Genomic DNA, 72089 nt, shown 5'->3' with positions numbered 1-72089 from the left:
CGGTGGGGTCCACAAAACTTGATGACGTCAATTGCACCAGCTATTTGCTCGTGTGAGGTACACCAGTCAATCTATTTCCAGATGGGTGGGTCCCACGTGGGGTCCACCTCCAATACATATTTTATATATATATATATATATATATATATATATATATATTTCATTTATTATATATATTTTTTGTAAAACTGTCCAGCGTCCAAGTGGGATTCCCACCATCCCAATATGGATGGTGTGGATCATCACATGCAGTACAGTGGGCCACACCGTCAGATGGACAGAGTAGATATAACACATATTGGTGGGGCCCACTCCATCATAAAGGAGAGAGAGAGGGAGGGAGAGAGAAAGAGTCACGTGTGATGGGACCCCGGCACTATGGGCCCTCCCTTCCATTCATTACAAGATACATCAAGTGGGTCCCATTACATGTGGGCCCACCAATCAAAATCAATGGTGGAGATCCTTTCTCCACCAAAATGCAAAGTCTAAATGACCCTTTACATACTAGGAAAAATAAACATCATGATGGGGTCCATGGAGAATGGCCCCATCATGGAATGAACATATGAGTCATGGTGGGCCATCGGCCACACCTAGGGTCCAAAGTGAGATCCATACCATCGATTGGTAGGCCCCACTTGGCCCATCATCAAAATACAAATCTAATCCTATAAACACCCACCGATTGCTAATCTTCTTAGTCCCTTGGCTTCCTTAGCTCCTTGGCTTCTTCTTTAATTGTGGAAGATGAGAATTGAAGGGTTGGATGGTGAGATGAGAGGGTAAGAAGATGGGTCCTCTCTTGGCTATTTTCTCTCCTTAGGATTTTTTTCTAATGGAAGCTTGGGATTTGGTAGAGAATGGGATGGGATGGAGTGATGTATGGGAGAGAGGGATGATGTTGTAAAAAAGAGATGGGTGTAGAGAGAGAGAGAGAGTTGACTTTGGGAATGGGAGAGAGAAGGGAGTCATGCCTTATTGGTAAGAGAGGGATGGGTTGTGTACTTGACTTGTGATTAATTAATTGATGTGATGGGTTGTAGAGATTCTCTCAAAATTCACAATGCACGACGTTTTCCTAGAAATAAATGCGGGCCCACAACTCCTGGCCAGGGTATCGCATCGGTGCGTGAGACGTGGCGTTAGAACCGCGGCAACGGCGTGGTCGCTAGGGTACAAGTTTCGAGTCGAGCCAACTCAAATCTTCAGGACGCTACTTAAGGTCACCCGCAAACGCCGATTATAGGTCGCGGGTTAGCGAAATTCGACCGCGGAAGCCTACGGAATGGTACGAACTATGATATGGGCCTTACAGATTGGCCAGTTGATTTGCAGCCATCACTTCAATTAACTCTGAGGATCTTGAGTGGTGTCTTATCCTGTGATGGATAGATAACCCCTCAACCAATCCTCCACTCAAAAGACGTCGAGTGTTGTCACGGACCCACTTGGGCATGAAACACTCTCAGCCCTCAATCTCAGATTCTAACCTAAACGTAAAAAGGAAGAGAGGAAATAGAAATTTAGAAATAGAAAGAAAGAGAGAGTTGGAGAGAAGTTACCAAATTAGACGTTCCTAATTAAAATCCTGCAAAACAAAACAAAATAAGTAAGTTTCTAAAATAGGAATTCTAAAATTAGAAAGTTTCTATAAAACAAAAAATAAACCCTAATCCTAAAAATAGAAAAAATAGAAAAAATAGAAAGAGATTACCAATTTAGAAAGTCCATATCAAAATCCTACAAAACAGGAAAGTTAGGTTAGTTTCTAAAAATCAAACAGAAAAACTTAAACCTAAAATTAGAAAACCCTAATCTTAACCTAATTCTAAAACTAGTTAATCTCAGAAAAATGCAACCATTAGTCCCTAGCAACGGCGCCAAAAACTTGTTCACAACCCAAAGTGTAGGGTCGCGATGTAGTAATAATCTAGGTAAGACCGAGGTCGAATCCACAAGGACTAAACCTTATACGTATTCTAAAAGGAACTAGAACTAGAACTAGAAGAAGATGAAATCTAAACCTGGAGAATGTAGGCGAATTATGTAACTAAAGCTTGTAAAATTCAAAGGTGGGAAACTAGGGTTTCCAAGGCTTCGCTTGTAAAGATCAAGGAGATTTATGCGTGATTCATAAACACAACTGAAATCAGAGTCCCATCTTCATCCAATTGGAAGATATATCATTAAAACTCAACTCTAAAATTCCTTTGATCTAGTTCTCAATGAATGAGAGGTATGAGAACTAGAATTGATTCCATCACAAAATCATGCACATGAGACAAAACAAACAACGAAATTTAACTAATCCACAACCAATTTAAGAGAATTATGAATGGTAAGAAGGATTCCATCATCCAACCATGTCCATGAGACAATGGTGAACAACAGGGTTCTTAATTTCACAATCAAAATAATGAAAAGAACATACCCAAAGCTATTGCAGATCTATTCTAATTTAAGTCACAACAAATCATTAAAAACTGAAAGTGTTTCTATAATCAAACAAGAATCAAAGAGAGTTCAATCAACATGAATAAAGCAATAGAAAACCACCCATCATGCTACAAGTTTCACCTCTTAGCCCTAGCTAAGAGATTTACCCTATCATAATCATGATGACCTAATATCTCTTAAAGGAAAACGTCAAAGGAAAAAAAAAAAGAAAGAAGGAGAAGAAAAACTCCTCTTGTTGTCGTCCACTCTCTCTCTCTCTCTCTCTCTCTCTCTCTCTCTCTCTCTCTCTCTCTCTCTCTCTCTCTCTCTCTCTCCTCCACATGTCCCTGGATGCCTCTCCACTCTCTCTCCCACTCCTTTTATAATAGCAAGGAGGTTGATCGAGTGAAGTGCGTAAAGCTTTCGCAGCAACAGTGAAGTCGGTCTGTTTTGCGTAGTGGAAAAGGAAACACCTTGCATTGAAACAAGTTTTGGGACAAGGAAGATCCTGTCACGAGATCTGTTCCATTCAGTCTTCTTGGAATTGGTCGAACACCTCTTGGGAGGAGTTTGGACGGCCGGATCACTCATCCGACCGAGATAGAGATCATACAATGGCCCACGTTGGCCGGCAGCATCTGGACGCACGTCCGTGTGTAACTCATGTGAATTCGGAGTCGGTGGCATCAATGGGGCCCCTGATCGACATAGCAGTGAATGGTTCTGGTCGGCCCCACCGTCTGGTTTGAATGGATGATTCGGATCACCCGTCTGATCAACGGTGGTGGGCCACAATGCTCCAGTGTCCATACATGCAGACGGTCTGGACTTTCTCTCTCCGTTTTCTAATATAGTCGAGTCAAACAGAGTTTGACCCGACCGTGCATCTGGTGCACTGTGAGTGGACCTGCCATGGTGCACGTGCATCACTTGTGTGGGCCCCACATTGATGTTTTCTAAAAATATGCACCATCCATCTACCTTCCCATCTAATTTAAGGAGTGGAGCCCAAATTTGAGGATATCCAGAGACAAGGTGGGCCCCAAATCAGTGATTTATGGCTGATCTTTCCATTAGACCACTTTCACAAAGATCCGAGGGCTGAAATTTTACGTGTACGGTTACTTTATGATTCTCAAGCCGAATATAAAGTTTCATGCCAAACGGATGGTGGGAACCCTGTGATCTTGCATTTAGGACGATTTTCAGGCCTCTATATCTTCAATCACTTGATTTTCTCAGATCTTTGGCGTGTGAATTCTTTGCTCTCGGTCTCCTAAGATCCATTCCTTACCTTGGTAATTTTTTAGCATCAAATCCCTACTTTTAGTACTCTTTTCAGTCCAAGCTCCTAAATTCACCTTGCAACACAAACATGATTAAAATAAAGCGTTAAGCATTATCATATTCATAAAATTAGGTAATAATTGGGGTCTGATATGTAATATTTGACCCTTAACAACAGGCCTTTCGAGAACTAAATGAAGAAATATGGCATCTCTCATAAAGTAAGCACTCCATACCACTCATAGATGAGTGGGCAAGCTGAGATCTCCAATAGAGAAATTAAACAAATTCTGAAAAAACGGTTAATACTGACTGTAAGGATTGGTCAATCCACTTGCCTAATGCTTTATGCGCTTATCGTACAGCTTATAAGACCCCCATTAGAATGTCTCCCCTTAGACTTGTTTATGGAAAAACTTACCACTTGCCTGCAGAGTTGGACCATCGAGCCTATCGGGTTATAAAAAAAATTTAAACTTTAACTTGGACAACGCCGTCTCGCTATGCAAGCTTCAATTGAATGAACTCGAGGAAATCTAGAACAATGCATACGAGAACTCAAGAATTTACAAAGACGGGATGAAGGTGTTTCATGATTGGAACATCCTTCGAAAATCATTCATAACCGCAAAAAGTCCTCTATACAATTCTCAGTTACATCTTTTTCCAGCTAAACTTAGGTCTCATTGGACTGGCCCTTTCATTGTTATGAACGTCTACCCTCATGGGGCCATCGAGATAAAGAATCTGACGAATGGCAATATCTTCAAAGTAAATGGACATAGTCTCAAGCCATTTGTTAAGAAGTTTGACTCAAAGGATATGTTCATACCTCTGATTGATCCTATATAACAAGATTAACCTCCTAATCTGATGAAAATATAGTTAGGTTTGTTGCTTTCACTGGATTTAGGATTAGGATAGTTTGATTTCAGTGTGTTTAGTCTTTGTTCTAACCCTTTTACATGTTGAGAACTTTGGAAAAGATTCAAATTTTATAATTATAGCTTGGATGCAGCGATCTTCTTATTGGGATGTAAATGAAGTTCTTGAATGAGTTCAACCCAAAAAGAAATAAAGGGATCTAATATATTTTCAATAAAATGAATGATACCCTAATACTGCAAATTTGATTCTTTATTTCTCAAGTAGAGTATTGATTACTCTATAAAAATAGTTTAAACTAACTTGAGAGAGACAATAGAATTAACTAAAACAAATATAAAAATTACAGCACGAATAGCTTAAGGAGGCTTGGACTTTCTCTCTTTACAACACAGTATAGATCTATAAATTTTCGTGGTTTTAAGAGTAAGAAAGAGCCTCTATTTATAGCTAAGGATTCTGGAAGTTCGGCTGGCCTGAGGATCAGTTCGGCTAGCCAAATTCCAAAGATTACGATCCCACGGAACTCGAATTTCATGGAATAAGATCTTTCAAAAATTTGGCTGGCCCAAACCCAAGTTCGACTAGCCAAACATCAAGTTCGGCTAGCCCAATTTATCCAAAATCCGAAAATGTGTCGTTGCTGGAAACTTAACCGAACCCACCTCGGGCTAGCCGAACCTCTGGTCGAGCTTACTAAACATGCCGTGAAAAATCTTTTTCAGATCTGTCTTTTCACCCGAATATTGTAGGGTTGGCGGAAGTCAGTTAGGCTGGCCAAACCAAATGTCGGGTTGGCCTAACTTAAGTGTATTTAAGATAAAATATGATTATTGCTATGCATGTATGAAATACACCTAACTTATGGTCAATTTAAGTTTATACCACCTGAAGGTTGACTCATACGAAGTGTTCTGAGCTCGAACCATGAATGATCTTGTCTCGAGATGTTGAGTCTTCTTTTCAAACGCTTGATCGAGTTGATAATTGTTCTTCAGTAGAGCTTGCGATCCTACCAGGACTACGAAATTTGACAAACTATAATGTGCTTGAATATAAGCACTTACACTTAAGTATTGAAACCTTAATTTCAAATAATTCGTAGGACAACCTTCACCTAAAATTTTTGGCATGACAACCTTATTTCACAAATGTCTTTAAAATCAAAACTTCAAACTAGCAAGAGTAAATTAAAGAATTACAACATTCACCACAATACTGAAATAAAATACATCTAACCACCAAAAATAATAATAAAGCATTCACCACATGGCACAAAGAGTTATAGTGGTTCGGTGCTTTAAAAACAGTCACACCTACTGTCACGCCCTAAACTCAGAAATCGGGCTCACAAAATTCTCGATCGTTGAATCCGGTGCCGACAGCCTCCGTAGTGCCCCATTCTCAGCTCCCGGCACCCATATGCCAGGTTCCAATCTTGGGACCCTACAAGGAGGATTTTCAGTACGTACATTTATCTCGTAAGAAGCATAACCACAAGTTTACCCAAATCACAAAGGCAACATCATCATCACATATCCACTAATATAAACATTTGAATATAGTGCTGAAAGGGAAATATATATATACATCAATAATCAAAGCTCCAGAAGACAGCTGCACGCTCCAAGCTCAACGCTGTTGCGACCTAACGCCACCTGTACGCATCTATCGTGCATAAGCTTATAAAAAGCTTACAGGGTGGTGCAAGTGTGTGCACAAGGTAAGCATACTTAGGATGTAATATCAGAGTAATGCGAAAACATGTTAGTAAGTCCATAAATACCATCAGCCTTATCTAGGTTATGCAATGTAAAAACATAATAAGCCAATATCATATACTGAGAAAGCAGTGTAGATCAGTTATACAATGTGGGGACATAGTAAGCCAAATATCACATACTGAAGAAGCAATGCAATATACAAATCCTGGTGAGTCTACGAATACCGTCAACCTCATCTAGGCTATACAATACAGAAGTATAGTAAACCAAATGCTATGCGCTGAGGATGCAATGCAATATGTGATATGAATGAAACGATCAAGCTGGAGTATGAGGTCGGGATGATGGTACGTGGTATCGCAGGCTATGAAGTCCATCACAAGAGACTTCTATCCAAACCAGTCCCATACCTAAATTTGGATAGTCAGACTCAATGTGGTAAACTCCTTATCTCAGGTTAGTTGCGCACCCCAACCGAAATCCTGGCCATTGCCAAAGTACACAACAATTAGTTATGCGCCACCAGCCCAAGTGGATAGTGAATGAATGAATGAATAAGAAAAATATTGAGTATGCAACTCCTTCTCAATAAGTCCACATATCAGTACTGTACATCTCTGGGATCATCACCGGGGTCTAGTAGACTCTACACGCGATCGCCGCCCACTGGACGCGCAACCATGCAAGTGGAAGAGACCTCACTATCCGCCTGGCCAGTAGTCAGCCAATATCTACCTGGCACATTAATAGCGGACCCATTTATGAGCTGGTCAAACTCAACCTAGCTATGCCTCCTACCCTCGGGCGAGTAAGACCACACCCCCTTTTAACCGACCACGACACAGTGGGAGACGCGGCCTACTGGTATTCGGCACTAGGCCGCTCATATATCCACTCGGTCTAAACGTTGGAGCGTCTCCTGGCCACGGAGGTTTAGGGACTTTCACCCAGAGACATCTATGGCACCCCATGTAGAAAAAGATTTTCAGTGTCCCATCTGACCATCCACGATATGCCTATGAAGGCTACAGTCCTGATATTGCTAGGGAGTACAGTAGTCATATCACAAAATGCAAGATGCATGAGTCACATAGACCAATCATGCGCATACCATGCGCTCATGTGGGACGACTCCGCCTATCAGGGAGTCTCATAATAATCCGCCCAATGGCATGTGCTATGATCAATCACTCCTCATATCAAGCATACGTATGATGCGCACGGGCATGGATAGTGAAACTATACTAAGCATGTTATATGATGATGATGTACTCTCCTCATATCAAGGATGGGCCTAGACGGCCTACTCATATCAAGAATGGGCCTAACAAGGCCTAAGGAAAGGTCACAATGTTGACATTTAACCATCATTGTCTATCAATGTGGACATTCAACCAACATTGCTCCCAAGGAGTGGCCCACATAGAGCCAACAATAGTGGGCCCATGGCCTCATACAAGGGCCTCATACACAATATAATGGGCCACATACAATCTCAATGGGCCTTATACAATCACAATGGGCCACATACAATCTCAATGGGCCTCATACAATCACAATGGGCCACGTACAATCTCAATGGACCTCATACAATCATAATGTGCCTTACACAAGGGTCTTATACATCACAATGGGCCACATACAATCTCAATGGGCCTCATACAATCACAAAGGGCCACATACAATCTTAATGGGCCTCGCATACATCACACTGGGCCTCATCATATGGGCTTCATATACAACACGTGGGCCACACCAATGGGCCTCATATACATCAAGTGGGCCACATCAACGGGACGTACCAATGGGCCTCATATACATCAAGTGGGCCGCATCAACAGGCCACACCAATGGACCTCATATACATCAAGTGGGCCGCATCAACGGGCCGCACTAATGGGCCTCATATACAATAAGTGGGCCGCATCAATGGGCCACACCAATGGGCCTCATATACAACACGTTGGGCCTCATCATATGGGCCAATATACATCGCACTGGGCCACAACCCATGGGCCTCAAATACATTACAATAGATCATAAATACTTCATGGCCTGGGTCCCACCGTCTAGCCATCTGGACGGCGTGGATAAGACCCATACATCACCGTGTAGCCCACGGTTCTGCTGCTGCACGTACAGCAGCTGAATAGCTGGTGTGAGGTGCACCATCCGATTCACTTCCCACCTTCCAAGGATTGGAAGGTGAGGATACAACACGCCCATCATGGTAGGCCCCACAGAACTTGGTGACGTTAATACAGCAGCTACCATGTAGCTGCTGTAAACGTACAGCACTATGCACGGTAGGTGGGTCCCACGTGGGGCCCACATATAATATTTCATTATATAATATATGAAATGGAGAGGGTACTCCAGCCAACCATAACAAGTGGGTCCCACGTGAGGCCCACCATATATATATATATATATCTAATATATATATATATATATATATATATATATATATATATATATATATATATATATATATATCTAATATACTATCTTATATATTATTTATTATTATTATTATATAAATACGTATAACAAACGTCCATTAATGGACGGTCTGGACACAACGTCCACTGATGGACGGCCAGGATAAAATATATAAATCATGGTGGTCCAGGGCTGGAAAAATGGACGGACGGCATAGTTCTACACATCATCAAGGTGGGTCCACATGTGTGGCCCACCAAAACTTTGGATCGAGCAGATATTTGTGTTTTCCATTTGTCCAGGCCTGCTGGAGGTTGGAAGGTGCCAGCTCCAGCAGCTAGGCCCAATCAAGTCAGGGTCCACGGATGGACGACTAGGTAAGATACATGCATCTAAGTGGAGTTCACGTCAGTGCGACCCACCAGCCTTGAAGCGGGTGGATATTTATGTTTTTCCTTCAATCAGGTCCGTCTAAATGGACCACTGGTGGGCCCACTCGGTGGACGGCATGAATAAAAAACATTCATCATCAGATGGGCCACACATCAAGAGAGAGAGAAAGATCAGTGTAGTGGAGGGACCCCGCCACTATGGGCCCTTCTTTGATCACAACACATACATCAAAGTGGGTCCCATCATAAGTGGGCCCTTAAATGGAAATCAACGGTGGATCACCCACCGATTCCACTTCTTATAGGCTCCATGGACTCCTTAGCTCCTAGGCTTCAACTTTAATGGAGGAAGATGGGGATTGAAGGGTGGAGATGGGATTTTAAGGGTAGGAAGTGGGCCACACACAAAGCTCTCCTTAGAGCTTAGACAGTCCTCTCTTGGGATTTGCTTGGAATGAAATAAGAAATGAGAGAAGGAGGAGTGATGATGGGATAAAAATGGATGGGTTCTCTTGACTTTGGTAAGAAAGGAATGGGCTAAGCATGGGTTGCTTTGACTTTGGATGAGAGAGGGATGGGTGTGTGATGGATGTGTACTTAACTAGTACATTGATTGATTAATGGGATTGATTTGACATTTAGTAGAGATTCTCTTGCATGGCATTTTCTTTGAAATAAACACGGGCCCACATCTCCTGTACAGGGTATTGCATCAGCGCACGAGACGCTGGGTTGGAACCGTGGTGATGGCGCGGTCGCTAGGGTACAAGTTGGGGTTGAGTCGACTCAGATATACGGGATGCGACTTAGGGTCGCGCACAAATACCGATTACAAGCCGCGGATCGTCAGAATTTGACCGGGAGGACCGTGGGAGTTTAAAGAACGATATGGTCTAGGATACGGGTCTTATACCTACTCCACTCCCAAAATTACTTCTCTCATAATTTTGGTTTTCACTATAAAAAGGTTTTCACTAGGTCACCTTAATAACCTCATACAGTCCCTTGTGATTTTCACAGGCTATCACAATAAAAACTCAAATTGAATTTTCACAAGCTATCTCAGAAAAAACCTCAACTGAGATTTTCACAGGAGATCTCAGAAAAACCTAAACAGAGTTTTAGAAGGTATACTTATCTTCAATTGTAAAAGACGTAGCAGAAGCTCATAGTAGAAGGTCCTCTTTCTTGAACGTAGATAGTGCAGTGTTCAGTCTGATAGAAAGAGTCGAGGGCTCTATAGATTTTAATTATGAAAAACCAAAATGCTACTTCATTCAATTCTCTTAGATCTCAAAGTGGAGTGTAGTTTACTCTCTTAAATTAAGTCTAAAAAGATCTGAGAATAAAGGAAATTGAATAAGCAATTAAAATAAATTACAAATACCAATAAATAACTTGCTTAGGACTTAAGCTTCTCTCTCTCTTACAGAAGAATTATGATAATAATTTTGTGTAATTCGGAATGAGAGAAAAACTCAATTTATAGGCAAATAAGTTAGAACTTCGAATAGCCTGAGATAGTCTTCGACTAAACTGAGTTCACCGGATTCTGTTCAACGGATTTCGGATTGCGCAGGATAAGAATTATCCAAAATTCTGCTGGCCCGAGGTCAAGCTCGACTGGCCGAATATCACAATTCAGCTAGCTGAATTTGCCCTTCGGCTAGCCGAATTCCTGCGAATTCCAAAAGTATTTTGCTGAAATTTCACCTGAACTTTCTCGGGCTGGCCGAATTTCAAGCTTGGGCTAGTCGAACCAAAACTTGGGTTAGCCGAATTTTCAACAAAAGTTGTTATTTGCTCGGGCTTGAAAGTTGGGCTGGTTGAGGAAGCTTAGGCTGGCCGAATTCTAGGCAAAAACAAATGTAAAAATCCATGATCAAACATTTTTGAAAGCACCTAGTCATAAGGTTTTTCTAAGGTTTACGCTACCTGAGATATATCAAATATCTGATTCACTTTGGCTTGAACTTTGTCTTGGACTTTATCTTGAATTTGGGCTTGATCTTTTCTTGAACATAAGCCGATCTTGAGCTTAATCTTCTCTTGAACATAAACCGATCTTGAGCTTGATCTTCTCTTGAACATAAATCAATCTTGAGCTTGATCTTCTCTTGAACATATACCGATCTTGAAGTTCTACCTTGAAGTGGTTTTCTCTCACGAAATTTGATAACCTATGTGTGCTCAACATCCTAGCATTTACACTATCCGAAAGGGGAGTTTAGCTTTTATAGGAGACTGGGACCCGATTATGCGTTGCGCGAACCTGGTCACACAACAGATGTTGCGCAGATGTATAAATAAATAAAGAGAAATTTTTGCGCAAACTAAAGATTGTTCCTCCATTTAATTTCTCTTGCGAATGAAAGAAGGATCAAGGGAGCATCCGTTGGAGCACAAAAATACTTCAATTTGCATAAAGTTGGCCTATGTGCGACCGCACAATAAAATGAAAAGAAGAGCGTAATGAACAAAGATGGACAAAAGGACTGATTTTTGTGTTGACTACCTAGGTCAAACAGAAGATGAGTTGCGCAATTGTGCAATATGAAGATGATGTGCGACCGCACAACAATGTTGAGTTGCACGGTCTCAGTTCTTCATATGTGTGAAGGCCTATAAATACCCCCTCCCCCTCTCATTTGATTCATTCACAAGTGGGGAGTTCCAAGGAGGTCAGAGAAAGTCCAGAGATTCTTCGAGAGCCCCTTCAAGTATCCCATGGTGCGATATGGGAGGAGCAAGGGAGAAGAAGGAGATGTAATAAGCAGGGAGGAGACCTGTTGCACGGCCGCGCAACAAGGACTGTTTGTGTGACCATGCAACAGACATGCTTGCATGTCGACTTCGAATGCTCAACACTATTTTACCATGAGATTAAGAATTTTTTGCGAGCTGGTCTTTTGCACTTATATTCTAAGCATATTAGTGCGAAAGAAGGGGTTCCGAACCTGCGCAACTCCTCTGTCATGCGACGGACGCTTCGCAAGCCAAAATGCTGCTAGAATCGCTATTGAACTATTTTCATGTCTTTTATTAAATTGACGAAATATATTTTGTTTTGGAATCAAGGGAAACAGGAGCGATGTAGTACGAATTCAGAATTAATAAATGACTGATGATGATTGTTCTTCTATTCTCCTTTGTGATTATTGAATGTAAATATTCCGATCTGCGATACTTTGTTTCTTGTCGAAACAATAATGGAAAAAACGGGAGTAGAAATGCAAGTAAAAAAGGGGAGTAGAAATGCAACCAAAAATCCCATTAACCCACTTTTCGAGGAAATTTAGAGCTTGAAGCACCTCAAAAAGGAAGTTCCAGTTTACAAAGTCAAAGGCCTTCCTAAAGTCAATTTTGAGGCATATTCTTGAGGGGGGTGGTTTCCAAGTCTAGATGAATCCCACGTAGAAGATCATGGCTGAGGAGGATATTGTTTGAAATATTTCTATCCGGGATAAAAAGAGATTAAGCGTGATTAATGATATGGGGCATCACAACTTTCTTCCGATTAACCATAATCTGGGAGATAATCTTATATATCTCATTTGTAAGCCAGATGAGTCTTAAATCATTAGGGGAAGAGACATTTTTAAGTTTTAAGTATTAAAGCAATAAAATTGGTATTTAATTGCTTTAATCATTTGAAGGTTTAGAAGAAGCTGAAGATTACTTCGCAAGCATCTTTCCTAATGATAGGCCAACATACTTTATAAAAATGAGCATTAAAGCCATTTAGGCCTGGATCTTTATTTGGACAGGCATTTCAAATTACATTTTCAATCTCAGCAACGGTGATAGGTGCATAGAGAGCTTCTCCCTATTCCTAGAAAAGCCTAAATTGATACTTGTCCATTACACTCAAATCAACTTGATAACCATGAAACTCAATGGAGATAAGAATATTCTTGAAATGGTCAAATAGGGAATCATTTAGTTCCATGCGATTAGTACTGGCTATGCCATTTCTATCCTTTAATTCCCAAATCTTCGAGGAGGCTTGCCTAGTCTTGAATAAGAAGTAAAAAAGTTTAGAATTGGCATCTCCAAGGTTAAGGCTAGCTAACTTGGCTTTTGTCTAAACATGGACATTTCCAGATTTGAAGGTGCTTGAGTTCAGCCTTTCCCTCTCTTTATTTTTGAAATATTGGCACTTGAATGGTAAATTGGATAATTGTTTAAATTTGATCCAATTTCACTTTGGCATCCTAAATTTTGGATGATAACTTCAGTTGTAACTTTGTCATTCTCCAAGTATAGATTAGACATTTTTAAAAAATAATAATAATAATTTGGTAACCACAAACATCGGATACCCAAACAAGGCTTTGCCCAAGCATTAGCAACAGTTTCAAAGAAGCCATCCAATTTGCTCCAATGATTAGAAAAGCAAAATGACAATTTAGAAGAAGAAAAGCCCATGCCAAGTTCAAGGAGAATAGGAGCATGATCTGATAGATCAGGCCGAAGAGAGACTGCTTTATAGTTATCAAAAGATGCAAGAAAAGCAAAATTAGTGAGGGGCCTATCTAACTAGCACTCAAGGGAAATGACAATTTAGAAGAAGAAAAGCCCGTGACAAGTTCAAGGAGAATAGGAGCATGATATGAGAGACCAGGCCGAAGATAGGCTGCTTTATAGTTATCAAAAGTTGCAAGAAAAGCATAATTAGTAAGGACCCTATCTAACTGGCACTCCATTCTTTTTTAGCAAAAGCTCGAATTAGCCTAAGTGTTACCTAAAGTAATGAGGTAAGCGAGACTAGCTATGGAGAGGCAATCTTTGAATTCTTCAATATGTTTGAGATTAAACCTGATATAGTTAAAGTCGCCTGCCAGGATCTAGGGATGAGATAATCCTAAGCTAGGCTTATTGATATCTTCCCAAGGGATCTTCTTAGGGTGGCATCGTTAGGTCCATAAACCCCAGTAAAAGAAAGAGGATGAGGAAACTTGGTAGATCTAATTAAGAAATGAATAAGCTAATTAGATTTGGTTAGAACAGAGAAAGAAGGGAAACAGTGCCAACCTAAAACAATCTTGCAATTAGAAACATGGAAAGCATCTGAAGTAAAGCTCAAAGAGGATGGTAAAAGACTATTGCAAGTTCAATATGAGTTTGATTTACTAATGTGGGTTTCTACAATATAAATAAAGGAAAGATCAAATTGAGGCATTGAATCTTTAATTTCCTTTTGCCTCTAACATTCCAGACAAGAACCTTCATTGGACATGAGTTGAATGGCTTTCCTTATTGGACTAATGAGCCCTAGAAGGCGATTTGAGAAAGCCTACGAGACAAGGAGGGAACTCCATGGAGGTTTTGACAACCATGTCTGTCAAGGCATTGATGACGAGTTCATCAATATCCATGTTACCATATAAATCAGATAAAACTCTTAAATTTGTTGGAACTAGCAATTAGATTAGTTGGCATTGAAGTGTTTTTTTATGGAGGCGAAGACATTACTCCTTTTTACCTTGGAATCGCTGTGGACCTGACCACTATTGTCAGTGTTCATCGGCACAGGGTTTCGTGAAGAAGTAGGTTCAACCGTATTTTGAAAAAAAAAAAAAAAAAATTAATCCAAACTTTTCTGGTTAGGCGTAGATGGAATATTGAATTCCATATTTATCACGGAGTTGAGATTGGCTTCCCATCCTATCGTGTGTGATTGTAGGACTTCCGCCCCTTGGTTAGGGGTTTGTGATTGAGAGTGGTACTTACTCGTCAGGGATTTAGGAACGGTCAAGGCCTCCACACGTATTCCACTTGGACGTGTGCTGGATCTGGGCTTAGGTTCAGAATTACAGGCCGGGCTTCGACAAAGATCGACCCAGACCTAAGATTTATAGCCCTTTGTGCAAGGTAGGTTTATCTAGCAAGAGAGTCAAGTTACTCCTTTTGAAGCAAGTGAGGACCAATGCCTAAAAACTAGGAGATGGACGGGACTTGCTGCTGGCTATCATTGAAATTATCAATATTTAAATTAAATAGGTAGAGAATGAAATTCAAGCACGTTTTTCATTGTCATAAAATATGATATCTTACCCATAAAATAGTCCATTAAAAAGTTATACCACTTTTGATTTTTTGGGAAGAAAAAGCCGTCAGGTCAGCACTTTGTGTCCCGATTAGTATTTAAGCCGCCATTGTCATAAAATACGCTTGAAAATTTTTATGACAATACTCGGCACTATTCCTGCGAACGTAACATTGTGCACAACCCTTCATTTTTCGATGTGGCCCACCATGATGTGCACGCGAGATCCACTCCGATAATTAGATGTGTAATATAATGCTAAGCATAGAACAAAATTAAAAATAAAAAAATAAAAAATCAAGCTGATCTATGATTCGATTGGGACATGTCTACCCTTCTGGATTACTGTGAATCCACATTCCAACCAGTAGATGCCACACCAAATGTTTATACCTAAGGTTCAAAAGGCTATATATATACATGATTCAAGTGGGCCATATAAAGGGAAACAATTTAGACAGTGAGCTTTCTATGTACACTTTCAATAGTTTGGTCCACCAGAACCAACCATGGATGGGACCTGAGTCCAACATGGGGTAACTCACCTTATGGTTATGGTCATCACACACTGCATTTAATGCAACAGTGCTGATGCAGGCAAGGCATATCCAAATCTCAGGTGGACCACACCACAGGAAAACAATGTTGATTAGTCCGCCATTTATTACTTCCCAGGGCCCACTGTAATGTTAGTTTTGCATCCAACCTGTTGATAAGGTTACACAGACACAGATATCGGTTTTCAACGTTAAGCATTCAATCCCCACTGTTTCTTGTGGTGTGATCCACCTGAGAATTGTATCTCCCTTGTTTTTGAGCTCATGCCTTAAAATGAGCTGGCAAAATTGATGGACAGCGTGGATAAAACACATAAATCATGGTGGGGCCCACAGTGCTTTGTTTGACACCAACGATCCAGCTGCCCTACTGGTATGTGAGTGTGAGCGTGGGAATGTTGAACATTCGTAAACAAATATTGATTAATCGATTGAATAGTATCAGTCGATTCAGTTAGAATTCAGAAAGGGCCAGCAGCCAGCAGATGCAGTAGCAAATTCATTACCAGTGATGAATGAATCGACCCACGGTTTAATCACCAATTGAAACACAGTGTGGCAGCGCCTATTTTTTATATATAACTTTTAGCTAATAGTAAAAAAGCGAAGACAAGTGTTGGCCGGGATGCTGTCTATATTGCCTACCTATGCATGCCCCTATTTGTTTATTGGAGTGGGAAGTGCTCCCGCTACACCTCTGTAAGGTAACCTGAGTTTACGCTAACGGTTTAGATTGTCCAACAAGACCCATGCCCCTCAAGTTGAGAGCATTGGGCCAGTCCACTGCATGCTTAGATCAAAGTCTCTTGACATGTACAGTTGAATATATAGCGCTACCTTCCTTTAGATAGATGGTTGCAACCCATTGGGGGTTTCATTTCAAATTAATGCCCCCACCAAACAAGATGCCCAGATATTGAAGGCTAAATTCTAAATTTGTTCTGCCTTGTCTAGATTTTTTTTTTAATCCTAGTCATGCTGCCCAGATAGAGATGTTTTATTCTAGGAAATGGTTCATCGGTTCGGTCTCTCACTAATTTTCCAAATCGCCAATTTGGATGCAACCCTTCTAATGAGAATGGAATACTAGGCGCTTACATATCTTGCAGCAGCTGGGTAGGTGGCCCTCTATGCAGAATCTTAAAAAAATGAGTGTCACCAATATAAAAGGACTGTTATCATCAAATCCCACTTCTTAGAAATGGCTACTCCCTACAGCACAAATTAGGGAATTGATACCACGTCCCTTGACAGCCATCACCACGTATCTGGCCTCCCAACTGATGAGTGGCTCCACCTCCCTTCCCTGACCAATAGATACATGGAAGCCACATCCCTCGAGACTACAACTAAGCCTTGAGAGTAAAAATGACAAGATGAGTCTAAACTTTTAATCACCAACACCGAATTGGGGATGATCTGGGTTAAGGACTGCAAGTGCAGATGGGCCGGATCATGGCCATAATCAGGTCACGGTGAAGATAATCCAGCATGCTCGTGCAACATTTCTGCACTTGTTTATACATACAAGCACAAACAAGTGTCGCAACATAAAGAAACCTTCACGGGTTTTTTTCTTCTTTTTTTCTCTTTTTTAGAACAAAAGATGCAGAATATGAAATAACCATGTCCAACAGCAGGGAAAGAGTTTCAAATGGGATCCTTCTCACATCTGGGAATGAGAATAATCTTTATCCAAAAAAGGTGTACATTAACATGTAACACAAGCCGATTACAGATTGCCACAAGGTACTGAGAAAGCAGAACAAATCACCTGATGTTTTCAGAGCTCTAAAATACTGTCAGTTGACTATACACCAAGGCCTGCTTCCTCAAAAGAGAGACTACACACGGATGGCTGGTGGTCATCTTTCCTATTATCTGATCACAAAATGGAACAGCTCTTCTGTGCCTTTCTCTTCTTCTTCTTTTGCTTTGGTGGCTGGAGCACCACCTTAATTGCCGCATCGAAAACTGCCTTGACATTCTATGTAAACAGGAAAGTTTAACAAAAGGGCCCCATCAATAACAAGGGGGTGCAATGAGTGATGAAATACACAATGTTTGGTCAAGCATTTGATTAGTGCCTAAGAAATTGCATGGTGGATGGGAGACATTTCAAAAATTCATACATCGGATGATACTAGTAAATGTGGACCATTGGTTGCAATTGGTACACTTGTTTGATTGAATATGATAATCCAATGCAGGAGATGTCACGCCCTGCCATCCCACAATGAGGACCACCAGATCAATGTATTAATTACCTAGTAGTTAGGCCCCACCATGTACCATTGATGGATTGAACAATCACATTCTTCAACAAGCATCATAAAATACCTTGTGAAGCAAGTAAGCAACAACACGAGGAGAGAGCATACCTGCTGTGTTTTTGAACTGCATTCGATGTAGGCAGGTGAACCAATCAGCTTCTTCAGCTCGTCTCCCTTGAACGTAAATAGAACCATGGCTAAAAGGTCATCCCATGTACTAGGAAATAAAACCAACCAAGAAGGTATTTTGATTGCAAGTGGAAGCTGATATTAATTGTAAAACAGCCTACCTGAGCTGTAGTGATGGGAACTGCACCAGGATGATCAACAAAGAACTGCTTATCATCCCGAAGATCTGCAAACAAAGAAAGTGAAACTACACGAGTCATAAAAATAAATGAAATGAAGGATAAAAATACGAGCTTCAATATAAAACTGATAATGAGATGATTATCTGTGCCAAAAAAGAAAAATTAAAAAAAAAAACCCTCCAAGGTTGCATATTAGAACATTTGATTCTTACCTCTTGTCATTCAAGGTCAGATCCATGCACTCAAAAGAATACATAGTGGCAGAAATCTTACATAACCAACCATAGAAACCAAAATCTGGAAACAGAAAGAGACACCTTATACTAATTGCCTTCGTGTCTTCACTTTACCTTTTCATGTGCAATTTTTCTCCTTTTCACACACACAAACATACACACCCACAAAGGCAAGTTCAAATTTTGGATTCTCCCTATCCAAATGTGTCCTTAAAGTTAAGTGAAGGGATAACTCAGAGGATCCCCATAAACCCAATGGTTGAAAATAGCAGAAAAGATAATTCTAATTGGCAACTTGCTGTCCATTGCCTTAATGGATAGTTCCTTTCCTTTTTCTTTTTCTTTTTTTTTCTTCCTTTTCTTCATTAAAAATTCCATCGAAAAAGAGAAAAAGATATGGTATTAATACAGGATGACAACATTTTTACAGAAAAGCAATATAAAGGGCCAAGGTGCAGCGCCTGGACACAGCTTTTCATCATCTTAGGCAAGGGCCCTTCTTGCAAAGAGACAAATATAACCCCTTTTTCTTTTTAAATCAAATAATCAGAATGCTGTTGTTCATGTAAATAGTTGAAACTGTTATCATAATGGAAAATATGACAGCTACAATTAAAGTTTCTCATAAGTTGGTTATGAATGGCTCTTGACCAACTCAACGAAACACACTGCCTAACATACACTCCCAGATGCATCTCAGGGACTTGGCAGTACATGGTTCTTCATAAATTCAATGCCACAAACTCAACTAGTAACAGATCTTTCCTAATAAATAGAGAGAGAGAGAGAGAGAGAGAGAGAGAGAGAGACCAAAAATAGTATCCCTAGCGTTTTTTTCTTGGTTATCTGTCAATTGTTTTGGCTTTTTGCCTTTGGTTGGTAATTATATCCTTGCTTACCTTCTGACGGAAAAAATAATATTAAAAAAAAAAAAAAAAAAAACCAGAGAGAGAACAAAAAGTAGCAAGAAGTAATCAATTCACATACTGCAATCTAACTCAATAAATGATTCAATTTGTTAGCCAAAACGGTCTAATGAGAGGATTAGAGAAATCTTATTGATGTGCTTTCTCAAAAATGAAAAAAATGAGCCACCTCAATATGCTGCACATATTACCCAGTCTAATCTGACTGTAAAGCAGCGCTTTAAATAGTGTATAGCGTGTACCATTGCGTTCGCCCTTGTGTAGTGTAAGCCACACACAAGTTGATTTTTAATTAAGGTTGCGCTTCATTGCACCAAATATCAATAAATTTCATGATATTTTGCACCAAATTAGACTGATTAATACTGAAATTTCATGAAATTTGGTGCAACCAAACATAGCCTTAAATAATATGAAAAAAGGGGAGAAGATTAAGATAAAGAAATAAAATTGGAACTTAATATATACTGTTACTTATATTATTTTACTAAAATCATTTAAAAGATTAACTAAAAATTTTAAATAAATATATATATATATATAACAAATCGTCGAAAATATTAATTGATTATATAATGTTTTAGTGAAAAATAACTTGTAATGTAAGTTATGCAGCGTATAGTGTAGGCTATGCAGTGTATAGTGTATGATAATTAGTGTAGCTTAGGCTACACATGACTTAAGCTAATTTTCATGAGCATGAAGGCTAAGCTACACTACGTAGCGTGAGCTATTTTTAAAAAATGCTGTAAAGCAAATCACTTCCCTTTAAGCTATTTTTCACGAGCATGAAGGTTAACCTACACTACATAGCGAAAGCTCCCCCTTCTCTGATGAATGACCAAGATTTAATTAAGGCTGTTTTTGGATGAAGGCATGAATTGAACTGCATACATTCAGCTTAATCAAGAGGAAGAGGGGGAGAAAAAGAAAAAGAAAAAAAAAAAAAAAAAGAACGATGATGCTTCCTATTGGTCATAATGGGGGAGAAGCACCAGTCAAAAAATAAAACAAAAATAATAATGGGGGAGAAGCCCTCAAATTGCAGTTGTGTTTCTCTCAAGTCCAACTTGAGAGTAATTGCAATTTGAATCCAGAGACGGTGTGAATACTAAAGAAAGAAATTACGATCTGGTTATTTACACTTCATTAGACTAACAATTGCAATTCAATACAATAATGCATGATGCTAAAAGAAAAGTACATTAAACCAAAAGACATCCAAATTTCAAATTTAACGATGAAGCGAGAGAGAGAGAGAGAGAGAGAGAGAGAGGGTGTATATTGGACATCATAACATGAATGCAACAATACAAGTGCCTAAACAAGAACTGAAATGATTATTACAAACCATAGGCTGTGTTAGCTCAAAAGAAACTGCTCGGTCCATTGAAAACATTAGTAGGCCCTTACTATTTTTCATATTTACTGAGACATGTCAAAAGAAGAACAAGCAGCAGTGAAAATACAAAAGAGACAAACTCCTCAAAAGGACAGATATGACCTCGAGAATGGTTTAAACAATTTGTGCAATTTATGGATGTCTAATCCCAATGCAGGCCCACAACCCACCGCAGGGTTCAACATGTGCTGATTTTGGACTATTTATTTATAGATTTGGGGCCTAAATATCAATATTTGCAACTTACTATTTTTTATTTAAAGATGTGATTGAAGATATGGGGGGTGGTGATTGGAGATGTAGAGGCTAATTTGAAGATGTGATTGAAGATTTGGAAGATTATTTCTTAGATTTGCTTTTACTATTATTAGGCTTTTACCATCTTAGGAAAATTATATTGATTTGAAATCGATTATATGATTGATTTGAAATCAATCTGATGAAGACACCAATGACTAAATCCTTCAATTACTAAAATGTAACAAAGAACCCGGAATTGAAGTTAAATTCCAAAATGATGGAGAAATTCCCAGAGTCACAAGGAAAAGTTGACATCTAAAGTGATCAATGCATTACTGTTGAACCTACACTTGAATTCAACGTGAAACCAATGTTTTAAATATTGACAATATCGATCGATATATCCCACGATATATCTTATATCCCACCTGTGCGATACGAAATGCACACAGGTAGTGCCGGTATATCCCACATGTTTGATCCGAGGAGCATTTTCAATTTCATGTCCCTTCTTTTGTTGAAATTATGTTAAATCAGTGTCAAATGATTACAAATCCATTTGTTATTCATGTTTTACATTTTTTATTTTTTTATTTTATAAAAAAAAAAAATTTAATAAAAAAAAAAAAACCCATAAAGTTGGAGCTTTGATTTCGATATCCATTGGTTCCTCGTGTTCTCCATTTTTTTTTTCGAAAATTTCCTTACCAACTGTCAATTAAGAGTAATTCAAAGTATTTAGAGTACTTAATGAAATGATTATCACATACACTCTAATTTTAAAATTTAAGTGTAGGTGCTCCAATTTGGGAAAATTTAGGAAAATTTTGAAATTTCTCAAATTGCTTGCAATGTTGCACTCCAAACATGAAATCAAACATGCATGAGGGTTGATCTACTGATTTATTAAGTCCTAGTCAATTTTCAAAAAATAAAAATCATTTTTAATTAAAAATTAATTATTATGTTTTTAAATTTCCCTTCATCCAATTGTCAATTGAGACTAGTTTCGAAGTATATAGGAGTGTTTGATGAAATGATCATCACATGCACTCTAAATGTTATGCATTCAATTTGAATATAGTTGCATTAGTTCAGTTAGACAACACATAGTTTAAGAACCTATACAAAGGAAACCTATCATGTGCACTTCTTTTTTGAGATGTTATGATTTAAAAGTGAGAAATTAAGGTACTTTTTAACAATTCCTAAAGTTTTATTGAAAAATTCAACCATTTTCCCAATATTTCCCCATGTTTCCCAAATGTGCGATAAATTACCCGATACAAATGATATATCCAGTGCGATAACCAATACGTACCTATATCCCAAGGGTGTGATGCATAACGTGATTCCGATATTTTGAACACTGTGGATCAATTGATAGATCCACTAATAGCGGCAGTCATATTGATAGACATGCAAATAGGTCTCAACACTCAAATTGAAGCACCTTTGCAACATGAAAAACAGAGCAAATGTTTTACGATCCGTGAAGAACTCTAAAGTTGTAACAAACATGTTGGCATCCATGAAAGCACAAGCAAAAGGAACATCATATACAGTGGACTCCAACAAAGGTTATGTCGAGTAGGCACTTAGGGTTGCACCACTAGTTTCTACTAAAAAACAAGAAGATTCGTCATGAGGTAATAAAGTCTAAAGGTTGAAATTGGTTACTAACTCGAGGACAAGTTTTTTCAAAGCCGAGGAGAATTGATGCAGGCCCACAGCCCACCTAGGCACATGACTCACCGTAGGGCCTACCATGTGCTAATTTTGGAATGTTTACTTCTAGATTTGGGGCCTAAATTGCAATGTCCCAGAATTTTGGTACACGTGCGTACACATACATGTATGTACAATTACCTTCATTGGAGTATACACACATAGACCCATGCATACATCCATGCACCCATGTACACATGCATCTATCGGCTCATGTAAATTGTGACCGTTGATGTGTGATCGTTTTGCTTAGTGTGAACTATTAATTAATGTCATTAATGATTACATGATTTTGGTAGAATATATAAAAGTTTATTTATAATGCACTCTCTCAACTCATATATTTAAGACCACGTGTTTAATTATTAGCTAATCCAAATCTAACCAACATCAACTATTGACTGTGCACTGAGATTCATCTGATCTTAACCACTAGATTGTTGTTAAAAAATAAAATAAAAATCGAGAACAACCCATTTTTTGTGGGAACCAACCCCACCGTCCGCTTGTGTGTGGCTCACCTGAGTTTCGGATTAGCCTCATTTTTTGCCTCGTATCTTCTCTTGGCCAGGCCGAGATGATGGACGGAGTAGATTTAAATTATTGTTAGTGGGACCCACCATATCTAAAAAAATAAAAATAAAATAAAAAAATAAAAGTTATACTTCCGCACAACTAATCCACTTTCTCAACTTTCCTTCCTTTTTGTACGGTAATGGCCGTCAAACCTCCCACTAAATGAAACCGTCCCATAATTTCCACTCCTCTATTCCATTACGCATTCATTTATAAAAAAAAAAAAAAAAAAGAATCGAAGGAATCAATCAAATTAAAAAAAAAATAAATTTGAGTGAAGGAGAGAAGGATCTCTGTAAATCAAGAGAGAAAGATTAAAGCGGGGCCGGATCATCAGACTTTAAGGTAGGTGATCTTAACATGAAATTTATCATTTTCAGTTATTATTATGTTTATTTAATCTAAATTTTCGTAGAAATATTATTGTCAGTTGAATTTTTTTTTTATGTAGGGAATCTACTTATTTAGGAATTTCTATTTTATTCTTTTTTAAATATTTAATACTGAAATAATTTATAGATAAATAAAATAAAATAAATTTACAGAATAAAATAAATAGTTTATTTAAGATTATTTTATTAATTCTTAAATGTTTTGTTAAGAGAAAAAAATTATTAAATTAAATTTCAAATAAATCATAATATCCTACAATAGTTTACAGTACAAACAGAATATATAATTAATTATTTAAAGTATTGATGATTCATTATACAGAATTGTGAATATAAGTGATAAGTATATATAAGCAAATATGATTACGAAAATAAAATAAAAATATATAATAATAATAACAAATTATAAATTATATAATTGTAATATGTAATCAGTATTAATATGATATATAATAAGATATATAATAAAATAAAATACAATAAAAAGGTTTAAAAGATCATTAAGGTATAGTAAAATATAAATATTATGTTTCATAATAATATAGTAGTAATACAATATAATTGTAGATTACAAAAAAAAAAAAAAAAAATGACAAAATATATAACATAATTAAAGTAAACATGTGTAAGATAACATTATATTACATAATTAATACATAAGTATTTAATATTATTTATATGATTATGTTATAAGTAACAAAATAGAAAAGTTTTATTTGATAATATATGAAAGTTGTAATAATATAATTTATTATTTTTTTAAAAAAAAAATTATGTAAATGATGATATTAACAATTTAACATAAAAGTAATATAATAATTATATTAAATGTATCAAACAAAAGTAAATTTATTAATTTAGATAGTCAATTATAAAACAAGGTTAATTATACTGAAATAATGTTGTAACAAATAATTTATATAATAATAATAGTATCCAAAGTCCAAATTAATATCTTCCTTAACCTTATTCAATTTAGATTTAAAAATAAATAATAATAAAATTTTGAATTTAGATTTAAATAGTTAGATAAAAAATAATAATAATAATAATAAATTTTAAATTATCAAATAATAATTTAATTACATTATTAATGTTATATTATATAAATCAGTGTGATAATTTTTGTTCTGTAAAGATTAAAATCCAAATTTTAATTCTAAAATTTGGAGAGTTAATTAAATTAAATTTAAATGAACTTAAGTTTAAGAAAATTTTCAAAATTTTGGAATTGAAACTAAATTGATTAGATTTCTATATTTTGGAATTCTAGTGATTAATGTATATTTAAAACTTTATTAAATTAAAATTTTAATAAAATATAATATTAGATTTTTAGCTTTTAAAAAAAAAAAAAAAAAAAAAAATCTTTTCCTTGTAGTTCAAAATTTTTGTTAAACCTAAATATACATTCTCAATGAATTATCAAAGAAAAATTAAAATTTGTTATAAAATAATCAAATTATTTCAATATGTGTGTGTGTGTGTATTTGTTAAGTTGATGTGATAAATAAAATAAAAATTTTACTTTGAGAATTTAGTAAATAAAAATAATAAATATTTTTATGCTAATATTTAACATTATTTAAGTGAAAAAAAATTAATTTAATTAAGGCTAGAATTTAAATAAAATTTCTTGTACATTATTTCATTGTAATTCTTAAATTAAATAATAGTAAAAATAATATTTTATTTAAGTATTTGAATTATTAAAGTTTTAACAAAATGATATGTAGAATTATTAATTAGAAATAAAAATTTATATTGTTGATATTTTCGATTGTAAAACAGTGATTCATCTTACATACCATATCAGCCCAACAACACGAACAGTAGAAAACCTTAATTGGAAACAGCCATGGTTAAATAGACTAACCTGAAATCCAAACCATTCATTAAATAGACCACTTAGGTGTTATTTTCTTTTGGTAGATGGTGTCCTGAAACTCAACTTCTCACGCATCCAGCGAGTGTAGACAGCAAGTTAATGATATGTGCTGTGTCAGTGGGAGAAACTCGTTGAGAGCGTAAGCGTGGGTCAGATCTAGCATGCGACGCTAAGTAGGTCGTGGGCGTATGGTTTAGTCCAGAAATCGACGGTCCAAATATCAGGTGGGTGATTCTCCTCCATTTCTGAACTTTCTGATTTTATATATTTTTAAAATTTTATTTTTTGACATAATGACTTTAAATTAATATTGTCAGATTCCTTTATACCTAATATATACTTTTCTAAATTTTAGCATTTACTGAATCTGATTAACTTGTAGAGTTAGATGTTAATCTAACTTTTATTTCTGAAATTTGGTGTTAAGACTTAAACCTTAAATCTGTGTTAAAGTAATTGATTTAAATTAATTGGTTTAAAATAATATTAATTAATTTGATTCTAAATTTTGGTTTCCTTTTTTTAAAAAAAAAAGGGGGGGGGCAAAGAAAATAGCTTGATGTTTCAGTAAATTTCAGGAATTGAATTTTTACGGCATCGAATTTCTGCACATTTGTATAGAACTTTAATTGTTGTATCGGGATTTAAATAATTAAATTATTTCGCTACTGATTTTGGAATAATTCATGACATGCATTCATCTCTACTGATTATGGAATTATGGAAAAGAAGGAAAAATGAGGAAATGATTGTGGTATTAGCAAGTAGGGCAATCGTGTCCCTTGGGTGAAAGACCCTAAAGCCAGCAAGTAGGGCAATCGTGTCCCTTGGGTGAGAGACCCTAAAGCTAGCAAGTAGGGCAATCGTGTCCCTTGGGTGAAAGACCCTAGAACCCGTTGGATCCTTCGGAATCTCCTTTGTGTAGACGTATGAGTACAATTGTGTGCGCGGACATACGTCAGAGGTACAACTGGAGCAGTAGTCTGACCAGCTAACGTATAAATGGGTTCCTCACCACGAGGTACCAGTGTGTGGGCGTTAATGCAACGTAACCATACACCTAAGTACGGTGTTGTAAGATGTGATGATTATTTAATTTTATTATTGAATTCATGATAGTGTAGCATTCAGTATGTCTTTATGATTCCAGCATCGCATTCATGTCATATTTAATATTCAATATTTTGATTCATGTTTTGAATTTTAAGAAAGTAATTTTATTATTTATTTAATATAAATATAGAAATTTCAGATTTGGTTGGATAAGATCCCACGAGCGGTTGTGCTCATACCCAAAATAACAGTGTTTCAGGGCATCAGAGTTTAGTCAAGGGCAAAGTGGAGTGAAGATCAAATCATCAATTTACTTATCTTTTATTTGTACCGATGAAAAAAAAAATGTATAATAAGAATTTAGAAGTGAGTTTAGGCTGTAATAGTTAAAGGTTATATTTGATGAACGTTGTTATTGTAATGAGATTGATTAAGTGTAGTTGTGAATGTTTAATATTGAATCATGTCCTGAGATTCGGAGTCGAGTCTGGCCAACTCGGGTACCGAATTTCGGGGCGTGACATAAATATCAATATTTACAATTTACTATTTGTGGGAAAAAAAAAAAATTTGGAGGCTGAATTATAGATGTGATTGAGGATATGGGGAGATGCAATTGAAGATGTAGGGGTTAATTTAATTTGAAGATGTGATTGAAGATGTAGGGGCTACTTCGAAGAAATGATTGAAGATTTGGAGGATAATTTCATAGATTTTCTTTTACTACTATTAGGCTTTTACCATCTTAGGTAAATTAGACTAATTTGAAATCAAAATCTTAGTTAGAAGGATCCTCATTAAAGATTCATTTAGGGTCTATAAAAAAGGTGGTGGTATAGGAGGTAAGTATTCGAATACTTTCCAAGTGTGAGTTTTTCTGAAGAATTGTAAGACAAGAAGTTTGATATCAATACAGTTCTCTCCCTCTCTACTCAAATATCCCATTGGGTGTACTCTTGTTCATTTCTTCCCGATCTGGGTATCAAGATCTTATTGACTCGATAACCTAGTTGAACCAAAAAAAAAAAAACCCTAGTTGAACCAAATCCACATATTACATCTTTCTTTTCAGTTTTCTTTTCTCCTAAAGGAGATCGTAACACCAAAGGTTGGAAGCTTAGTAAGTATGATGCTTAGATCAATATCTGATCAAAGAATAACTCAAAAACAAGCATACAATTACAGCTCAGAACCGTACACAAGTTTTTAGCTTGCATTGTTGTACAAGTATGCCAAAAGAAGAACAAGAACTGAAAATACATAAGAGGCATACTCCTGAATGGACAAATATGACGTCAAGACTCTGTTTTAAACAATTTCTGCAATTTATTGGATGTCTAATCCATGCATTACATCCTTCTTTTCTGTTATCTTTTTTCTCATAAGGAGATGGTAACACCAAAAGTTGGAAGCATCGTAAGTACGATGCGTAGATCAATATTTCATAAAAGAATAAACTCAAAAACAAGTGTATATTTGCAGCTCAGAATCGTACACAAGTTTTTAGATTGCAGTTTTGCATGCCCAAAGGAAAACATTACTAATGCATATTGCCAATACAAATGGTTCCAATCGAGTGAAGGCAGAATAAAGAGTACTATCATGCTAGCTCATGGCCCAGTTATCCAACATCCACAACCATTGTGACTGTTCTATATGAGGCTGTAGGGTTTAACTCGGAAACTGAGCAAGAATAAGCCTAATAACACACAGATAAGAAACACAGGGAAACAGTAGAATAAGGGGGCCATAGTGCTAATGATGGTTGCATTGTAAACCAATCGGATGAAAATAACAGGCTACCTTTCATACACACGCATGTTTTAAGGAAAAAGCAATCCAGACACTGATATCAACGATTGAGTAACAGTACAAGATTAAATATGTCACATTCAAAACCCAAACTGGGGAATTACCACCTGTAACTCTAAATGCTTAATCCACTCTGAGTCAGCCAAATCAGAGTTGAATGCTAATTGATCAAAAATTTATAGACAAGAGCAGTACTCCAACTAGAAAAGAGAAGTGGAAAGCTAATACATCAATTCTATCCAACCCAAGCAAGTAGTTGGTAAGTCACAAACATGTTGAATCAAGAACCGATTTGTCTTTAACTGAATTCCTTTTTTTCTTTTTTCTCTCTTCTTTTTTCTTCTTGAAAAATGATAACAGTGCGGAAGGTAAAAGAAGCACTGATGGCAAGAGAACTCTTGTCACCACCTGCTCTACAGTAAAAGCATTGCCAACCTAACTTGCCTCTCCTACAGTATGCTAGATAGATACATTTGTAAGAGAAAATACATGAATGTCCCCAACAAAGGAGATGCCATGATTCCCAATCTGATATGTAAGCCACTGAATGAGGTTTTGGGAATCACTTTCAAAGATCAATGGTCCTGAAAACAAGGAGCTAAAAAGCCAAATAACTTGTTGGAGAGCTCTAGCTTCAGTGTCATCAGTGTCAACAGTTCGCAAGGCACTGACTTGATCAACAGTTCGCAAGGCACTGACTTGACCTTACCATTATGATGGATGCCTCCCATTATAGCCAAAACCAGATTTCCAAGGAAGCTTCCACCAGAATTTTAATTCCCAATGGGCAGGAGGAACAACCCAAGAGACCTTTCGCTTTAGGCTTTCTAAATCTGGGTTTGATTGTTGCTGTCTCCAATCCCTTAGGACATAAGAAGCTTTGATCTCTGAAACTAGTCCTTTACTCCTTCACAAAGCCCGCCTCAACACAGAAATGGTGACTGTATCATGTCATCGCATCATAAAATAATTATTTTGCGCCATTCTTCCACATTAACCACATAATGGCAAAAGGTACTGATGAGGACATCGTGTACACGCACGCCCGCACACCACCACCCCTACGCACGTACATACGCAGAAGGAGGACCCCACCATCGATCTGGCTCGATGACGACGTCCAGGGAGGGCCTCCTAGCTAGAAGACAAGTTTTGGTTCAGAAAAGTGGCCCGATAGTCAAGAAAAGCCCACCATGAGATCTCATGATCGTGGCCCACTCGTCGGATTGGTTTTATATTTTAAGTTTTGCTTATTGTTATTATTTAGAACATCGTGAACGCTTTAGATTTTCTTGTTTGGTTTTTATTTTAGTTTACTTCATCGCCAAGTAATAGGTGTCGCACATGGTGCGAGTTCTTGGGTATAGGGTTCTCCCTATAAATAGGCACCCTTTGTAGTTCTTTTCATTCATTGAAGTTAATAAAAAAATTCCTGCTTTATTTTTCTGCTCTCTTCGAGAGTTGTGGAAGAATTCAAAAGTGGGTGTGAAGCCCTCCCTTTTCGAAGGGCTAACTACCGTGGTGCGAAGCCACATCGATCCCAATTCACCCCCATCTTCCATCATCTTTTTTTTCCATCTTCCCCCACCATCCATATGTCAAATTTGTCCTTTTGTTGCATCAGATTTCTTCATTGAAGCAGGTTTTCAGATTTCAGCCCGCAGGCGAGCTGAAACTTCGGCGGAGCACTACGCACAAACCGTACATCGGATCGAGCTGAAATTTGGAGGTTTTGGAGTCCATCCCTGGCCGACCAGGGCCAAGGTGGCCTTTTTCTGAATAGTGGGCCCCACACACGTGCGGCCGGGATCACACACACGTCCATCTGGACCATTGTTGCTGTCCACACGCGGGATCATCTTTTGGTTCAGGTTTTTATCTTCTTTTATCCTCTCATAGCCGTTTTTTTCATGAATCCTAACCCTATATTACATGATCCCTAATTGATTTGCCCCTTTTTATCACCTTAGGGTTCCTTGAATTGAAATTAGGGAATCCCTTGGATTAGGGACTGATTTTTATGCATGAGTAGTTGATTTTATTTCCCTTTGATATTGTTTGGTTTATAATTTTATTGGTCCAGTCCTAGCCTGTGTCGGTTTGGACCCGCATAGATTCCCCTTTAATTGAATGTTTGGATTTTCATGTGGGATGTGGAATTTGTGTGATTGTTTCTGAATTGGTGTGATCTAAGCCTGCAATCTTGCATATCATATTTAATTTTCCATGTCCTGCATCAAATTTGGTATCAAAGCCTAGGGTTCTTATAGGGGAATTCACCACATATTTAGGGTTTAGTTTGTTTGAGTTCTTCATGCATTCAGTCCATCATATATAGATGAATTTTAGTAACAGTGTGTAGTCTCCTTCATATAGAGTCTCGTAGGGTCATTTAGTTTTTAGACGCATATAGTTGTCATAGCAGGTCCTTAGGTTGAGCAAGTCAGTGTATGCCCACACGTACGGGTCGCGGCTTCGGTTTGCACCCCACACTAAACATGGAGCAACTACAAGAAACAGTGGCCAAGTTAGCCCAGCAAGTTGAGTCCTTGAATAAGCATTTGGAACAACACATAGATAAACGTCTCGAAGAAATAGAGGCCTCCTTCAGGGCAAACCCCACCACTGGGGAGGATGCCCAATCTCAGGCAATTGGTCGGGATGTTAGACCAAGGAATGGAGGCGGCCAAGGAGCTAGTCATGGGCGCGTACCTGTGCACCCACCCCGTGAGGGACATCATGATCAATATGACCCAGATGCACAACTCCTCAAGGGAGTTAGGGTAGATGCCCCTACTTTTGATGGCCACTTAGACCCTAAAGCTTTTTTAGATTGGTTGGCGGATATGGACCACTATTTTGAGTGGTATGATATGTCGGATGCTCGACGAGTCCGATTCGCCAAGATGAAGCTTGTGGGTCAAGCAAAGAGGTTTTGGGCGACGGTTGAGCGAAAAAAAGAAAGAGCGAGGGAACTTCCAATAGTCCATTGGGGAGAAATGAAAGAAACGTTGAAAGAGAAGTACCTCCCTTTCTCTTATCGCCTGCAGTTGATTGAGGAGTGGCAGTCTCTTTGACAGGTTTTCATGAGTATTGCTGACTATATTGAGAAATTCGAAGAGTACTTGACCCGTTGTGAGGTTGATGAGGACCTCGTACTCACCCTTGCTCGTTTTAAAATGGGCCTCCATCCTGACATTAGGAGAGAATTACTCGCCAAAGACATAGACACTATCGAACAGTTATACCAAGTAGTGTTAGATGTCGAGCAATACCTTAAAGCATCTGTGGGAAGGCGGTTTGACTTTCGCGAATCTGGTACTAAGGCCAACCCCTCTGGGGCTAGACCTAACACGGGATTCCAAAACAAACCTTCCCCTAATGTTCAGCCCAGACCTAAGGATGATAAGGGAAAAGAGATTGTCGGGTCTAGTTCACGTGGAAGTGGGGCCACTAGGTGTTTTAGGTGTCAGGGGTTTGGTCACTTTGCTCACCAGTGCGGCACGAGAGAGGGCACCAAAGTACTCCTTATTGATGGGCAAGTAGAAGTAGTGCCCCCAGAGAGTGATAGTGAGGAGGAGGAATATGAACCAGTCGGAACCCCTAGTGATGAGGAAGAGGGAGCACAAGAGTCTTTGACTCTCGCAATTGTGCGTTGCGCCCTAGCTCAAGCCAAGAACACTGATGACTGGCGCCGCAACACGATCTTCTACACTTATGCAAAATGTGGGGAAAAGAGCTGTAAGATGATCGTGGATAGTGGTAGTTGTGCCAACGTGGCATCCACTAGCACTGTGAGTCGTTTGGGCTTGAAGCTGGAAGCCCATCCTCAGCCCTATAGAGTCTCCTGGGTTGATGAAACATCCATTCCAGTCTCGCACCGCTGTCTTGTCCCTATTCAGTTCGGATCTTATAAAGACATAATTTGGTGTGATGTTGTGGGCCATGTCATTCTGGGTAGGCCGTGGCTCTATCACAGGGATGTTACCATATTTGGTCGTTCAAATGTGTGTACATTCTGGTTTGAGGGCAAGAAGGTCAAGCTAAATCCTCTACCACCCAAGAATACAACTGGAAAGGAGTTCACCACACAGAGTGGTGTGAGCGGCCCAAAAGAAGTGAAGGAGTCCAAGTCCAAGTCCAAACCACTCCATATTTTGAATGCCAAAGACTTTGAGCGAGAGACAGAGGCGGACTTGATGATATATGCCCTTGTGGCTAGGGAAAGTGTACCAGATACTAGCGTAGAGTTACCCACTGAGGCCATTCAGGTAGTACATGAGTTTCGTGATGTTTTTCCTGATGATTTACCGAATGAGCTTCCCCCTATGAGGGATATACAGCATGCCATTGATTTAATCCCTGGGGCAACTCTACCAAACCTCCCACATTACAGAATGAACCCGAAGGAGCACGCTGAGTTGAAGAGGCAGATTGATGAACTCCTAGAGAAGGGTTTCATTCGAGAGAGCATGAGTCCGTGTGCCGTGCCCGCCCTTCTTACACCTAAGAAGGATGGCACATGGAGGATGTGTGTTGATAGTAGGGCCATCAACAAAATTACAATCAAGTATCGATTTCCCATACCGCGTCTTGATGACATGCTAGATATGATGGCTAATGCTACTATCTTCTCAAAAATTGACCTCAAAAGTGGGTATCACCAAATCCGTATACGCCCTGGTGATGAGTGGAAGACGGCCTTCAAGACGAAGGATGGGCTATATGAGTGGCTAGTTATGCCTTTTGGGTTAACTAATGCCCCAAGCACTTTCATGCGTGTGATGACCCAAGTGTTGAGACCCTTCATGGGGAAGTTCCTGGTCGTATACTTTGATGATATCTTGATTTATAGCATGACTAAGGAGCAACACCTCAACCATTTGAGGCAGGTTTGTGGGATCCTTAGGGCCGAGAAGTTGTACGCCAATCTAAAGAAGTGCGCGTTCTTGTCTAGTAGTGTGATCTTCTTAGGTTTTATTGTGTCAGCTGAGGGCGTATCGGCGGATCCCGAGAAGGTCAAGGCCATCGTTAATTGGCCTGAACCCCGCAATATTCATGAGGTGCGCAGCTTTCATGGCTTAGCCACTTTTTATAGGCGGTTCATTCGAGGCTTCAGTTCCATTGTGGCTCCCATCACGGACTGCATAAAAAAGGGAGAGTTTCAATGGACAAAGGCCGCCTCGAAGGCCTTCAAGGAGATAAAGGTCAAGATGACCGAAGCTCCAGTTACGCGACTTCCAGATTTTTCAAAAGCTTTTGAAGTCGCATGTGACGCGTCAGGAGTCGGCATAGGAGTACTTAGCCAGGAAGGGCACCCTGTCGCCTTTTTTAGTGAGAAACTGAATGAGGCGAAGCAAAGATATTCCACCTATGACAAGGAATTTTACGCGGTAGTGCAATCACTACGCCATTGGCGACATTACCTATTACCGCAAGAATTCGTCTTGTTCTCAGATCACGAGGCCTTAAAATACTTAAACTCTCAAAAGAAATTAAGCCCCAGGCACGCTAAGTGGGTTCAATTCCTTCAAGAGTATACTTTTGTGCTTAAGCACAAGGCCGGTGTAGAGAATAAACCTGCCGACGCGTTGAGTCGTCGAGTCGCATTACTCAACTCCATGAACGTTGAAGTTACGGGCCTTGAGCGCATCAAAGAAGAGTATTCTGAGTGTCCAGATTTTGGAGTTGTGTATACGTCTTTATTAGAGAGTCCATCAGGAGCTAACAGTGAGTATTTGATTTTGGACGGATATTTGTTTAGGAGTGACCGCTTGTGCATACCACGCACCTCCCTTCGCGATTTTCTTATCTGGGAGTTACATTCAGGGGGGGTTGCAGGTCATTTCGGTCGTGACAAGACCATTGCCCTAGTGGAGGATAGATTTCATTGGCCAAGCCTCAAGCGGGACGTGGCCAAAATTATAGGGCAATGTCGTACTTGTCAACTGGCAAAGCAAAGGAAACAGAATACAGGATTATATACACCTTTGCCAGTCCCATTCATCCCTTGGCAGGACATCAGTATGGACTTCATGCTTGGACTTCCAAAGACTATTCGAAAGCATGACTCCATATTCGTTGTCGTGGACCGTTTCTCTAAAATGGCCCACTTCATTCCTTGTTCTAAGACCTCCGACGCCTCTCATGTTGCCAAGCTATTCTTTAGTGAGGTTGTCAAACTGCATGGGTTACCAAAAACCATAGTGTCTGACCGTGACGTGAGATTTATGAGTTACTTTTGGAAGACACTATGGCACATGATGAATACTAGGCTCCAGTTTTCTTCTGCTTACCACCCTCAGACCGATGGCCAGACTGAGGTGGTTAATAGGAGCCTAGGGAGTTTACTTCGATGTTTAGTGGGGGAGCATATCAGGACATGGGACGCCGTACTACCCATAGCCGAGTTTGCATACAATAGTTCTGTCAATAGGTCCACAGGTCTAAGTCCTTTTGAAGTCGTTACTGGTTATAAGCCTAGGAAACCTATTGATCTTATCCTCATATCATTGTCTCATACGCCATCAGAGTCTACAAAGTCTTTTGCGCATCACATACATTCATTGCATTAAGAATCATGCGAAAGATCACTACTATAATGAACATTACAAATTTTCTACAAACCTACATAGACGTTTCAAAGAGTTCAATATTGGAGACTCTGTGATGGTCCGCATCAGGCCCGAGCGGTACCCTCCAGGGGCCGTTCGTAAGTTACACATACGTAGCGCTGGGCCCTTCAAAATTATAAAGCGAAATGGTCTCAATGCGTATGAGGTAGATCTTCCACCTTCCATGGGAATTAGTTCCACATTCAACGTGGAGGATCTAGTTGCTTTTCAGGGACCCACTGATACTTTGTCCAGCCCTTCGCCCACCCATCCTGATGTCCCAACCTTACCCTTTGATCCATGGCCTCTTCCCGACCTTTCATCTCAGCCTCTGCCTTCCATACCTAGCCTTCACACACCCAGAGAGGAAATAGAGGATATCTTGGACCATGAGATAATTTCCACGTCGGATGGCGGGTTTCAGAAATACCTGGTTAAATGGAAGTCACGCCCAACTTCGGACAGCACGTGGCTCACTGAGGAGGAGCTTCAGAGACTTGATCCAGACATCCTAGAGCGGTTCAGGAGTTTTATTTCGCCAGTGGCGAAATCTTCGCAGCCGGGGAGAGTTGATGAGGACATCGTGCACACGCACGCCCGCACACCACCACCCCTACGCACGTACATACGCAGAAGGAGGACCCCACCATCGATCTGGCTCGATGACGACGTCCAGGGAGGGCCTCCTAGCTAGAAGACAAGTTTTGGTTCAGAAAAGTGGCCCGATAGTCAAGAAAAGCCCACCATGAGATCTCATGATCGTGGCCCACTCGTCGGATTGGTTTTATATTTTAAGTTTTGCTTATTGTTATTATTTAGAACATCGTGAACGCTTTAGATTTTCTTGTTTGGTTTTTATTTTAGTTTACTTCATCGCCAAGTAATAGGTGTCGCACATGGTGCGAGTTTTTGAGTATAGGGTTCTCCCTATAAATAGGCACCCTTTGTAGTTCTTTTCATTCATTGAAGTTAATAAAAAAATTCCTGCTTTATTTTTCTGCTCTCTTCGAGAGTTGTGAAAGAATTCAAAAGTGGGTGTGAAGCCCTCCCTTTTCGAAGGGCTAACTACCGTGGTGCGAAGCCACATCGATCCCAATTCACCCCCATCTTCCATCATCTTTTTTTTCCATCTTCCCCCACCATCCATATGTCAAATTTGTCCTTTTGTTGCATCAGATTTCTTCATTGAAGCAGGTTTTCAGGTGAGCTGAAACTTCGGCGGAGCACTACGCACAAACCGTACATCGGATCGAGCTGAAATTTGGAGGTTTTGGAGTCCATCCCTGGCCGACCAGGGCCAAGGTGGCCTTTTTCTGAATAGTGGGCCCCACACACGTGCGGCCGGGATCACACACACGTCCATCTGGACCATTGTTGCTGTCCACACGCGGGATCATCTTTTGGTTCAGGTTTTTATCTTCTTTTATCCTCTCATAGCCGTTTTTTTTCATGAATCCTAACCCTATATTACATGATCCCTAATTGATTTGCCCCTTTTTATCACCTTAGGGTTCCTTGAATTGAAATTAGGGAATATCTTGGATTAGGGACTGATTTTTATGCATGAGTAGTTGATTTTATTTCCCTTTGATATTGTTTGGTTTATAATTTTATTGGTCCAGTCCTAGCCTGTGTCGGCTTGGACCCGCATAGATTCCCCTTTAATTGAATGTTTGGATTTTCATGTGGGATGTGGAATTTGTGTGATTGTTTCTGAATTGGTGTGATCTAAGCCTGCAATCTTGCATATCATATTTAATTTTCCATGTCCTGCATCAGGTACCATCCTCCACAATATGTGCAGTCTATCGGGATGGGTCCCCAGCACCACCATATTCAACAATCAACATATTCCAGTAAATCACATTGTTGAGCAGACTGTAAAAAATACGACATGATAATAACAAAAGCACAAGCAAAATATAGGTGGGGAAAGTGAACTGAAGATTGTGGTTCTTGGTGTGGAGAGATGTTTGCAAACCATGATCAGATATTTTCTTAAATGATTTGAATTGTCCATTTTGGAAGGGAGGGTGCAAATGCAGATCCTACATGATGGACAGCGAGGGAATCAGAGGTGGTGCCCACAAGATTAACGATCTAGATGCATGATCAGATAGCTTATTGTTATAAATGATCTAGGCCATCCATTTTGTTTGGCATTGATCAGATGATCAAATCGAAGCAACTCCCAAAAGGAACAGGTATAGAAAAGGTGGGAACCACAAGATGAATGATCCAGATCCATATTTAGACAACTGTTTCATAGATGATCTGGACCATTAATTTTCTTGGCCATTATCCAGATGGCTAGGATTAGATTAAAGCCATTCTTGAGAGGAACCTGCAGGCAGTGATGGGGCCCATAAGATTAACATTAATATCTATGATCAAACAATATTTTGTAATAAAAGATCTGGACTGTCCATTTTGTTTGCCACTGATTAATGGATAGGATCATCATATCAAAGGGACTCTTGAGAGGAACGAGGAACTACAAGTGGGACCCACAACACTGACAGTCCAAATCTATGATCACTTAGTGGACCCGCAACATTGACAGTCCAAATCTATGATCAAACATTTTTTATTGTTTAGAGGTGGCCCACCTGTGTTTAATGACAAGATGGCTCTCCCTCCCTCCCTCTTCTTTCTTTTCCTTTCCATAGTGAAACACTATTTTGTTTGGGGGCTGATCAGCACAAATCTCTTCTATTTATCATAACAACCACTATTTGGTGGATTGTGTAGTTGATCCTAGTGAAAATGTTAGACCCATTCATCTTAAACCAGTCATGATCGTTCAAAGTGGGCCATGTTGCATCTACAGTCAGATTTGAAGATCAAAGAGATCATGAATGCATATGAGAAATTCACTGTACCCAGCAACGATCATGGGATATTAGCATGGAGATCATCTCTTTGAATCTCTTTGAAGCAGTCGATTAGTATTATATTATTCTTGCTCCACATTTTGAAATTCCCCCTTCCATGCTTACTTAAAGTAATCTCTTGACTCCATAAGTCCATCCAAGTCTCTAATCTCTTGACTCCATCCGAGTCTCTAAACTTCCAAATCACAACAAATCAAGTTGAATGGTGCAAACCATCTACAGTGGGCCACATTTACACAAGTTTTTCACCCAAAAAGGAAAAAAGTTGGAAGTATTTAAAATCACCTAAACTTGATGAAAAAATCTGCCGATTATGAACATTGGGTGGAAGAAGATGCCCAAATACAATATTGATGTGGAATAGTATGGAACCGACCATTAGTGCCAATGTCATGTTCTTTAAAACAGCAAAAGAAGTTTTGGAAACCTTGAAGGAAGTGTGCTCAGGCAAGAGAAAACTTGGCCTGCATATAAGAGTTGTAACATAAGATTTTCAACAAGGCAATAAGAGTGTAGGAGAGTATTATTCTGCCTTGCAGGATATGTAGGAAGAACTAAACATATATATCAACTAAGCATGCTGCCGAATTGGATTGGATTCAACCTAGTCTGAGTCGACTTGAAAGAGTCGCATCCAACTCGTACGAGTAGTCCATCCTTAAATTTACCTCGCAATTTACCGGGCTAGACATCATGTTTCCAATGGTTAAGCCAGTTAAAACAAAACTGGAGGAAACCATCTAGATGTGGTTCATTGAATCTTGCGATATGTATAGTGCAGTGTGCTACAATACCCTGTACAAGACGAGTTGTTGCAGAGTTAGTTGGATTTTTTTTTATGTAGATTGGGTAGGAGATCCTCTACTCACAAAGCAACCACTGGGTAGACTTAATGGCATCGTCATCAACAGAGAAAAGAGTATCATCAAGCAGCAATGATAAAGGCGCAAATGCTGCTAGTTAGTGCAAGAAGTTGACAAAAATGTAAATTATCCCATGATGATTCATTGTGATAACCAGAGCATGACTCGTCTTATAGCAAATCCAGTGTTCCATGAAAGGATGAAAAACATTGAAGTGCACCACCACTATTTACATGAGAAGGTACTAAGTGGAGATGTTGACCTTGCGCCCGTATCCAGAAAAGAATAGCTTGTTGACATATTCGCAAAAAGGGCATCCAGCTTAAAATTTGCCAAGTTCAATTTGGAGCATGGCATTTATGAGATAGTTGATTTTGATAGGTATCAAATACCAAGTTACCAACTCATGCTTAGCATGCTTATGCGTGAGATGTCATTGCCTCGTGAGAATGAGTCATGCACAGTGACACATTTGTATGAACTGTCGGGTGGAACCTTATTTGTGTTCATGTCAAAGACACCTCATAGATTTGACATGTATATCTTTGAAAGTATGAGTCTTCCACATTTATGATCGCATGAAACCTCATGCTTACATGTGTTATATTATAACTAGTTGCCCAAATCTACAAGGGCTCTTGTAGATGAATGCAATTAAAAGAGATAATTCAAGAAAAACTTCTCGTATCTTAATTGAAATTTTCTCTGCCTAGTGCCTTAAGATTACTCTCTTTTTAATCAAGCTTAAAGGAGGAGAACTTTAGTTCATAGTTCCTCACCTTGAAAGTTGCTATGTTTCCTATCTTGCAGTGAGATGGGGAGGTCAAGTAAAACTATGCTTAACTGTCCCAATAAATTTGAAAGGATCCCATCAAAGCAGAGAGCACTCCTCTCGATTGGTTCATGATTCACCCACGAAATTCAAAAGAACTACCTTCAATCAAAGGTGGAAGTGGTGGTGCTTCATACTCACACAACAACAAAACAGACTTGTCGATACCTTAGCAAAGACTATATTGGTAACAACTAACATGTGCAAGCCACAAAATCACTTCTAGAATGCCAGTGATCCTGCAGAACAGATATGAGCTGGCACTAAACTCCCTGACTATGCATGCCCAAGGATACCTATATAACTCTTTTGAAAAGCAAGCCCTCAAAACCAAAATTCCTCGTCGAAATATTCCATGGTGTGTTGGCAGGCATCAGTAAGCTACTAACTTTGATGTTGCAACTTGCAACTTCCAAAGAATGATACTTACCCATATAACTCTTTGGAAGTGCAATCCCCTAAGACCACAATTTGTTGTTAACGAATATCCCATGGTGTGTTAACAGGCATCAGTAGGCTACTAACTTAGAGGTTGCAACTTGCAACAACAGCTTCGGGGTTCGGGGCATCCACAGAAGCAAACAAATATTATCTCCAAGGACATGCACAAAAGCCTACAATGGGGATCACATAGAGTTCTTTTTTCTTTCAATAAAGATGGAAGTTATTAGCACCTACACCCCTCACTTTGTGCCTAGTGTCTTTCGACAGGCCCCAACCTGCATGAACAGGAAGTCATAGAGGCAGTTGCCTAGTTAAGTAGCATAATTTAAAGTTTTAAACAAGTGTATCCTAAAACCCCAGGAAGAAAAGAAACCTCTAAAAGTTCCATATCTCCATGAATTGGTCACTTATAATTCATTTCATGAAGGCCAGAACAATGGCAACCACACAATGTACTCATTAGTTCATCAGAACAATGACTGTACTAATAACTTACTAGCATCCACAAAACCTATACAGAGAAACAGACGTCAAATAGAAAATTTGATATTAGACCCCACAAGAACTAGCTAGGCTGAGTACTTGACAACAAACAAGCACAAAAGGAGACCACAAATTCTCTAAGGCCTGCACAAAGGTCTTAGCTTCTTTTTTAAATCTTTGGTGCACTTTGGCCCACCTGAAGAGTTAAAAGGGTTAAATTTTGAGCCAGAAAATCTATCAGCATGACACAACTGATGGGGGGTCTAGGTCTCACACGCGTGCCACATGGACACGTGGCTGCATGTGCATGGGCAGGTTCAACACGTGGGCTCAGCAAACCCAAGTGACACTTGGACTTTGCTACAGTGGCAGCAATAATATTCAATCAATGCTTGAGAAAATGAGGTTCCACTCCCAAAGGAGTTTTAGAGCCACATCACAGAAGACAGTTTAAAAGACAAAGCTCCACATTACTCCTAATCAGTCCCCAGGAACTTTGATTACACGTCAGAAATGCTTAGCTCCCACTCAGCTTATTCAGCATCAGCACTAGAGGAAGTAAAATCCTCCCTATGAGTATATTGAGAGCTGTATCCACATGTAGTATCATAACTTTTTTCTGATATATCCATATCCCTGGCAAACCACAGCACATTGCCACACAGCATAGTAACAATATCCATGATTCCCTTGATACCTAGAAATAAAATCTTTTAGACTAAAAACTCAAAACCCCTGTAAAATTAAGTCCTACCACGCCTAAAAGGCTTAGCTCCAACTCTTAATTGGTCAAACCAAATCAACTCACCAGTGATAAAAGGTAGCAAAAGAAGCTATAGTAATTACATGTGAATTTGATTTCTCCCTCAACTATTATAAGGGAATGTGAAAAGCAGCCAAAAAAACCCTTCAATAGCTACAAATGTCTTATTCCCCCGTCTACTTCCTTGTAGCAGATTCCTTGAATCAAGACATGATACCATGAGTTGTTTTCATGAAATATTAAAGATATTTCACCAAGATTCTCTATAAAAAATATAACATGAGACCACAGGATGTTTTCATATAAGTTTCACAAAGGTTCTCCATATAAATAAACACAAGTCGGAAATTAAAATAATAAATTCTTCAACTATGTACATAGCAATTATTGTATGGCAGATCCACTAGCTAAGGACTAAAAATATTCTCTTTGTAGGAGGGACTCCTCTTCATTGCATTGATGGATTCTTCTTTTATGCCCCTTGGGCCTTCTTAATAAAGTTTTGTTGCCATTAAAAGGAACAAGAAGAAGAAGAAGAGAAAACAAAACAACAACAACAACAACAACCAAAAAAAAAAAACCGCTTCAACAATAATATTCTACCACATAGAAAACATACTGTATTGTACGAAATGAGTTACCACGAGTTTAGTGAAATAGCTAGAGATTTCAAATTATAACATCCTATCCATGATAAAAGCATCTCGCAACAGAAAGTTTTCAATGACTTCAAGCTTAAAGAAATAGGATCAAACAAACATATGGTTATGAAGCAAAGCCCAGTGTAACTAATTCAAAAATATACCATTCTCCAACAGGTTTCTTCTCTCATTCTATAGGTCACTGGCAAGGGGACCCTCTTTCCCCTCTCCTTTTCACTATTGTGGCAGGGAGCCTGAATAATGCATAGAATGAGACCTTCCTTCTCTTGGGAACTGATCCATCCTTCCATTCTTCTTACTTCAGCAATTAAGGTATCCATGAATCATCATTATACCATGCACCTGGGTACAAATAGATAATCCAGGCCCTCGCATTCAAGCTTTACAAGTGGTATATATTACAAAGATTTCAGATCTTCTCCCAGGAATGGGCTTGCTCAAGTCAGTTACACTCAATCATTGGGGAGAAAAAGTCAACAACAAGATCTACCTAGAACGTTGATATGACCAGCATTCATCCACATAACAACAGATTTTTCCAAGTCATAGTACTATCACCCTAATCATGTACCTTTTTGGTCTTTATAATCAAAACATGACAATGTAACTCGAAACAATTAGGTTGAGACATCTCTTTTTTTAAAAAAAAATTAGGTTGACATGGAAGATGAGAGAAGGTAAACATTTTTAATGTGACGCTAACGCCTCTAATCTCTAACCTTTGTCTCATAAGGGTCTCAAGTTTTTTGTGATTCCATTAAATAACCCTCTAAGCTGCAGCTATTCATATAAAAATTACAAGTGTAACAACACAAAACATTCAGAAAGCAAAAAAGATTAACTTAAACATGAAGAAACTTTATGAAAATGGAAATAAATCTTTTTTTTCACAGAACAGAACAGTGGAACTACTTCTAGGCCCCAATAGGAGCCATGCAGCAACTGCAATCAGATCAGTTCAACATTAATGAATACTATTGTAGAAATGTGCTCATTGACATAGATAATCCATCCAATAGGTTATACTTTGAAATTTTGATTGGTGCTTAATGGTTAGGCATTTCAATTGCATCATTGCATGGATTAATATTTTTAATAAACATTCAAAATCCAGTTATTTTTGCTCATAAGCAAGCCAAAATTAAAATTGATTGTGAATCAATACACAGTCACACATATGATAACAATGGCATGAATCGAAACTCAAAAAACTATGAGAGAAATCTAACCAAGTTTCGTTCCAACTAGAATTATGGGAACACCAGGCGCATAATGCCTCAGTTCAGGAATCCACTGGAAAGGAAGACAAGTAAAAAATGGAATTTTTAATCAACTGTGAAATTACAAATCAACCAAAAAGTAAGTAGTGCAAGGGAAGAGATATTTTTACAGCTTCAAGGAAAACAAAAACATACTCTTACCTTCTTAGCAACATTTTCATAACTGGCCTTGCTGATGAGAGAGAATGCCAACAGAAAAACATCAGCCCCGCGATAGCTCAAAGGTCGTAATCTATTGTAATCCTCCTGGCCTGTTTCCAAAAAAAAAAAAAAAAAACAACAAAACAACAAAATTGTTCAAATAGAAAAGAGAAAGAAAGACACGGCATCATAGTGAGAGTCATAACTTACCTGCCGTATCCCACAGCCCTAGGTTGACAGTGTTCCCATCAACCACCACATTTGCACTGAAATTGTCGAAAACAGTCGGCACATAATCCTGTTTCCAATCACAACACAAAATAAAATTTGATAAAAGTTATACCATTTCTAATATCCAGTCGAGAGTTTGAAACTCAAAAAAGAATAGGAATTTTCTGCAAACTTGTTTACCAAAATTAAACAAAACACCTTACAAATGGGATTGCTCTTCCCTACCCATATGGTAGAACAAACAGAACCAAAATATGGTAGAGCCCCTTTCCACCAATCCAAACACATGGCAAGAGGAAATGATATGGCACAAGCTGGTAGAACTGGAGTACGGGAGAGACACAACACCTCTCCACCAATACACATGGCAGGGTATGGATGAATTAGGATGTCCATGTAGGGGACCCTTTAAGTAGGCCCCACGGTCACCAATTAGGTAACCCTTGCAACACAATCAGTCACCTTCCAACTGAAGGCAGAAAACAAAAATTGTTAAAGATCGGCATCCAATGGGGACAAGTAAAGAAAAGTGACATGTGATATGTGACTTTTTTAACCATGCACCACCCAATAAGGGCCCACAATTGAGATGGCCTGATTCATACATAACCCTGCAATGGGGAGAAGGGTCTATATCGAATTCACGCTCTTATCACAACTATTGCATCATTATCTAAAGCAACCATTAAAATTTGAAGTTTTCTCCGACATTTCCTGAATCCAGCAGAACTCTTCTTATAAATGAGATTTTTTTAGAACCATCCATATAACCAGAAGATGAGATTTCACTCTCAACCAATTTTCCCAATTCAAATGAAACCTCAAAAATGTGATTCACTCTGAAGCAATTTGCCCGAATCAAAGAAATTCCTTCCAACTGGAACTTCTCAACCACACTTGTTTCCAGTGACCAAACAATTTTCTTAAAAAATGGAATTTTCTTCAAACCCATTTCCCCTTATCAAATAAAACCCCTTAAAAACGACATTTTCCTATCAACCCATTTCCCCAATTCAAATGAAACCTCACTTTACAAATGGGATCCACTCTAAAGCAATTTCCCCAAATCAAAGAAAATCCTTACAATTGGAGAACTTACCTGAACTTCACTCATTCCAATAGGCCAAACAAATCTCTTAAAAATGGAATTTTCTTCAAACCCATTTCCCCATATCAAATGAAAACCTCGCAAAATGAAATTTTCCTCTGAACCCATTTCCCCAAATTAAATGAAACCTTGACAAGCGTTTTTCTTTCTTTCTTTCTTTCTTTCTTTCTTTCCTTTTATTGGTTCCAATTGGGAATCCCTAAAAACAGGATTATTCACCCACACAAAACCATCTGAAACCATTACCCATATTGCCAAACCAAACAGAGGCAATGCAAAACCATTTAAATATAAAAACTAAAAAATAAAAAACCCACTTTCTTCAAAACCAATTTTGAAAATCAAACACCAGGGCCGCAAACACATATCAATGGAAGAAATTATATCCTTCTTCCACGACAATTCACCAAATCAAAATATATGAATGACCCGTCAAAATAAAACAGCAACAATGCAAACTAAATAGAATAACAGAAGCAGAAATTTCAAGAAATCAACAGCCATATTACCGTAGGGAAGGTGTTGCTGGTGTATGAAATAAGCATGCAGGTTTTACCGACGGCGCCGTCTCCGACCGTCACGCACTTTATAAACCTAGAAGCGCTCATTTCCGTCGCAGATCTTCCTCCAATGCCCTAACAAATGACAGAAATGCCCTTCACCTAGCCTCCTTGAAATTCCTCTCCTCCTTTCAACTATACATCTGCTGCCCGAGAAGAAAACCCCAAACAAAACCCCATTCTTCAATAAACACCTCAAAATCCCTAAAAGAAAAGACAGCAATCTTGCAGACAAATGACGAAACCCTAACCCTGGAGAGAGGGATCCTGCGAGGAATCTGAGTCAGAAATGACGACCCATTCCTTTCGTTTTTTTCTTTTTTTTCTTTTCTGGTGTTTTTCTTTTGGATGGAGAGAGAGAGAGAGAAGCGCACCTTCAGCGGGAGAAAAGGCGGTGGAAGCGGTCTCTCTCAACCGACAGCAATGGCAGCTGCACCACCACCTCTCCCTACTCTCCCATTCCACCCAACCAGACAAAGAGGAAAGAAAGCCAATCGTACACATCCGTATCACATGACACTATGCTCCTTAGGGACCGGAATCCTGTACGACACCTGTTTTATGCGGCCCACCATGTTGTATTTGTATAATCCTCTCCGTCCACTACGTTCTTTCCTCGTTCTATGATCTGCAAGGAAAAAACAGATTATCAAAATCCACTACTCAGGTAGGCCGCACCTTAGGGAACAATGGAGATGGGATACCAACCGTAGGTTTTGGTGTGGACTACCATGGTGTGTATCTTTCATCAAACCCATTTAAAAGGTTCAACTCACTTGGATGAAATGAAAAACAAGAATCTCCTGATCCAAAGTGAGGCCGGCCGTACCATGTGTAACCGTCATTAAAGGCTGGGTTGATATTTGTATGTGGTTCAAATAATAGTTATCACCTAATGGACGGACTGAATTTTCATTCGAAACTTGGTGGCCCCACCTAGCTTTGTTTTCCAAGCAGCTGCAAAAATCAGGTCTATCAGACGATTCCTGGCCGCCGCTTGTTAAGTTGGGAACCGTCTCGAGATGGAGAGCAGATTAGGTTCGACTCCGGCCTCACCCAATGGGGCCACCTTGGTGTATGTATTTTGTATCAACGCCGTCCATCCACTTTTTCTTATCGTTTCAAGCCATTATTCCAAAAATGAAGCAAATTCAATTATCAGGTGGACCATAATGTAGGAAACCGTGGTGATTGAATGCCCTACCATTAAAAACTCCTTTGGACATGCCCGAATGTTTCAATGGTGTTTATTTTACCATTGGTATGTACCTGGACCTATTTAGCTCGGTGAGTCTTCGTACTTAGTAATCTTCAATTGGGGGCTTCCTTGACTCTAACACTCAACTTTCACACATTAATGAACAAACAATGAGTGCCTCCTCCTCAGCCATCGGTCGAGAAGCTCCCACTCTAACTAATGCTTCTTTTTACAAAACTGACTTCCATAACGTTCGAGGAGATCTCTGCTTTAGTTAGGCTGAGGTCACTACTGTCGAAGCAATAGTAGCCGAAGCGGCAATTGAGGCCAAGGAGACTGCAGCTGAGATCGAAGAGACCGCAATGACCGACTTCGTCAAAACGACCATGGTCGATATTGCTGAGACCACTCCGGTCAAGATTGTAGAGACAACTCCGACTGACATTAATGTAAAGATGACTCCACTTGATGATAATCATGTCTTTAATAGCGAAGATCTTCCTCCTATAGATGATATCATCTCTTCGTTTGAGAGAGCTTTCACTGGAGAAGCGACTATGGCCGAGTCTCCCTCACCTTCCATCAATCTGCAAGATGTGAAGGCCGAACTCCATGATCTCTTGCAGAAGGGGTTAGCGAGATCTCTTGATGCTGAGTCGGTTGACAAACTCAATCAATTGGTTGAATCGTATCATGTCCATTCCTGGTTCGACCCTACTCTGGCCAACAAGGTATCCGGTCTCCAAGAGCTTCAGAGGCTACTCGAAATGTGCTATCACATCAAGCCTTGTTGTTGACCATCTTGAGACCAAACAAGCCAAGGCCAAGTCCAAGAGAACCTCTACACACACCATCACCCAGGAGCTTGCGACCGAGAACACCGTAATGAAAAATTCCGAGGCCGAACTGGATAACTTGAAAGTCAGGATCACATCTTTAGAGGCGGAGCTGATCGCGCCGAAGCAAGAGTTCGCTGGAAAGCATAGAACACCTTCAACACAAAAAGAGGATTCTCCAAATGGTTGTTACTATTGTTCACAACCCCAAGTGCAGGGTCGCTATATAGTAATAATCTCAGTGAGACCAAGGTCGAATTCACAGGGACTAATCTTGTGCGTATTCTGAAAACAAGTAGAAGAAGAACTAGAAAAAGATGAAAACCTAAATTTGGACGTATAGAGAGTAATTGTGAGAGATTTAATGAAAAACTTAAGAAATTCAAAGGTGGGAAACTAGAGTTTCCAAGGATCCACTTGTAGAGATCAGAGAGATCTATGCTTGATTCAAGTCATACGATTAGAATCGGAGTCTCATTCTATCCAATTGGAAGATATTTCAGTAAAATCAAATCTGAACTTCCTTTGACATAGTTCTCAATGGATGAGAGGTGTGAGAACTGGAAGTGATTCCGTCACAAAACCATGCCCAAGAGACAAGACTAACAACAGGATTTACCAATCTCAAAACCAATCTGAAAGATTTGTGAAAGTTAGGGAGGATTCTATCATCTGACCATGCCCAAGGGACGATGGTGAACAATAGGATTTCCTAAATTCACAATCTCAATACATGAAAAGAACATAATTAAAGCTATCGCAGATCCATTATAATTTGAGTCACAACAAACCATTAAAAACTGAAAGTATTCCTTATAATCGAACTAGAATCAAAGAGAGTTCAATATAAACATGAATCAAAGCAATAGAAACATCCCAATCACGCTACAAGCTTCACCTCTTAGCCACAGCTAAGAGGTTTAGCCAACCATAGACATGATTGAACTAAAGACTCTTAAACAAAACAAAAAGACCAACTAAAGAGGAAGAAGAACTCCCAGACGGCGGCTCACCCTTTTACTCCACTCCCCAAACCCCAGATAATGCCTAGGGGTGCCTCAGGGACCCAAGAAAAGTAACCTTTCAAATCGTCCCTTTCCTAAATCAAAGAGGCTTTCAGCTCTTTATCTGCTCTTAGCTCCTCTGCCCTCTGATATGATTTAGTCCGCCCTTACTCAATTCCTCATCAAATTCAGAATTGCGAGCGGGAAAATGTTCCACTAATTTCATAGATTTACATCCAACTTTTAGAAATCATATTTCATAGATTTAGATCACACCTGTTTTCGTAAGTAATCATAGAACACAAACTGTTGGTGATCAAACCTGAAACTTCACTGGTTCTAACCTTTCGCACCGAGTGAAAATTTCTGGAAACCGTCTCAAATTTACGTAGTCTGCACAAGTTTTGCGTAACCCTCGACTGGTCGTGGGCAGTCCTTGACCGGTCGAAGGTCTCCTTCAACTGGTCGAGCAGAACGGGGATTTTGAGGTTTTACTCGCTGGAGTTCGAGTCAAGACACCTTCGACCGATTGAGCTTCGACCGGTCGAGCAAAGTCTAGGACTAGTGGTGCGTAGGCAGGACTGGTTGAGCCGAGGCTAGGACTAGTCGAGTGTACGTAGGACTTGTCGAGCCGGAGCCAGGACTAGTTGAGGATCACCGAATTTCACTTCAAAACACCAATTTTCTTCATTTTAGACTTGGTTTTCTTGGTTCTTCAGTATGTACATTCTTCATTCTTGGTTTTATCAAATTCATTCTTGACATTGGTGATTCTTGAGCATTAAATCCATGCTTTTAACATCCTTTTCAATCCAAGCTCTCAAATTCACCTTGCAATACAAACATGATTAAAAATAGAACATTAAGCATTATCATGTTTATAAAACCAAGTAATAAATAAGGTCTAATATGCAATATTTGACCCTCAACAGCTATGCACTCCTAGACGGCAAATATCGGTTGACTTTCTTGATTGGCGGCTAAGAAGGACGCTGCGTTACAAGCCACAAAAGGTCAATTAGGGGCAGTTAAAGAATCACTACAACGTTTTACTTCATTAGAATTGTAACTCTGTAATCGTCTCTCTTTATATATAAACGACCCCTGAGCCATTTTTATATCTCATCGCCCCTTTAATTTTTACTCTTGTCGTCTATAACTGATTGCTCACCTGTCCCTAAAAGTTTGGTGGGATGTGGGTTGCTTTCGAACTCTATGCCTTAACTGCTTCATGTCCCTAATTATTCATAACGTGTGACGCTTTTATCGCCACAATCACTCCAGATTGTGGCTGCCAGGAACGCCTATTTAAACACCATCTGATGCCTATTCCATTTTCACATTATCACTTCCTCACAACCTCGCCCTACCTCAATGGATTCCAGTTCTTCCTCCCTTATTGCAGGTGTTGAACGTTATTTGAAGGATATTTTCGAATGGTGTTTAAAAGAATACTTCCATTCCAGCCTATTGTTTAATGTCAATAATTTTGCAATGCGTCCTTCATCCATGGTCGAATCAGATGCAACACTTGGGAAGCTCATCCAGATGTTGAAGCTTCTGTACATTATAGGAGATTGATTTTGCGAATTAACATTTACTAACTAGAAGAACTCTGAGTACCTTCGATAGCAGGCCTCAGCCAAGAAGGAATCTACAGCAAAGAGCATCAATTCAACTAGATGAACTCGGAGTACGAATGACTGCAAAACTAACCTTACTAACCAGATGAACTCGGAGTACTGACGACTGCAGTGCGTTCAAACGCATCAATTCAATTGGACCATGTCGAGGATGTTGTAGTCCTACCGAGCTAAGCTAATGGAGGAATTGAAGGACCAAGAATACGCCTTCTTCGCCAAGGAGATGGATGACCCAGAGGATCTTGCATTTCTGGATGAATAGATCGCCATGTATCAGGCACGGTCGAAGGCAAGCTTCGGTGCCTAGAGAGCAGCCAAGGAAGTGGTTTCTTCGAGCACCCTTCGTGTTGATCAGTTACTCCTCCTCCTGCCACTCATTATTGAAAAAGGGGCCAACTGGGCTTCTTCATAAGAGAAGAATGAAGTAAAAATGCATGCCCTCCTCGAGGAGTTCGAGGGGATGAAGATTTAGGCTGCTCAATCGCTTTTAGGCTTCCTGTTTATGTTTCCTTTTTGTTGCGATGTGGTTGATGACCTGCAGAGCAATGAATAAATTCTGATGCTAATAAAATTGTCTTGTTTTGATTAGGGCATAGGATGTACTTTTCTTTCAATAATGCAATTTAAGTGTTTATCTAAAGTGTCACGCCCCAAACTCGGAAACTGGACTCACAAAATTCCCGATCACCAAATCCAATGTTGACAACCTCCGTAGTACCCTATTCTCGGCTCCCAGCGCCCATACGTCAGATTCTGATCCTGGGATTCTACAAGGAGGATTTTTCAACATACATTTATCTTGTAAGAAGCATAACCACAAGTTTACCTAAATCACAAAGGCAACATCATCATCACATATCCACTAATATAAACAGTTGAATACAGTACTGAAAGGGAAATATACGTATATCGAAAATCAAAGCTCCAGATAGATGGACGGTGAGATATAACACATACCTCATATCAGTCCACAGATGGACGTTTGGATAAAACCCATACCTCATGGTGGGGTCCACACATATGGCCCACCAGTAAAAAGGATGGACGGTATGGATAACAGATGCATCATAGTGGAATCCCACCATCCTAACATGGACGATGTGGATATAAGATACATACATCAATGTGGGGTCCACAGAACCTGCATGTGGGGTCCAGCTAAACTGCTCCCACCGTCATCAGCAACTATATAGTTGTGCATGGTACACTAGCCAATCCGGCTTCTACAGTAGGTGGGTCCCACAAGAGTGGGTTGCATGCTTTGAATCAAGCTGATATCCGTGCTTTCCCTTGTCCAGGCCTGACCATCTGGACAATCTGGATGAAGCACGTCTAGCAGGTGGGGTCCATACAGGCGGACGGCATGGATCAAATACATACGTCATAGGTGGGCCACTAACATCATCATCATCACCAAAAGAAAAGAGAGAGAGAGAGAGAGAGAGAGAGAGAGAGAGGGAATAGAGAGAAAGAGATGTGTGTGTGAGGGAGGAGCTCCGCCACTATGAGCTCCTCTCCAAGTGTTGCAACAGATACATCAAATGGGTCTCACCACAAGTGGGCCATCAAATAAAAATCCCAAGATCACCCACCGTTTCCACTTCTTCTAGGCTCCTTGGACTCCTTAACTCATAGGCTTTCCCTTTGATGGTGGAAGATGAGGATTGAAGGGTAGAGATGAGAGATTAGAGGGGTAGGAAGTGGGCTACACCTAGCTTCTTTCTCTCCTTGGAAAACCTTGGACGGTTGCTCTCTTGTTTGCTTGAGAGTGAAGAGAGAAATGAGAGAGAGGGAGAGTGATGTAAGGAGAGAAGGATGGGTGCGATAGGTGAGTGATGGGTGTACTTGACTTGAGAGTTGACTTTGGTTGAGAGAGGGATGGGTGAGTGATGAATGCGTACTTGACTTGTACATTGATTGATTGATTTGATGGGTTGTAGAGATTCTCTTGGGTTTTACAAATGCGCGGCGTTTTCCTCGAAATAAATGCGGGCCCACAACTCCTAGCCTTGGTATCACATCGGCTCCCGAGATGTGGTGTTGGAACCACGACGACGTCACGGTTGCTAGTGTATAAGTCTCGGGTCGAGTCGACTTAGATCTATGGGATACGATTTAGGGTCATGCACAAACGCTGATTACAGGTCGCGGGTTATCGGAATTCGACGAGGAGGATCGCGAGAGTCTATGGAACGGTACGAACTAGGATGCGGGCCTGACATAAAGGATGCTTGAGGGTAACTTAGCCATCGGTAGAGCTTCTGTGCTACCATATGGCCACGCAGTACTTAGGCATTTTCTTCCTTTCATGCACGCACTGGCTCGGCCCTAGTAACAATACCATATTTTCCAAGGGAATCCTGTTCACAACCCCAAGTGTAGGGTCGCGATGCATTAATAATCTAAGTGAGGCCGAGGTTGAATCCATAGGGACTAATCACGTGTGAGTTCTAAAAGCAATTAGAAGTATAACTATAAGAAGATGTAAATATAAATCTGGGAATAAAGGGAGTAATTATGAGGGATTTAACTAAAACTTGTCAATTTAAAGGTGGGAACTAGGGTTTCCAAGGATCCACTTGTAGGTTCTCAGGATGCTACCTTGCTTGATTCAAGGACACAACTGGAATCAGAGTCCTATCTGGTAAGAAGACATTTTTCAGATCACTGAACTTCTCATGGATCTAATCATCAATGGATGAGAGTTGTGAGGATTTGGAAGTGATTCCATCACCTAACCATGCCCAGGAGACAAGGCAAACAATAGAATTTACCAATCCCATAACCAATCCTAAGAGAATTGTGAAGGTTAGGAAGGATTCCGTCATCCTATCATGCCCAAGGGACGATGGTGAACAACAGGACTGGCTAATTTCACAATCTCAATTCAGGAAAAGAAGATATTCAAAGCAATTGCAGATCTATTGTAATTTGTCACAACAAACCATTAACAACTAAAAATATTCTTTATAATCAAACTAAAATCCAAGAGAGTTCAAGAAAACATGAATCAAAACAAAGCTAATATTCCAATCATGCTACAAGCTTCACCTCTTAACCCTAGCTAAGAGGTTTAGCCAACCATAGACATGATTGGAACTAAAACCCTAAAAGAAAGCATGAAAAACTAAGGAGAAGGGAAGAAGAACTCTTGGGAAGCGGGTCCGCCCTTTTGCTCTGCTCCTCTAAACCCTAGATATCCTAGAAAGACTTAAGAAACCCCTATTTATAGGCAAAGTTCCACAAAATCGGATCAAATTTATGCAGTTCGCATAAACATTGCGTAATCGGTTCGATGTCATCGAAGGGGTTTGAATCCGAAAGTCGCGTCTTTTCTTCTTTCACACTGCGTAAGTCTCTGTGTCATCTAACCATTCTTTGATGTCATCGAGTGAATCTTTGATCCATCAAACAGGTCTTCGAGTCATCGAGAATGTGTCCAAAATAATCCAGCGAGTTGCTTCAATTTCTTCAATAAATTCAATGTCATCAAGCACCTTTCTTCGAGTCATCAAACATGTCTTCGATTGATCAAGAAAAGCACCCAATATGTCTAACAACCAACTCGATTTTTCCTCATAAATTCGATGCCATCGACCAATGTTCGATGTTATCGAATGAATCTTCGATGTCATCGAATAGTTCTCGATGGCACAGTCATTGTGATTTCTGCTCTTGTTCTTTGGACTTCCTTCTCCACTTAATTTTCTTGGATCTTTGGACCTTGAAATCTTCAATCTTGGTCTCTATAGGTTCATTCTTTGCCTTGGTTACTTTTGAGCACTAAATCCATGCTTTTAGCATTCTTTTCAATCCAAGCCCTTAAATTCACCTTACAACACAAACAGCATTTTGCTAGTCTCGAGCCATATTAAGAAATATTATATTTTTAAAATTAAGAAATAAATGGGGGATAATATGCAATATTTGACCCTCAACACAGCTCCCAACCAGCATTTTGCTAGTCTCGAGCAAAATATGCGAAAATAATCTTCAATTTCAAGTTCAAAACCTCTTTCAGAAAAAAAATCTTTTGTGCAATCAAGTATGAATGAGTAGGGACAAGACAAGAAGGTGAGATTTTGAAAACTTAGAGCCGAATCAAACATGCAATTGATCAAGTATATTACTTAAATCAGAATATAAATTTAAATATCAAGTTTTCCAATGTATGTCAACTTACTTCCCATGGGAGTACTAGTGTTTCATAATGTTAGTCATGTTAGTCATATCAAAATAAGTCGAAAACTCAAGTACTGATTCTGAATATACTCCCTTTTTCTTCTTTTTTCAGTTTTCGATTTTTTTTTATTTATCGACGACTACTTTTATTCTTCTTTTTTTTAGACAATTCATCTTTTTAAGAGACCTTTTTCATTCGTCTCAGCTTTATTGTCATTTTTTTTCATTTTCATGGCCTTTTTGTCGATTTCCTATTTTTTACTGGTTTTTCATCTTTTAAGGTAGATAAAATTCTCCAGACTCGATTCTCAACATCTATCAATGATTCACATACTAACAATTAGAAACCCCAGCATATCCCAAGGAAGCAACTTGAACGTGTTTTGTGATTTAAATTAACATGATATACAAATTTCCTCTTAATCGTTCAAGATCCTTAGGTGATAATTTACTTAAATGGTCAAGCTCCAACAATTTGAAATCCAATCTCTCATCTCATCATACTCAAAGCATTCTTAATTACATAATTTCTTGCCTTTCAAATAGAGTTCAACTCAAAATATTGAAAAATTTTCAAAACTTTTCCTCAAAATTGAGAAAAACACTAATTAGGTTATCTAATCTCCCACACCCCCCACAAAAAAATTACATTGTCCTCAATGTATAAGAAAGAAGCATGTAATACAAATGAAGCAATGAAAAGGAAAGAGTATGTGTGGAAAGATAAGACCTAGAAGAAGGAAATTTGAAGCTTTTTTACAGATCTCAGCATAAAATGGGTTACCACAAAACAAAACTCAATAGAGTATAAGCAAACTATTCTAAAGGACATAAGGCAAACTATCCTAAACATAACATGAAAGTAATAAATATAAACTAGGAAACAAGGAAAAACTACTCAATCATGCAACAAGGTTCCTCCTCCGGCCAGTATCTTGATAAATTCCTTAGTAGGTTTCTCTACAAGATCATCCAAAAGCCCCTTTTGCAATAGGCTCGGATGCCCTAGAGCATGAATTTCCAGAGAAATTTATAGACCTCAGGATAAGGTTTCCTTTTAATCTCATGAGGTCTCCAAAGTATATATGATTCACCTACAAAAGATAATTTCTCAATATTAGTAGGCTGAGGTGCATGAAAGACCATAAACAATTGAATAACAAAAGGGTTATTCTCTGTGGTCCCTTTAAAATCCAAGGTTATAGGCTCCGGTTCAGAATCTATCTCCTCCACCTATAATGGTAAGATTTTAGTGTTGGTGGAAGGAGTAACATCAACTTCGTGGCTAATATGATTATTTGAATTCGCAAAGTGTGTCAGGCAGACATCCAGAGATTCAAGAGTTTTCGTTAAAAGAGACTCATCATCTTCAAATGTATCTATCAAGTTCATCTCATGGGTCAGGTCCTCATCCTCTTGTGGCTTGTGCAAATAAAACACGTTGAATTCTACCATCATATTCTCGAAAGATATTTTCATAACTCCATTCCGGCAATTTATGATGGCATTAGCAGTGGCCAGGAATGGCCGACCTAATATGATCAGAATTTGAGCGCCCATATTTGAAGCCGAGTGTGTGTCCAAGAAGATGAAATCTACTGGCTAGTAGAATTTATCGACTTGGACCAACACATCTTCTATCTTACCTCTTGGTATTCTAATCGAGCGATCGGCTAGTTGTAGTGTTATTTTGGTATGTTTCAACTCACTGAGGCCTAACAGTTCATATACCGAGTATGGTATCAGACTAACACTTGCCCCAAGGTCTAAAAGTGAATTATTAACCTTTAAGTCTCCAATCACACATGAGATCGTAGGACTTTTAGGATCCTTATATTTTGGGAGAGTGTTTCAATTGATTATGACGCTCACCTGTTCAGTCAAAAGCGCTTCTTTGTGTACGCTTAGCTTCCGCTTTCCCCCACACAGATCTTTTAGGAATTTGGAGTAAGATGGGAACTATTTAATTTCATCCAACAAGGGGGTGTTGATCTTGACTTGTTGAAAAACCTCTAGAATATCACTTAGCCTTTTTGATGTGATGAGACATTGGGGAAATGGGGCCACGAGTTTGTATCCCTGCAATGGCTCTTTGTCATTTGGAGCATTGTTAGATTCACCACCATCCTTTGAATTTTTGGATTCTGTCATGCCCCAAACTCAGAAATCGGGCTCACAAAACTTCTGATCGCCGAATTCGGTGCCAACAGCCTCTATAGTACCCCATTCTCGGCTCCCAATGCCTATACACTAGATTCTGATCTTGAGATTCTACAAGGAAGATTTTTTTCCAACGTACATTTATCTCGTAAGAAGCATAACCACAAGTTTACTCGAATCACAAAGGCAACAACATCATCACATATCCACTAATATAAATATTTGAATAAAAGTGCTAAAAGGGAAATACATATATTGAAAACCAAAGCTCCAGTAGACAGCTGCACACTCCAAGCTCAACGCTACTGCGACCTAACACCACTTGCATGCATCTATCATGTATAAGCTTATAGAAAGCTTAAAGGGTGGTGTAAGTGTGTGTGATGCACGTGCCAAGCATGTAGATATTAGAGTAAGCAAAAATACTGGCAATCTATAAATCGTACAATATCAGAGCAATGTAGAAACATGCTAGTAAGCCAAATATCACATACTGAAGAAGCAATGTAATATACAAATCCTGACGAGTCCACGAATACTGTCAACCTCAACAAGACTATACAATATGGAAGCATAAACCAAATGCTATGTGCTGAGGATGCAATGTAATATGTAGTGCGAATGAAACGACAAAGCTGGGGTGTGAAGTCAGGATGATAATATGTGGTATCACAGGCTATGAGGTCCATCACAAGAGACTTCTATCCAAACCAGTCCCATACCTAAATTTGGATAGCCAGACTCAATGTGGTAAACTCCTGATTTTAGATTAGTCACGCGCCATAACTGAAATCCTGACTATTGCAAATGTACACAACAAGTAGTTACGCACCACCAGCCCGAGTGGATAGTGAATGAATGAATGAATGAGAAAAATGTTGAGTATGTAACTCCTACTCAATAAGTCCACATATCAGTACTGTACATCTCTGGGATCATCACCAAGGTCTAGTAAACTCTACACGCGATCGCTGCCCACTGGACATGCAACCATGCAAGTGGAAGAGACCTCACTATCCGCCTGACCAGTAATCAGCCAATATCTACTCGGTACGTCGATAGTGGACCCATTTACGAGCTAGTCAAACTAAGCCTAGCTATGCCCCCTACCCTCGGGCGGGTAAGGCCACACCCCCTTTAAACTAATCACGACACAGTGAGGGATGTGGCCTACTTGTATTTGGCACTCGGGCGCTCATGTATCCACTCGGTCTACATGTTGGGGTGTCTTCTGTCCATGGAGGGACTTTCACCCAGGGACATCTATGGCACCCCATGTAGAAAAAGATTTTCGGTGTCCCATCTGGCCATCCACGATATGCCTGTGGAGGCCACAGCCCTGATGTCGCTAGGGCGTATAGTAGTCATATCCCAAAATGCGAGATGCATGAGTCATACAGTCCAATCATGCATCAATCCTGCGTATACCGTGCGCTCGTGTGGGATGACTCCGCCTATCAGGGAGTCCCATGAACACTTGCTTAATGACATATATAATGGTCAATCACAACTCATAACAAACATGCAGATTATGCATATGGGCATGTATCATGATGTTATGCTGTCACATACTCATAATCAGTATTGATAACCGGCATCGATAATCGGCCTCGACAATCAACCTCAATATCCAGCCTCGATAATCGACCTCGATATTTGGCCTCGATAATCGGCCTCGACAGTCGGCCTAACAAAGGGCCTAAGGGAAGGTCACAATGTGGACATTTAACCATCATCGCCCATCAATGTGGAAGGTGGGCCTCAGGATGGGCCACAAATACATCGAGGTGGGCCTCATGGTTGGGCCACAAATACATCGAGGTGGGCCGTATCACACACAATGGGCCGCATCACATCATAATGGGCCCTTCACAGCCAGCAGGTGGGCCCTGTACATATGGTAGGTGGCCCACCCCAACAGATGAACGACAAAGTTAAAACACATATACCACAGTGGCTTCCTATAACACCCTGTACTTCTCAGTACTCGGGTGTAACCGTGTAATGTAACTTAGTATAAATACAATCCTAGATTACGTGTGAACATTTACCTTCATTCCATCCTAAATCCAACCATCAAAAGTAATCCCCATCCATAAATCAAAACGTCCATTTTAGAGGTCAAAGCGACCCACAGCATATGTCAAATAACCTGAGCGATGATTGCACAAATCAAATCATCTATTCGAAGGATTAGTTATTACACATCTTTAAATAGTCACAAGGCCTTAAACCAAGGGTTTGACCATCGGATGATCATTGGACAATTGAGATCGGATTATTAAACGGAAATCTAGAAATTTGACACTTAAACCAACCATCAAAACCGCCTAATGTGAACTAGGAATGGCCCTGATCTTAGATCCTCTCAACAACCCAGTAACAAGGGCCCAATACTAAGAAATATTCTATTTTCCTTTAAATGCGCCTTAGGATTACTAACTTAAGATCGAGAATAGAAAGAAATAGCCCAATCGAAATGATCAACCCTCATCTAGGACAAATTAGCAAGTAGGACCCCTTACAAGGATAAGGATAGTTTGATCTTCAGTCCAGAATGGTTAATAAACCTAGTACGAGGAACGTACAGCTCAGATTTCACCCACTAATAATCAGGACCCACGATAACCTACAATTAAGGATCCTAAACTCTAAAAAGGTTAGATACTTAACCACCTGAAACTACCAATTTTAAACCATAGCCATTAGAGGACCTCCTAAGATGAATGGATGGTGTTGATTGAATTAAATATTGATGTGGACCCCACAACAGATTTGTGTGTGTGCACAGATAATGTGCACACGCCATGCACAACACCTAAGTATCGGGTCAAAGGATCGTTGACCCGATAAAAACTAGAAATTCCAGTGAATTTTAAATAAACTCTCCCGCCCTCCTCGCGTTCAAACAGACCAGTCGTTTGTTGCTGATAATGGCCCACCATCAGGGACCTTTTCCATGATCTGGACCGTCCATCGGGATCGTGGTGTCCCACCTACCTTGACCATTGGAAACCCACGATTGAAAGTCGCCTGCGCCAGCTTGATTAACGATCGATCAGGCATTGCTTGAGGAAGGCACTGACGAGGAGAGTAGATCCACGTGCACTGCTTCTCTAGTAGATCTAACCGTTGGAAGTCGTCGGATGGAAGCCACGTACGTAGAGAAATCCCAATCAACCTTACTATTTCTGAAAATATACCCCTACCCGTCGGAAAGTGGAAGGAATCTTTCCTTATTAAGGAAAGATGAATCCCGGCCGATCGTTATTCTCTAGAAGCTTCTTCCAAGCAAATCCAGGATGTTGAGATTAGGTTGCCCAAAAATCTCGTAGAGAAACCGAGATTTCGGTGAGATGCCGCGTCGGCACGAGTCACTGCCTCTCCCAGATTAGAGACGTAACCAACGGTCCATACTCGCCGTTGGGTGGACCACACATGCCTATTGAGCCCCATATGAACCTGTTGAACGTGCTAGATTGATAGATTACTCGCTCATTACAAAAACACCATGATCAACGGGTCATCTTCCCCAATCAGACCATGAGCGATGCACTTCGGGCGGATGTTCTTTTCTTGATCCAAGACGTTCATCACATAGGCCACCCCACCTAAAGTCTATCAGGGATGACTACAAAGACCCGTGCACATGTCCAGACGATTAGGGGGTGACCGATGATGGCTTTATTAGCATCTCTTTCATTAAGAGTGCGCTAATCCTTATGATTAGCCGCAGAAACGTCTAGAAGAGGAATGACTATAAAAGGCCGGGAATTAGGGCGTCTTCTAAGGAAAGCTAAGATAGGAAATAGAAAGAGAGAGGAGAAAGATAGAAATAGGGAAGGAATGTGGATCGGCTACTGGTGAGTTGTAGATCTCTGTTACAACTCAACCGAACCACACCAGATAGCGAGTCAAGCAGGACTGACTCGTCCATTGCTGAGAGAAAGGAAGGATAAAGAGAGAGAAGGATGGGTGTCTCAGAGAGGGGAGAAGGCTCCAGTAGTCAGCCCGACTGAGTTTTCAAAACTCTAGGCAATCGGAGCCATCGACCGAGTCGCGTTCGAGAGATCAGCTCTGTTAGGCTCATCTCGAGTCACACTCCATCCTCGTCTACCCATCCCAAACCCATTTTCAATGTTCAAACCACGCCCCTAATCAGGTAACCTCATCGGTTTTTCCTCTGTTATTGTTGTATTCCACCCAACTCGACTGACGGTCTCTGCATCCACTCCCAACTCAGTCGTGAGCTGGCACTACTCAGATCTACACTTCAGGGTGAAAACCCTGATTTACATCAGAGAAGGAGATTGGTTTGACTTAACATAACCGCACCATCGAGCATCACAAACCGATCTCAGTCATTGCTATAGTATCACCCCCAACTCATCGAAAGAATCGACTGAGCCTAGTCATTACTGAGTTATAAACTCATCTCTGTTTCAGGAAAAGCTCTGACTCAGATCAAACCTAAGCAGTCCGTCCCAGTCCCTCTATTCCATTAGGTAATCTGAAATCCACCCCAACTATTTACAAAAGACACTGCATTCCACTCGGTAGTGACTCACTAAACCTTGTGACAACTTGTTCAAGTATTACCTGAAATCACTTACCTTATAGAATATTCTTATTTCAAACAAATTCAAAACAATTAAGTAATTGATAAGGGCTATGTGGTTAATAGCCCTTCATATGAATAATAACTAGAAATCTAACCTACACCACTTGACTCGTTCAGGACTCTTGAACTCACCTTCTAAGGACTCCAAGTCAAGGGAAACATCCACCTAAGGTGAGGGATATCCCACTTGGCTTCCTCAATTCATGAAATTCTAAGATAGTTTGAACCTAAACGTATAATAACATTATGGGTGTGAATGGTAATTATGTCTCTTCCAATTTTAATTGATGATCATGCCCCTAATCCATCTTATAAGAATTGTGTTACACTCATTATGCTACACTTAAAATTGCTTATATCCATGTACACTCCCACTAGTTATATTATGAGGTAAGAGATCTTGTTTCAATTTGAAGAATGAATTGCTACATTTCCCATATCCATGTTAGAATAGTCTTAGAATATCAAACATAGTAAGTTAGTCCTTAGTTTCTTATTTGGATGAAATATATGCAAACTATTATATTAACTTCTATAATTCATGTTATACAATTGTCCTAACAACTGTGTTTGGGAGTTAGCCTTGCACTCTCTATATTTTCCTAAGTAATGGTTTGATTGGTACCTAGCCTTGTTAGAGGAGAAAAGAGACATGATGCTTCCTTTACTTTTATCTCACAAGTTGTACAAAGAATGCCAAGGGTGGACTACTACCTCACTTAAGAAGGGTAATGGACTTGTTATTAATTTAGAATGCATGAAATGTCTCATGTTTAAATGCTAGATATCCTATTTAAAGACCACCAGTCTTGATCATGCTTATGAGATTAATCTCGTTAATACTATGGAATGTGCATGAGCATCATGGTACATGACATTCACACATGACATATGACCTTTTTTGAGTGCTCAATGTAAGCCACACTCTGTTCGAATTACTAAAAGTTTTAACACTTTAGTTTAACTCACAGAATCTGTGTATTTGGGTCACTTTGGGCACTTTTCGTTACATGAGGCTTTTCCGGGATTAGACACTCCTCGGGTGTACCCCGTGTATTTTTCTAAGAGATATCCTTGGGTGCACTCACCTGCATGGTCTTTTCTGGGTGGCTAGTTCTCCTTGGGCGTACCTATGAGTATTTTTCTGGGTGACTAGTTCTCCTTGGACGACCCTTTATTTTGACTGCTGGATGTGCATCCCCAGACTGCGACTTGAACATACATTCATACATCCATACATTTATGTTGGAGCTCATATTATTTTCATTATGATGTACCATGTTGGTTGAAAATATTTTGGAATAAATTGATATGCATGAATCCTTGTGGGAAATTCCCACTGAGTTTTCATTGACCCAATTGTGCGGTTGCACCAAATAGACACAGATATGATAAACAGGTGGAGAACCCTATGACGATATTCCAGGGATGGCTGAGTAGGAGTTCGGCAAGGAGGGCCTCTATGCCGATGTAGTTGAGCAGTGAGAGCTCAATTGATAATTTAGGATTTACTTGCTTTCATATTCCAGACTATGTGTTTTGTTTGAGTTGTAAAAATATTTCCCCTATTGTGGGACTTTATTTTACTCCCATTTACATGTATTAAACTTCATTTATTACTCTTGATATCCTTGGCTTATGTAGTGATTGCTTTACGTCATGCTTTGAAATTTACCATTAATGGAATGTATGATGGTCCATTTTATAACGTAATACTCAGGTTCTCAATGAGGTGCAACTATCCTCGGGTTTCGAGAATCAGGGTGTTACACTTCCATCGTCCAAACAGTTTAGACGGTGTGGGTACCGAATACATATATCACGTGGGTCGGTATGGATATGAAACACATACATCACGTGTGGGGTCCACGTTCATGGACTGGACAGAGTGGATAAAACACTTACATCACGGTGGACCCCACGTCCATCAGCTTGATGGCGTGGATGTAATACACACACCATGGCAGGCCACATACATCAGGGCCCACTGTCTCATACACATGGATGGTGTGGATATATGCAACACATCAAGGTGGGACCCACACGTGTGGGTAAAACACTTGTAGCACGTGGGTCCCAAGCAGATGAACGGTTAGATAAAACACATACTCCATGATCAGACCCACCTAATCGGGCTATTGGTCAAATAGATGTACGATTGAGATGTAAAACAGATGAATAGCGTGGATGTAAAGCAGGTGGACTGTAACGTCTCGGAAAAATCCGTACAAAGACCCAAATACCACCTCAGGCAGAAATCACCCAGGACCAAATCTTTTAGAAATTAGGTTAATTTAGCAAGTGCTAGACTAGAGTGTTTATGAAATTAGCACTAATAACTTTAAATATGATCTGCAAGACCCAAAATGTGCAGAATTATTGACGCTACATTACCCTGAAATCTAGAATCCATCCTTAAACTCGGTTACTCTCGGGAGCATCTTAAAACTCCATATCGGACCTGGACCGCACAACGAAAGTCCGATTAGCCTGAAACTATACAGTTATGACCGCATTACTGGACTTGACAACCCTCTCAAAAATCAAGTCCAAACTGTGTCTAGAAATGCACAACTTGAGCCCGGAGCGAAGAGTGTGAGAAACGTGAAACTATTTAGAAATAAAATTCAAATTTAAGAAATCTAAGTCGTGTCGCTTGCGGACTAAATATAAAGATTCAGACCGTCAGAATTTGACCCAAATACACCCTCGGATCAGGAGAAATGTCCCACACATGTCAATGTACTTGTAGCCCTGATCGAGTGACCGTGACCGCTGAACTGAAACTGGTCCGTCACGGCTGATCTGTAAATCCGATCGGTACGAAAACTCAGCCTGACCTAGATCCATGGTCAGGGAGCTTAAGTCCGACCGCACTTGGAAAAGGGCCACCAGAAGTGCTCCGTTAGACCGGAACGACCCATATTTGGTTATAACCTAAGTATACCTTGGCCCTGGGGCCATTTCCATCAAACCTAGGCCTATATAAAGACCTTAAACCCTCACTCTCAAATTCCATACGAATTTTCCAAACCCTAGCTAAGAGAGAGAGAGGAAAAGAGAGAGAAAGTGAGAGAAAAGTTGGTGAATCATCTTGGAATTCTTTTCATTTACCCTGCGTACCAAATCCATCGCATCTAAATCGTTATTCCGGCAATTCTAATCTCATTTTTGGGTAAGTCAATTAAACCCTAACCTGTTTTGGAACTTAGAATAGTTTAAGTGTTGAAGTAGCTAATCTAATTCATGCCTTAGGTTACCTATTCGCCGTTGATGAAGACTTATCATCTAAATCGAATCCGTTGTGCAATTTCTAGTTTAAGGTGCGGACTATATTCGTATAGGTTATGGCTTTCAAGGCTTTCAATGTCGGTTAATGGTTTATTATTGTTGTGGGTGCAATTTCACATGCCAATGCGATGTTTGTATTGCGTTTCTGATATATATGAACTATATTGAGATTTGTGTATTCATGTATATGTAGAAAGTATCATATACGTATGAAATACGAGCATGTGTTTGCCATGATTAATTGTCGTGTGTTTGTGCTAGTTGTATGTGTATCAACTCCTTGGCGAAAGGATTTGTCCTAATGTGTACTATCACCAACATACGTCATGTATGTTGGAAATATGTAGTCTAAGTGTTTATAGAAATGTCTGAATGAATAATTATGTAATATATTGTACTTTTTATGGGCGTTGAGAAGAGATTCCCAATATCTTAATGATGTGTATGATTTCCTCCATGCAACTTACATTCTTTGTCTGCTTAACTTAGGCACTACTTAGGTGTGAATTCATGTTAAGTTGAAATCCATCAAATGGTCACATGCTTGTATGATTGGAATTGTTGATCCATTACTGTTCTGAATTGCTTGTATGAGTATCTGTTATAATTGAATGTGTTTGGGACTTGAAATAGTTCAGGGAATCGGTAACAAGCTTTGAGTTCGTGGCTGAGGTCGCTTTCGTCACGTATGACGTGTTTGGCGAAACCGAGTCGTATTAGGGTTGTCGGCAGTAGTTTGGCCACATGGAGTGTTTTCGCACTTCATGTCGTTCAACTCAACGTGCGCTCGTGCTAGTTGAGCCCGTCAAGTAACCCGATTGTCCTGGTGGATGTTCACCATGTATGGACGCTACTGTTTGAATCTAGGGTACCAAACTTACCAGTGCAATCCCGTTAACTATGGTACCATGATCCGCTAAGACTCATGAGCCGGACATGGTGGTATGGGACACCGTGGTCGAGCTGTCTGCCTACGCTGGGGTGACGAGCCTCCCCGTAGTGACCAGTGAGCAATCCAAACTCGTGAGCCGATTATGGTGGTATGGGACACTATATTCGTGCTGTCGGCCTACACTGATTGGTGACGAGCCCTTTGTAGTGACCTCGAGTATACCTTGATACTGCATTAAGGCGACGAGCCTTATTGTAGCAACTAAGGTATGATAGGCATGCATTGATTGGTGACGAGCCCTTTGCAGCGACCTAGAACCATACTATCGTATGAGATTGTCTAGGACTGACGACCCTATAATGGATCACCGTTTGGGAATTGATATAAGGAAGGTACCTTAGCTTCCCAACCCTGCTGTATGAAATGGACTAATAACAACTTGGTAATCATGTTCATGCACCGCATTGCATGTGCCTTGGCATTGTGGAGCACTGCGGGAGGTTGTCATGAGTACTGTAAGATGAAGACGTTGAGGGAGTGCAGGCAAGGGTATGCATCATTCTACATACATCCTTACATTAACAAGAGTAATTAGGATATGTTTGATTGTATTGCTTTATCATTACTACTTGATTGAATTGATAACGTGTTAACTTTTACTGTATAGTTTCACTGAGTTGATCACTCACTCCTACGTTCTGGGACGGTGTTTAAACACCAACTAGACTCTGTCTTAGATGCAGATGATGATGCGACCCACGAGGCAGAGCAGGAGTATGAGGATGACGAGGAGGCGTTCTCCTTTATGCAGTTCTCAGGCGGGTTCATGTGAGCCGTGTCCTGAGCTACGGGGATTCAGGGTTATTGTTGTAATGGTGCATTTCATTTTGATACTTGTATTTTGAAACAAACACTTGTAATTACGACCTGGCAGAGCATACATATCTCAGGGACTTATATATATATGTGTGTGTGTGTTTCTTCAGTCTTCTGCTTGCATATTTCACCTGTCCCTGGATTATGTTTGCAGTTTGGCTTAATCTACTCCATGTTTTAAGCACTAATACAGACAATATACATTCATCATTACATATGTTGCATAAGTGATGTTTTGAAACTCGGGAGCTGAGTTATGCTTGACCCCTGAATTTCAGGGCGTTACATGGATGGTATGGATGCAAGGCACGTACGTCATGGTGCGCCTCACGTAACACCATCCCAAGATAGACGATTGAGATGTAAAACAGATGAACAACATGGATGTGAAACAGGTGGACGGTATGGATGCAAGGCACATACGTCATGGTGTGCCTCATGCAACACCATCCCAAGATGGATGGTTGAGATACAAAATACGTATATCAAGGTGACGTCCACGTCCTCCTGGATGGTGGAGACCCCACATGTGCAGGGTGGGTCCCACCGTCCCAGGAATGGAAGGTTCAGATATAACAAATACATCATGGTCAACCCTCATCCAGCAGCTAAATAGCTGGTGTGAGGTAGACTAGCCAGTCCGATTCCAGGTTGGTGAGTCCCACGTGGGACCCACCACATATACATATATACATCTATATATATAACATATACTATTACATATGTATTATATTATTATATTTTATTTTGTATTTTTTTTAAACAGCGTCCAGTGTCCAGCGAGCTGGATGGCCTGGACATAGACTCATCAAGGTGGGGGTCCACGTGCTGGATGTAACACGTCATTAAGGTGGGCCCTACGTTATGGATCGAGCTACTATTTGTATTTCCCCTTTATCCAGCGTCCAAGATGGACGACATGGATGGAACACAGGTTAGGACCCCACCGTCCAAAGCATCTGGATGGTTGGATGGCATGGATGAAAAGCATACATCAGGTGGGCCCACACGGCTCATATGGCGTGGATCAAGTGGGCCACACCCATCATGAGAGAGAGAGAGAGATCATGATGGAGAGGAGGGACCCCGCTACTATGGGCCCTCCATTTCTTACATTGCATACATTAAACGGGTCCCACCACATGTGGGCCCTCAAATGAAAATCAATGGTGGATCACCTACCAATTTCGCTTCTTCTAGGCTCCATGGACTCCTTGCCTCCTAAGCTAGCTTTTTAAGGGAGGATGATGAGATTTTAAGGGTGAAGATGAGAGATCTAGGGGTAGGGAGTGGGCCACACTTGGCTCCTCTCATGGAAGGCTTGGACGTTGGCTCTCTCTTGGGAGTTGCTTGGAAAGAGTGAGAAAAATGAGAAAGAGGAGTGATAGGTGATGGGTGTAAGGAAGGGATGGGTGGAGAGAGAGAGAGAGAGAGAGAGAGAGAGAGAGAGAGAGTTGACTTTGGGGATGAGATAGGGATGGGTTGCTTGTACTTGACTTGCACTTGTGATAGGATGTGTACTTGATTGATTGATGTGATGGGTTGTAGAGATTCTCTCGAAATTCGCAATGCGCAACGTTTTCCTCGAAATAAACGCGGGCCACAACTCTTGGCCCGGGTATCGCAACTGTGCATAAGACGCGGCATTGGAACTACAGTGATGGCGCCGTCGCAAGGGTACAAGTTTCGGGTCGAGCCGACTTTGATATACAGGATGCGACTTAGGGTCACGCAAATGCCAATTACAGGTCGAGGGTTGTCGAAATTTGACCAGGAGGATTGCGAAAGTCTACAGAATGGTACGGACTAGGATACGGGTCTCACAGTTCTCTCCTCCTAATAAAAATTTCATCCTCGAAATTTAAACCACAACAAAACCAATACAGAGCTCACAAGGGCGGAAAATTCTATCACTATAAATATAATCAGAACACAACATACCAACATAATCAAACACCTAAGAGATGGGGATAACACCCAGGAATCTCAGCCTCTTGCTCCCAAAATGCCTCATCAGCATTATGATGACCCCACTGATCCTCAGATCCTGGTAAAAAACGATCGAGACTGGAATACTATGCAACCTAACAATCTCAACGGTAGGGAGCTATATCAGAAAATCTCTAAATTATTCAAACTCGGGGATCTAATCATTCTAAGTTCTCAACAATAATAGAGTATAGGGTAGCTATCAACAGATATGTGATGTTATCCTCAGGTATTCCCTAGTTATGCTTTGATACCAACTTTTGTCACTTCCTAAACTCAAAAACTGGGCACACAAAATTCCCGATCGTCGAATTCGGTCCGATAGCCTCCATAGTACGCTAGCTCCCAGTGCTTATACGCCAGGTTTCGATCCTGGGATCCTAAAAGGAGGATTTTTTTTTCAACGTACATTTATCTCATAAGAACCATAACCACAAGTTTACCCAAATCATAAAGGCAACATCATCATCACATATCCACTAATATAAACATTTGAATATAGTGCTAAAAGGAAAATACGTATATTGAGAACCAAAGCTCCAGTAGATAGTTGTATGCTCCAAGCTCAACACTACTGCGACCTAACGCCACCTGCACGCATCTATCGTGCATAAGCTTATAGAAAACTTAAAGGGTGTAAGTGTGTGCAATGCATGTGCCAAGAATATAGATATTAAAGTAAGCGAAAATACGGACAATCCATAAATCATATAATATCAGAGCAATGAGGAAACATGCTGGTAAGCCACATAGCACATACTGAAGATGAATACCGTCAACCTCATCAAGGCTATACAATATAAAAGCATAGTAAACCAAATGCTATGTGTTAATGATGCAATGCAATATGTGGTGCGAATGAAATGACAAAGCTGGAGTGTGAAGTCGGGTTGATAGTATGTGGTAACGCAGGCTATGGGTCCATCACAAGTGACTTCTATCCAAACCAGTCCCATACCTAAATTTGGATAGCCAGACTCAATGTGGTAAACTCCTAATTTTAGGTTAGTCGGGCGCCTCAACCGAAATCCTGGCCATTGCGAAGGTACACAACAATCAGTTGCGCACCACCATCCCGAGTGGATAGTGAATAAATGAATGAATGAGAAAATTGCTGAGTATGCAACTCCTGCTTAATAAGTCCACATATTAGTACCGTACATCTCTGGGATCATCACCGAGGTCTAGTACACTCCACACGCGATCGTCGCCCATTGGACGCGCGACCATGCAAGTGGAAGAGACCTCACTATCCCCCTAGCCAGTAATCAGCCAATATCTACCCGACATGTTGATAGCGGACCCATTTACGAGCTGGTCAAACTCAGCCTAGCTATGCCCCCTACCCTCGGGCGGGTAAGGCCACACCCCCTTCCAACCGACCACGACACAGTGGGAGATGCGGCCTACTGGTATTCGGCACTCGGGCACTCATGTATCCACTCGGTCTATACGTTGGAGTGTCTCATGGCCACGGAGGTTTAGGGACTTTCACCCAGGGACATCTATGACACCCCATGTAGGAAAAAAATTTGGTGTCCCATCTGGCCATCCACGATATGTCTATGGAGGCCACGACCCTAATGTCACTAGGGCGTACAATAGTCATATCCCAAAATGCTAGATGCATGAATCACACAATCTAATCATGCATTAATCCTATGCATACTATGCTCTTATGTGGGATGGCTCCGCCTATCAGGGAGTCCCATAAACACCTGCCTAATGGCATATGCAATGGTCAATCACATCTCATAATAAACACGCAGATGATGCATATGGGCATGTATCATGATGTTATGCTGTCACATACTCATAATTGGCATCGATAACTGGCACCAATAATCGGCCTCGATAATCAGCCTCGACAATCGGCCTCGATATCCAACCTCGACCATCGGCCTCAATATTCAACCTCGATAGTTGGCCTCGATAATCGGCCTAACAAAGGGCTTAAGAGAAGGTCACAATGTAGACATTTAACCATTATTACCCATAAATGTGGACATTTAACCAACATTACTCCCAAGGAGTGGCACATAGAGCCAAACATATAGTGGGGCCCATGACCTCACATAAGGGCCTAATATACTTCACAATGGGCCTCACACCTGGGCCTAATATACATCACAATGAGCCTCACTAAATGGGTCACTAATACATCACAATGGGCCACATCTCATGGGCCTCAAATACATCACAATAGGCCACATCCCATGGGCCACACATACATAACATTGGGCCTCACTCATGGGCCACATAAACATCACATTAGGCCACACCACATGGGCCATATAAACATCAAGTGGGCCGTATCACATGGACGTCATATGCGACACATCGGGCCTCATGGATGGGATACAAATACATCAAGGTGTGCCTCATGGATGGGCCACAAATACATCGAGGTGCGTCTCATGGTTGGGCCACAAATACATCGAGGTGGGTCGTATCACATCACAATGGGCCGCATCACATCATAATGAGCCCTTCACAGCCAGCATGTGGGCCCTGCACGTACGGCAGGTGGCCCACCCTAACAGATGAATGGCAAGGTTAAAACACATATACCATGGTGGCTTCCACCGTCCAGACAGTTTAGACAGTGTGGGTACCGAATAAACACATCACGTGGGTCCCCCGGTTGCACGGTGTGGATATGAAACACATACATTGTGTGGGGTCCACATTCATCGACTGGACAGAGTGGATAAAACACTTACATCATGGTGGACCCCTCGTCCATCAGCTAGATGGCGTGGATGTAATACATACACCATGGCAGGCCACATACATTAGGGCCCACCGTCTTATACACATGGACGGTGTGGATATATGCAATGCCTCAAGGTGGGACCCACACATGTGGGTAAAACACTTGCAATACGTGGGTCCCCAGTAGATGAACGGTTAGATAAAACACATACTCCATGATCAGACCCACCTAACTGGGCTGTTGGTCAAACAAATGGATGGTTGAGATGTAAAACAGATGAACGGCGTGGATGTAAAACAGGTGGACGATATGGATGCAAGGCACATACATCATGGTGCACCTCATGCAACACCATCCCAAGATGGACGGTTGAGATGTAAAACAGATGAACGGCGAGGATGTGAAACAGGTGGACGGTATGGATGCAAGGCACATACATCATGGTGCGCCTCATGCAACACCATCCCAAGATGGACGGTTGAGATATAGAATACGTATATCAAGGTGAGGTCCACGTCCACCTAGATGGTGGAGACCCCACACGTGTAGGGTGGGTCCCACCATCCCAGGAACGGACGGTTTAGATATAACAAATACATCATGGTCAAGCCTCATCCAGCAGCTAAATAGCTGGTGTGAGGTAGACCAGCCAGTCCGATTCCGGGTTGGTGGGTCCCACGTGGGACCCACCACACACCCACACACACACACACACACATATAACATATACTATTACATATGTATGATATTATTATATTTTATTTTGTATTTTTTTAAATAGCATCCAGCGTCCAGCAAGCTGGACGGCCTGAACACAGATTCATCAAGGTGGGGGTCCACGTGCTGGATGCAGGACGTCATCAAGGTGGACCCTACGTTATGGATTGAGCTGCTATTTGTATTTCCCTTTCATCCTGTAATGTCTCAAAAAAATCCGTACAAAGGACCAAGTACCACCTTAGGAAGAAATCCCTAAGGACCGTATTCTGTAGAAATTAGATGAAAAGTAATTAAGTACTAAACTGAATTAATCAGTGGATTAGCTTGAACCACTATCTATACAAATGACAGGACCCAAACCCGTCAAAATCACTGACTCAACACTACTTAAAAACTTAGGAGAATTCAAAAAACCGGTTGCTCTTGGGAGCACATTGAAACTTTATATCAGACCTGGACCACACGTTGAAAGTT

The 72089-nt window shown here is 40.1% G+C and overlaps 1 protein-coding gene across 1 annotated transcript; it reads right to left on the bottom strand.

The window, feature by feature from the left end:
• Positions 1-17420: 17420 nt before the first annotated feature.
• On the bottom strand, positions 17421-45850 carry LOC131237195 (rac-like GTP-binding protein 5). Its single transcript, XM_058234864.1, has 7 exons — positions 45437-45850; positions 43799-43886; positions 43589-43698; positions 43397-43460; positions 18339-18403; positions 18157-18222; positions 17421-17762 (listed from the first exon to the last, which is right to left on the bottom strand). The coding sequence occupies exons 1-7, from the start codon at positions 45533-45535 to the stop codon at positions 17661-17663; spliced, it is 594 nt and encodes a 197-aa protein (XP_058090847.1). The 5' UTR covers positions 45536-45850; the 3' UTR covers positions 17421-17660.
• Positions 45851-72089: the final 26239 nt, after the last annotated feature.

The sequence above is a fragment of the Magnolia sinica genome, chromosome 2 (genome assembly GCF_029962835.1).
Source record: "Magnolia sinica isolate HGM2019 chromosome 2, MsV1, whole genome shotgun sequence".
NCBI lineage: Eukaryota > Viridiplantae > Streptophyta > Magnoliopsida > Magnoliales > Magnoliaceae > Magnolia > Magnolia sinica.
Note: the sequence above shows the minus strand (reverse complement) of the source record. Positions and strands in the feature narration are given on the sequence as shown.

Bases quoted from the DNA above. Each gene is read 5' to 3' on its own strand.
- LOC131237195 (XM_058234864.1), bottom strand. From the start codon at position 45,535: ATGAGCGCTTCTAGGTTTATAAAGTGCGTGACGGTCGGAGACGGCGCC. The intron at 43,887-45,436 runs GTAATATGGCTG...GATTGGAAACAG, and splicing joins CCAGCAACACCTTCCCTACG to GATTATGTGCCGACTGTTTT. The intron at 18,223-18,338 runs GTAGGCTGTTTT...TTTACGTTCAAG, and splicing joins TTCCCATCACTACAGCTCAG to GGAGACGAGCTGAAGAAGCT.